At 41.7% G+C, this 72,089-nt stretch overlaps 3 protein-coding genes across 3 annotated transcripts; 2 read left to right on the top strand and 1 right to left on the bottom strand.

Annotated features, from left to right (window-relative positions):
* The first annotated feature begins 33,141 nt into the window (after positions 1 to 33,141).
* Positions 33,142 to 34,160, top strand: LOC133928685 (transcription repressor OFP1-like). Its single transcript, XM_062375128.1, has one exon. It carries the CDS (start codon positions 33,383 to 33,385, stop codon positions 33,965 to 33,967), a length of 585 nt encoding a protein of 194 aa, XP_062231112.1. The 5' UTR covers positions 33,142 to 33,382; the 3' UTR covers positions 33,968 to 34,160.
* A 460-nt stretch (positions 34,161 to 34,620) lies between these two features.
* LOC133928682 (uncharacterized) lies at positions 34,621 to 37,627 on the top strand. Its single transcript, XM_062375126.1, has 6 exons — positions 34,621 to 35,339; positions 35,846 to 36,046; positions 36,141 to 36,240; positions 36,579 to 36,782; positions 36,888 to 36,950; positions 37,192 to 37,627. The coding sequence occupies exons 1-6, from the start codon at positions 34,744 to 34,746 to the stop codon at positions 37,297 to 37,299; spliced, it is 1,272 nt and encodes a 423-aa protein (XP_062231110.1). The 5' UTR covers positions 34,621 to 34,743; the 3' UTR covers positions 37,300 to 37,627.
* A 244-nt stretch (positions 37,628 to 37,871) lies between these two features.
* LOC133928684 (superoxide dismutase [Mn] 3.1, mitochondrial-like) lies at positions 37,872 to 42,640 on the bottom strand. Its single transcript, XM_062375127.1, has 6 exons — positions 42,215 to 42,640; positions 40,728 to 40,774; positions 40,485 to 40,610; positions 40,322 to 40,378; positions 39,083 to 39,160; positions 37,872 to 38,139 (listed from the first exon to the last, which is right to left on the bottom strand). Exons 1-6 carry the CDS (start codon positions 42,516 to 42,518, stop codon positions 38,047 to 38,049), a joined length of 705 nt encoding a protein of 234 aa, XP_062231111.1. The 5' UTR covers positions 42,519 to 42,640; the 3' UTR covers positions 37,872 to 38,046.
* Between the last annotated feature and the right edge of the window lie 29,449 nt (positions 42,641 to 72,089).

Below are 72,089 nucleotides of genomic sequence, written 5' to 3'. Positions count from 1 at the left end.
GAAAAGGAAATTAGACCAAAGACTATTGATTGTGTCTTTCTAGGGTACGCACACCAAAGTACCACCTATAGATTTCTAGTGGTCCGCTCTGAGGTCTCAGACATTGCTGTCGACATAATAATGGAGTCTCGAGATGCAACATACGTTGAGCACATCATTTCTATGCGAGCGAAGGAGGCTGATATCCCTGATCTTTTAGTTAAAGACCCTATTCCTCAGAGTGTCAATGGCACAATTCCTAAATTGGAACTTAGGAGGAGCAAGAGGTAAAGAACTAAAAAATCACTCGGGGATGACATTGTTGCCTTTGTCATGGATGTTGAACCACGAAACCTTTCAGAGGCATACGCTTCTCTAGAAGCGGAGTACGGGAAGGAAGCAGTTTATGGTGAGATGTATTCTATCATCACTAACGGAACCTGGGAGCTAGCAGACCTACCAATTGGTTGCAAGCCGGTTGGCTGCAAATGGATCGTCACATCCTAAAATGCTAATCACATAATTAAGCAGGCATGATCATCATCGTATGTAATTATACAAATTTGTTTATCGAGTTGAGTCAAAATGTGTTTCAAGTACTTTAGAGATGGTTTAGAGCACTTTGGAGAAGCCCTAAATATTTAGAAAAATGTATAGAGTGAAGATAAGGGGACACTTAGAAAAATTCAGTAAAAACTATCCTCGTGGTCTGACCGGGCTTACCCATGGTCTGACCGCTAGTTGTCTATCCACGTGGGCTTGCCACGTGGTCTTACCGCGATCTGACCAAGACCATTAGTTGTCTGACTACCACAGCGCAGAGCCTCGGCTTAAGTGAATCTCTCCAGACCACCTAAATCTCGGGGCGAGATTGATTTTGGGTTGTGAGCATTTTAAAACAATAAAATAACTTTTTTCCTGAAATTTGAAAGCTTTTCCAAAAAAATTTAGAGTTTAAAAAATTTGTTTTGTGTGATGAAAAATGAATTTATGAAAATATTATAATAGGTTAAGGAATTTCCTGGTTGGATTAATCCTTTTTCCTCTCTCCCAAATTTCCCGGGAAGTCTATTCTTTTCTCTTCCTTGAAAGTCCCCCAAAAAATTCCTTTTCCTTTCTTGCCAATATTTTTTCCCAAAAATTTCCTTATCCCTAATTTATTTCTCTTTTCTTTCATTCCAAAAATCCTTACCAGAGTATTTATCTTTTTCATTTCATTAGTTATCCTGATATTCCTTTTAACCCTATTGTCTAATATCCTAAAATCCCCATATACCTAAAACCTTTCCAAGCCAAATACCTTTCAAAATTAAACCCAAACCCTCCCTCTCCCTCTCTCTTTATCTCCTTCAGCCTGGCTTCTCCCGCGCTCACGCACTAGGCCAGGCCCGCCGGCCAGCCAACCATTCCCCGCTGCAGAGCCAGCCTCTCCCTCTCGTGCTGTCTCTACCTTGTGGGTCTGGCTCAAGCTTTGTCGAGCCACCGAGCCACCCCGTTGAGCCGGCTCCCATTCTTCCTCCCTCCGCTAGCTCCGATCCCCTCCGTCGGCCGTCGTTCTTCCCACGCCTCCCCGTGTCCTTTCTCCTCCCCGTAGAGGTCAGATCCGAGCCATTAAGCCCCATAAAGATGCCCCCACTCATTTCCCCCTCCTAAATCTGTCAATTGCTCAATCAAGGTGGAAAACCGCCAGCCTTAATGGCCATTAGTGCCGCCGGCCGTTTCGCCTAGCCTCAACCATTCCGCTCACGTTCGTGCCTATTTAAGTTGCCCTTCATCACCACGGCAAGGTTCCGCACCCCTCACAACCGCTCACGCCTCTTTTATTGCTTAGAATCGACGTCGGCCCCATCGTCTCCTTCAACTCCAGTGAGATTGCACCGCCGCCTTCTTTCTTGGTGGATGTGCCATCTTCGGCCGCTTTGACCCATTCTCTGGCTTTGCAGGTCACAGGAGAGCTTCCTAGCCGCTTCTCGATGTTGCCCGAACCCCGGAGCACCGCCCGCGTTGTGTCCGAGCTCTGCTTACCACATCTCTCTATCGCTGACCGCCCACCGTCCCTCTCCGCTATCGAGATCCCTCAGTAAAGACTCCCCATGTCCCCCTCTCTCTTTTGCACATCTTCCCATCGAGTTCCGTGGCCAGATGTGTGTTTTCGCGCAACTCCGGCGATGCTTCGGCCATGCGCCGCCATTGGTTGGCCATCGCCTCTATGTAGCATAGCCGACCAAGTTCAAAACTCCTGATCGATCTCCAGTCGTCTGATCTTGGATGTGCGGTTAGGATTAGATGGTTGCATACCCCTTCGTCGGCCTAATCTTGTGTTACCACGTGTCTTGTGTAATCCCAGTCAGCGCCCCTTTGCCACATCAGTCGGCCACCTTAGCACCTAAGTCGATGTGTCATGCCGCATCACCTGCCACCTTAGCCAACCAAGCCAATCAGCCCCTGTTAAGCACATAAACCCCTGGAAATCCTTGTGTTTATGTTTAAGCCCTCTAGTTTTTATATCTAAGCCCCTAGCCTTTTTTGTCCTTTTCTTTTAGCAGAAACCCCCTAGACTCTTTGATATTAGGTTTAGTCCTATATTTTTAGAGAAAACCGCCCCTAGACCTTTATAAATAGTTTTTAGCCCTATTTTTCATCATTTTAGCCCCTATAGTTTAGTTTATTTTCAAATAAGCCCTTTTCACCTTTAAAACCTTGTATCTTTTTTCTCGTAGCTCCGATTTAGGCGACCTTTGTGCTCAGATTCTTGTAGCAACATGTAGAATATTTTTATAGGGTTTCTACCAAGTTATCTATTCAAATATTGTTCAGTAAATGCAAATTCATCTTGTGTCCAATTCAGCAAATTTCATCCAAATTCCAATGCCACTTTGTAAATTCTTCTAAAACTGTATCCTTTCCATCCATTGTGTTTTTATGATGTGTTGTCTATATTTGGTGTATTGTTTCTTAGTTGTTCTGTGCTTTCTCTTTTGTTAGTAGATCTTGTGAGCAGAATATAACGTGTCTAGAAGAATCGATGATCTGCAAAATCAAGACTTCAGGATATGCCAGAACCGAGTTTACGACGATTACTGAGTAGCATCCAGGAAAGTGTCCTTGAACATCTTGCTCCTATTTTAGGATTCATGTGTAGCTATTTATCCTTCATTGCATGCTTGTCTAAATTGGAAGCCCACGTTAGGTTTACTGGCTTTGTATGATTATCCTTGTCACTGTTGAAAGAGTCATGGGTGTGATCTCCTGGCGCACACCTCGGAAGTGTGTAAGTGCTTGGCCAGCACAGCAACATGGAGACTGTCATCTGGTAATGCGGGTGATGAAATCACGACCCGTGGGAAAAGATGGGCAAACTCTGCAGAGTATCAATTTGGTCGATCAGCCGTGATCATGGTCAGGAGCAGCTTGGACTTCTTCTTGATTAGTTGGGATCAGGGTTCGGGTATGGATGGTTGGGTAGCTAGGTAATAGGATTACCTAGTGAGTTTTAGTAGCTGGATAAGGAATCACTGGTGAGTTTGGTAGTCGGATGGAATCTGGTGAGTTGTTCCTCTTGTTTAAGTTGTGTCTTCACACTTAGTAAATAGGATGTCTGTTTCTTGCAATTATAGGTTAAGGTTGGTTAGTTTAGTAAATCAGTGTCTAACCCTTTTCTTGACTTAAGCCCCATGTCATGCCTTCCTACACTTGCGAAGTATGAGATGTACTCACACTTGTTATTTCCAATAATAAATGTTGCTCAGTTAGAGAAGACCTCATCAAGATCAAGGAAGCTTAAGGCTATATGAAGATAGAACATCCAAGGTCACGTTGCCCCTAGTCGATTGCCTGTGATGTGCCCTGAAGCTATCATTGGAGTTTCCTCTTGTTCTTCTGCTGCTGTTTAAAAACTCTCGTATCTACTTTCAATAAAGTTGTTTTGTTCGATATAGAACTGTATATCACTTATTATGTCACCGCATGTATGATGAAACTGATCTTAGCATACATGTGGATTGCACCTGGTTAGTCTTGTGAAAAACCAGGCATGACACCGGGAGACTTCCCCGAGCTCCTCCCCTCTTCTGCCTTGCCGGAGGTACGCTCATCCAACCTCAAGCGTGCATGCCTAATCACTTAGTGATCCTTTGCAAATGTTTTCACAGCATGACGCTCTAGTATTATTCAAACATACATCATGTGCACACTTTTCCATCATTTATTATTTATGCAATGCATTCTTATTCCGTTTAGAGAGCGTTGTGCTGATGATCCAACCGAGTGAAGGCAACACTAACCACCCGCAGTTTTGCGAGTGTTGTGCGGGAAGTATACCACAAACCCCGAAGCTGCAAGACAAGCATATAAGCATATTGCACCCCTTTGATTTAATTGTGGAGTCTAAATTGATAAGTTATGCTTTATGTAAGTTTTCATGTTCAGTGAGTCGATGTCGAGCATCTATGGATAGAACCTATGTTGATGCATTACCTCTAACTTGAGTTGTTGATTATCCATATCCATGTAGCCTTCATAACATTGTCGATGTCTAACTTAAGAGTTGCTCGAAATGCTTAGCAATGCATAAGTCCTCGGTAGAAGTCAAGAAATGGTTCATCCGTTATTCACGAGCTTAGAGATTACTTATCGTTCACAAATATTTATTGTGATATTTATGGTTCGATGAGTGATGAGGTTGAGGCGAGATGTGAGCGGTGCTAAGGGTGTCTTCTGCCCTAGAGGAGTTCCTCAGGGTAGTTCGGGAGAGGAGCACGGGCACCATAGGCAGCTTGCATTGTTTAAGAACTGACTATTGGTGCAGTTAGCTCTAGCACTTTCTGTACTAACCACATCCTTATCCAATGGTAAGGTAAGATAAATATCATACGTCATGCCAACACTTGCCTTGCGGCCCTATGATGCGTAAGAGAAAATGAAAAGGAGATGTAAGGTGGCAGAGAACCAGAGCTGTCCGGGACACGCTTGTGGTAACCCCAGTTCCATAGGGGCATTGCAAGTGGGTGATTCCAGGTACAAGAAAGGTTGACATAGGTACCCCCTTGGGTGGGCCTATGTGGTCACTCAAGCCATATGATCCTCGTGTCGTATGGGTAAAGTTGTACTCCCTGCAGGGTATAAAAATAATTCGAATTGCCACGTTCTCAATCATGAGCATGCCCTTGTCCATTTTCATTAGTCGTAGAGTCACAAATGTGGGGTGGTTGGTATGGTTTTGTTGGGCATGGTTGTCAATGCTCGTTGATTACATGAGATGCTTCCATTTACATTTACGTTCATGTTGGTTACAGGTTTGGAAAGGTTCATTTGGTTAAGGATAGGTGCTGTGGAGGCGATGAGGTTTGGAAAGGTTCATTTGGTTAAGGATAGGTGTTGTGAACGTTGATATTGTTAGATTTAACCAACGTGTCTGTGGAGCCCAGCTTGTAAACAAGTTTTGTTTCCATAACTTGGGATATACAACAATATTGATATGTATTGCATGTCTTGGGGGGTTACCAAAATGCCTGGAAAAGCAATTGTGTAAAAAAATTCTTAGTTTATGATGATCAATGATGCAGCAAAAATGGGCAATTTTGTGTAATTAAGGAGGTTCAAGTTATTATGTATGATCCACACTAAAAGGAACGACACACAATTAAATCAGGTTACTTGTTATCTTATTTAGTTGGCTTGATTGCCATCTTACTAATAGCACAATTATGTATCTTTTGTTTGATTGTCTGACCAACATGATTTAATTTTGGTATTGACAGCAACTCTCACATCCAAACATTGTGCAGTATTCTAGAAGTGAGATGGTAAGTTCTATTTGATAATCCATTGCATTTATCTGCAGCCACATAGTTCCAACACCTGTTTGACCTATCATGTTTTTTTATATTGTCTGATGGTAGGGCCCATTTCTGTGACCTGGTAGGGTCATTCTTGTGTTGCACAATTGTTAAGATTTAAGTGAATCCATAAATAACTTATATAGTGCATTACTGTTTGATTGGCTGCCGTAAAAAAAGGTGGTGTGCATAAATGCACAAAAATGCTTACCCATTTGCAAGGGCTTGATCATAATTTTAAACCTAATGCGTCGAAGAAATAGTTGGCATTATTATACACATGTGCCATGGAAACACCCTTTACTCCAATGCATGTAACTGTATATTGTGACTGAAAGCATGTGGAACTCGTTCGATGATTTGGAAGGGTATTGGTATCAGGATTTACAGTCACTCGTCACTAACCGTGCGAGCGGACAAGGAGAGGACAGCGGGACGACGGGCTCCAGGGATGGTGGGGCTCTGAGACGGCAAGTCCAGGCTCTGGGGATGGGGACGACAGGCTCCAGGGATGGTGGGGCTCCAAGACAGGGAGGCCAGGGCTCCGGGACAGGGACAGCGGTGTCGGGGCTCTAGGATGGGGACGGCGGCATCGGTGAGGGCGCGAGGAAGTGAAAAAAAATTATAAATGTCAGAAGGTGTGTGGCATGGAGCAGTATTATAGGGGAGGACTTTCACTGCTGGCTGAAGAAGTCCACCGACAGTGAAAGGTGACCTTCACTGCTGGCTCAATAGGACAACCGACAGTGAAAGGGGTTTCACTGCTGGCCCAAAGTCCACCAACAGTAAAAGTGGTTTCACTGCCAGTCGAATATGCACACTGGTAGTGAAAACCCTTTCACTGCAGGTGTGAGGAGCAAAAAAAAATTATATGGTTGCGCACGCGCCGAGACTTGAACCCACGACCTGCTCCAAGTAAAACCGAACAAACCGCTATGCTACTCGAATGTTTTCGATTGAGTATGTACTATATATGTTATTAACATTTTCATAACCTAAAATCCCTAATACATATTTCACTGTCTGCCCAAGTAGTCCACCAGCAGTGAAAATGTTTTCACTGCCGGTCGAATATGTCCACCGGCAGTGAAACCCCTTTCACTGTAGGGGGATGGGGTGCAAAAAAAAAAATTTGGCTGCACGTCGTTGAGACTAGAACCCACGAGCTGGCCGAAGAAAAATATGCTACACCACTGTGCTACTCTATTGTTTTCGATTGATTTTCACTATCTGTATTTATTAATATTATGTTAACCTAAAATCCTAATACATATTTATTTAAATTACAAATTGAAGCTTACATAACATAAGTGATGTCTAATTGCATCTAAAACAAATTCATACATAGTAATTGATACAATTTAGCTACTTTGCCTTAACGATTCACCGTTCATTATGATCACGGCGTACATAGTGTAGCACCGTAATTTTCAATTTTTGAAAACTTATAAATTTTCCTAGAATTTATTTTGAGCTTAAACAATTCAAAGGTTAAATGCTATTTTATAAAAACAAGATCTAATTTGACATAGGAAATATTTGTATATTGTGCATTCATGCTGTTTTAGGCACATAGGTTTTCTTTTGTTTGATTTGTCTTGTTTAATGGCTATAGTTTTGATTTTGGGTGCTAGTTTGAATTCAAAAGATTTTCAAAAGCTTTTGAAAAAGGAAAATTAAAAAGGAAAATTAAAAAGGAAAATTAAAAAGGAAAAGAATTAAAAAAAAACTAACCGGGCTCCTTTCTTTCTTCCCTCCCTCTGGCCCAGCCCGCCAGCCTGCTTCCTCCGTCTGCTCCCGTTTTCTTCCGAGTGGGCTGCACTATGACCCATTCCCGCACGCACCAGCAGCCCAGCGCCGCACCAGCACCCTCACCGGCAAGCCCGCACTGCCACCCACACCAAAGACGCCCAGCTCCTTCCCATCTTCGCTCGAGACGCCGATGTGTGGGTCCCGCTCGTTTGGAACATCTTCAACCTGGAGTGGAACTTCGACTCAGTGCCGGCCAGTGCAATCCGTGCAATCCCACACCCAAACCAAGCTGCTAAGCTTCTAGAAGCAGTTGGATTGGAGTCCGTGTGATCTCCGAGCCCGGTAGCCGCCTTATCCCCAAGGAATCAAGGCTTGGGATTTTATGGCCACGCATGGAGCGAAGGTGATGCAAAGTGGGGAGACATCTAGTAGCTTCGCAGTTTGTGAAGATGTCCTTTAGGTGGTATGAAGTTGGGATTGTGATTGGGTGCTCTATAAAGTAGTGCTTCAACTTCCTTGATGCCACGACTAATGCATAGGCCATCTTCTTGAGCTTAGAATATCTTGCCTTTATGCCATTCAATGCCTCTAAGACAAATTATAATTGACGAAGATTCCCCCAACTTTCTTCTCCTAAACCAAAACTATGCTGACTGCCAAATGGGATGTTGTGATGTATAGTAACAATCTGCTACCGAGCTCTGGACTACCTAGTGTGATGAGTTTTGCCAAGTGGTTCTTTAAGGCCTCAAAAGCCACCTGCTGCTCATTCGTCCATCTGAATGGGTCTGAGCCCTAGAGGACCCGAAGGAATGGAAAATTCTTCTTTACAAATCGAGCGACGAAGCGATTCTGTGGATCTAGGTACCAAACATCCATGTAGTTGCTTGAACGAACACCAAAAGCACATTTCTCCGGGTTCAATCGTAAGCCTACCCTTCGAAGGTTGGTGAAGGTTTCTTCCAAGTCACCTCCATGATTCCCTTCACACAGGCTTCAAACGACGATGTCATCGACATACGTGGCTACGTTGTGGTCTAGCTGCATGTGAAGGACCTTGCTTATCAACCATGCAAAGGTGGGCCCTACATTGCAAAGATTGAATGGCATCTAGACATAACAATAAGTCCTAAGGGGGGCATGATGAAGCTTGTTTTTGCTTTGTCCTCTTTGGCCATCCAGACTTGGTGGTACCTAGAGTATGCATAGAGCAAACTCATAAAACTCAGACCCAGCAGTTACATATACTAGCTGGTATATCTGAGCTAGAGGAAATCATCCTTCGGGCATGCTTTGTTTAGATTAGTGAAATCCACGCACATGCACCACTTTCCATTGTTCTTTTTCACTATCACCGAGTTTGCCAACCACTCAGGGTGTATGACTTTACATATCACTCCTATTGCTAAGAGCATTTTAACTTTGACCTGAGCAGCCTCCTGATGATCAGTGGACATCTTTCAGAGCTTTTGCTTCATGCACTTCACTTCTGGAGCCACATTCAGATGATGTTGTATATGTTCCTTATGAACTTCTAGCAAGTCCTGAGGTGCCAGGCGAAGATATCTTTGTTAGCCTAAAGGGTAGATAGTATATTCATCTGTTGCTTAGGAAGCAATTTGGTGCCAATGTGCGCACATTCGCCTTCGCTCTCAGAATGCAATGGTATTCATTTGGTGTTGCCCTTCGGCTTGGCTATCAATGATGGGGTCTCTAGTTCTTCGTTATATGCTTCAAAAAGCAAGTGTACCCTTCATTGACCCAGAGCATGACCATGCTCCACCCTCCGAGCCGTGACTTGATCCCCCCATACAGAAATAACCCCCTCCAGGCATGTCATCTTCATACATAAGTAGCCATGATGGATGACTACGCGGAAGCTAGATAGTATCCCTTGTCCGAATATGGCATTGTACTGGTAAGGAACATCCACATCATCAAACAAAATGCTTTCTGTTCATGCTCCCTTCCCCTCGCCGAAGGCTACTAGGATTGAAATTCGCCCAAAAGCTTGAATAGGCCTTCCTCTGGAGCCTTGTAGCGGGGGTCCCTACAGGTTCCAAGTAGCTCTTAGAAAGTCCCATTTGATCGAAGGCTTCTATGAATAAAACATCTAATGAACTCCCCCCATCTACCAAAACTTGGTCCACCTCAGACCCAGGCATGTTCACAGAATTGAAAGGCATCCATGTGTGGGTAATCAAGGACTCGCTTGTCTTCTTAAGAAAAAGTGATTGGCTAGCAAGACCATCGAGACTTGACGATCGGGAAACTGGTTCCCACATGATTGAGTCTTTTCACATACTCCCTTCGTTGCTTTTTGAACTCAAAGTCATAACATGATCCTCCGGAGATATCCAATATCACATTCCAAGCTCCTTCCACGTTCTGGACTGACCTCACCCCGTACAAGGGAGCTTCGATTGCCATTCTAGGTAGCGACAATGGCAATTTGGGTGTCTAGGAATGACGAGAGGGGGGGTGCTTCGATCCAGGCCATGATTGACTTGACGATTGGGGAACTGGTTCCCACATGATTAACTCTTTGCACATACTCCTTTCGTTGCCTTTTGAACTCGAAGTCATATCTTGATCCTCCGGAGATAGCCAATATCACATTCCAAGCTCCTTCCATGTTCTGGACTGACCTCGCCCCCTTCAAGGGAGCTTCGATTTCCATCCTAGGTAACGGAGATGGCAATTTGGGTGTCTAGGAATGACGAAAGGGGGGGGGGGTGCTCCGATCCAGGCCATAGGGTAGTAAGCTGGGTGAGAAGCCACAGAGGGTACCCAAAGGCTGGACTACTTTGTGGCTCCATATGGTGCACCACTCGAGGATCGTAAGAAGGTCTGGAACCATGAGGTCTCGAAGGTTGCCTACTCATCCCTTCCTTCAGGACCATGACATGGGACATGACTTAGTGGTGTCGCTAGGATCCTCACCGTGCACCACACAATAAAGCAGCCTAGGGTGCCAAGTGCTGCACGCATGGCCCCTCGCTAAGCTCTTGCTTCTCTACCTGCCTCTATCTTGACCCTCCTCAATGCTAGCCATGCTTCTCTTATAGCCCTTTGGTTGATGGGAGTGGTAGTGAGATTTGTGTTTGTCTGAGGACCGGTGGGATCCCTTGGAATGTTCATCCCTTTGTTTCTCGTGTAGTTTGTTTTCCTCGGTCATCTTGTGGATTAGAGCTTTCGAGGGTGACTTGTCAGAGTGTCTTTCAAGGTTGTCCTCTTTGGACCTCGAGTATTCTTCCATTTTTGTGAATAGCCTGTCAACGTCCTTGACTGGCTTCTGTGCTAGGCACGACACCAATGCCCCAGCCTAAAGCCCCTATCGTGCTGCGTCAACCACTGTAACACTTCACTCACACAAAATGATGGGTGAATTCCTTTAAGCTTTCACCCTCCTTCTGCTTCACCACAAACAAATCCCCAACGGTGACAGGAGTTGCGTAGTTGTCTTGGAAATGCAAGAACAACGCTTCCCGTAGCTAATACGAAGAGTATGTTTTCCCTTAATGAAGGGAGGCATTCCACGAGAGAGTGATCCCCTTGATAGTGAGGACGAAGGTCTTAGCCATGGTCGAATCATCTCCCCCAGCAAACTCCACTCCGGCTTCAAAACTCATCACAAACTCCCTTGGGTCTGTTTCACTATTGTACAAGTGCAGTCATGGCAACTTGAACCCCGAAGTCCACAGCCGTGTTTGTAAACCTGAAGACAACTGAGAATTCTGATCTATTACCCATAGGCAGATAGGCTCCTTTGACTCTCGCTGATGGGCCACCTCTAGGTCCCTACTTTCGCTGAGTCCCCCCAAAGGTCCTTGTTGGGAGGACATGGACTAACGGAGAGACCTGAGCTCTTCGCATAACTCTTGTATCTACTTGCTTTTTCTTCCACTTGCTGCCTGTATTGAACATTTTTTGGCTTTGTGGGCCCTTGCCCCACAGTCCCCTTGAACATCTAGTGTGGTCATTGTGCCTGCTCTAACCCCACCTTCTCCAAGTGCTTTGACCCAACCCATTTTGCCTCTTCTCACTGTGAAGTGAAGACCGAACCAACCTTTACATCTTCCACCTCATGCGCTTTCTCCTTCCTAGTCTTCAGTGGCATGATCATCACGTGGTCATGGGTTCGATCCCCACTGATGGTGCCAAATATTGGGATCTTAACCACAACATAGAGAATTGTGTTCACACAGTAGGCTAGCAAAAAGTGATGTATTGATTGTTCCTTGATATCACATCAATTGGGTGGGTGTACTTATAATCAGACCTCAACCACCCCAATCATCATTCTATTCATGCCCCTTATCCCCAGGAATATTCTCCTTGATCCTAGGGATAAGCCCCTAATATACCTAGGTATTACGGTCCAGGTACATTTGCAAAACCCTAACTTAGCCATGCCCAAAGCGTGTCCCAAAGGACACCTGTCGACCCTCCCTTAGGGCCTAACATCGACTTCCTTCTGGTTGTCTTCCCATCAGACCCTCTTTGACTATTGTGCTCTTCTCAGGGCCTCCCTTTGTTCTCAAGTCGATGGTCTCTTCGCCGGATCCCTTCACCCTCTAGGCTTTGGCCTTCGCTTTGCGCTGGGCTTCGGCCATCACTTCATGCATGGCCGCCTTTTGGGGCTTCGCTATCACCTCCACCCTTCATGCTCCTCACTCCGCATGTTCCCCTTCACGACTATCGCCTACACCTCTAGTCCTCCTATCCTCTACCTTATGCCCTTTAGTCTTCCCTGTAGAGCACAGTGAAAACATCTCTATTGTGACATTAGTGTTGCTACCTCACATTTGGGTTTGGCTAATGTGGCTGAAGTCAACAATGGAGGCTCATGCGGTACCATTCCCCCAACAAATATAATTCGTATGATGATCCTTCTCCACGGGGATGTGTCATTGTCAACAACACAATCTGTTGGCCCTAGTGCTCTTGAAGGAAGTCAATGCTTGGTGCAAGGGGAGCCAAAGAGGGGCAAGTTGGGCGGTCACCCCCTTATCACCTTGGGTACCCCAGTAGCCTATCGCCCTAATGCCCCATCGACCCATCCCTCCATTGAGCCGATCTGTGGATCGTATGCCAGGATGAGCCCAGTTGAATTAAGCAGCGGCAGCTTGTAGCCCATGATGCATGAGCTGAGTCCACCAGGCCACCATTGACTACACGATCAGAAGGCAAGAGCTGAGTCCACCAAGCCACCATTGACCACTTGATTAGAATGCATGAGTCGAGCACATGAGGGTGTCTAGAAGACGAACAATAAGTCAATTTCGATCAGAATTTAGATGATCAACGCGCTTGTTGCCCGGCCACCACCTTCCAGGAATTGGCAAAACCACAGCCCTGTTTGGTTCTTGTCTTCGTGTTCCCCATCATGGCGCATTGTACAACACAGGGTCTTCCTATTGGAAGCAACGACACACACAGTGCACCAAGGACTAAGCATACTAGAAAAGCACTAAGAGAAGGGCAGTAGGTTAGCTGTGAGTAGCACGCTATCCATCAGCAGGTGAAAGACAGTCAGCAGCCTAAGTCATCGCGACATCATTATATCGGGACCGGTCTAAGGAAAAGACCAATATCCACTACTATAGAAATAAGCTTATATGCCGGCAGTGATAGAATATCATTGCCGATTTGTATCATGGACTGGCACTAAAAGATCATTCGAAAAAAACCAGCAGTGAAAATCCACTATCATTTTCAGCTCTAGCCACAAGTCGGCAGTGATAGTATCACTTCCTATCACTGCCGACTCATGGTTAGAGCCGAAAGTGATAGTGGATGACAACTTATTTTAAAAAATTCATAACTTTGTCATACGAAATCGAATGGGGACAAACTTTATATCAAAATTATAGTCCTTGATGAGATCTACAACTTTGTAATTGAAAACTTTTTATTTGATATCATTTAGATATCCAAATAATCATCTGAAGTTTCAGACAGAAGATGTCAAAAGGATTACATATGCTAATGATATCACTAGTACTTATATTGTGGGATGGTAAGGATGCGAGCTGAGAGGTTCCAAGTTTAAGTGCCATGAACCGCACGCGCGCGTATTTCATGTAAAAAATCACGTGACTTGTGACTTGCGACCGCGGGCGTAGGGGTTCCTCAAGTGCAAAAAATATTTTTTTTAATTTTTCTAGCCCCAAAAAGATCGATTCGACGCCCGACTATCACTGTTGGCTAAGCCTTCAACAGCCAGTGATAACCCCTTCACTGCCGGTCCCCGAACCAGGAGTGATAGTCGGGGACTATCATTGCTCGTTGCCCCAGTGAAACCCCTTCATAGACTAGCAGTGAAGGGGTTTTTTGTACTAGTGATCATCTATGTGTTGAGCTCAACCATCAATTTCAATACATAGTGACTTTATAAATGAATATCACTTCAATATCACTCTTAATCATCATTAATCGTCTTACGAAAGTGACCTTCAAGGGCCAATATCCAAATAAAACTACAGCGAAATTGCGTAGACTCTAATCCTTCATGATGACTCCAACAGACTAAACCGACATAGAAAGCATCTTAGAATGATCCATCCTCAGTGAACTCCTCAATAGCTTCTCCAACTGAGTGTTTAGTGATAGTAAGAGTGAGCACATGTCATACTCAGCAAGTTTTGAAGGAATAATATGCATATGAAGACTTGACAACAATATAGCAGTATGGCTCTTTTGCATAAAACAACATTTAAGTAAATATATTTGAAAAGCAGTAATAAATAAGTGAGCAACGATAAATAAACAACCACCTCAAGATTCCAACCATCTAAACTTAACCAAAATTTCAACACCTCAACCAAAATTCCCACCACGAAGGTTGAATAACACCTCAATCATAGTTCCCACCACCATGATTGACCAAACTAAATAAACCATAAAGTTCTAATCATGTGAGGTTTTTTTGCCACTCGTAATTATGAGTATGGCAAATTAACCAATTTTACACTTTGCAGAGGTTGTACACTTTACCCACAAGTTATAATTATTCATTTTTGTTCGCCTAACACTTACACACTTCCAATGTGTGCGGCTAGGAAATCATTAAAAAGCCTATACAATGCTCCTCTCAGCACGTAAATACCCGCTAACATTTCACCACCGTATGAATACACCTCATCAACAAAATCCCCTTCTTGCGCCAATGGAACCTTAGAAGTACACCCTTCTATTCCACACAACCGGATGATCTACACAATATTAAGAATATGCAAATTAGTTGGCTTGGCGCATCCCATTCCAGGCTTATAGTTGTATTGTTTACTCGGAAAGATCACACCGCGAACTGATCCTTAGATTTGAGCAAGAGTACCACAGCGCAACTGTAAAACTTGTACTGGTCTCATCATCCCACTTGCTCAAATCCCTATTCCAAGTTACTACAAAAATTATGCTATCACCTTTTATTATTATTGCATAGGTCTACTATCATATTTCAGAGAGACATTATCATGATCACCATATCAATGTAGGGCTAAGCATCATCTACCCATTCATAATCAAAACCATAACCATGGCGACAAGGATGATAAGGGAAACTTAGGGTAAAACATAAATCTTGGGATTCTCAATAAATTATTAGTATGTATGTTTGCAAAAACACAATATATTTAAAATTGGGATGAATATTTTCAAGAACACAACTTGCCTTCTCTGTACTCAGTTGGGTGTACAAAATCTTAATCTTGAAGTCCTTCTAGCTCCCCAGAACGTTGGTGTCTACTCTCAAACATAATAAAAAAGACAACATATAAACACCAGGATAAAAAAAAACTAAATATAACACAACAAACATCACCACACACAATCATGCTTTTCAAGGCATTCCGATGAAAGAACGGGTCAAATTAGAGCTACAATTAATAATTTACAGCTTCTAAAAGATTGAAACAGGAAAAAATATTTACCAAAGTTGAAATTATACAATTAGGAAAATTTCTTGAATTTTTTAGAGTCATCTATGATTTTCTGGGATTTTCTAGTTTTTTCTGAAATTTTCAAGCATATATTTTAATTATAAAACTATATAAAACTTTAAATAGAATTAAATAACATTATAAAACTTTATTAAACATCATTAAAATTAATTATAAATTTATTCCTATTTTTCATAATTATTTTTTACTAAAAATGAATTTATTACATAATATATAAGGTTTTTGACCTCGTCACAGTATTAAAATAAATAAATAAAAGATTGTTGACTGTGCATGACACATGACCACCCATGTCCGACATGGTGCTGACACGTGCTACCAGATGCTAGCGTGGCCGATCTACGCGGATGCCTACGTGGCAGACGGAACGATGTCATTCAATCTAACGGCACTGTGAACATAAAATCTTGTGCGTCGGCTGGTGATCGGACGGTTGAGATCTAAAGCTATGAAAGGGTACGTGATCTTCTAATCTTGACAGTAGAAGATAGATCGGGCGGCTTACCGTGCATCGGCTTCTTCTTCGGCTCGGGTGATAGCTGCGAACAGCTACCCATGGCGGCGTAAGGCGGGATCACGCTGCCATAGATAGATTTCTTCGGCGAACAACGGATTACGGTCAGGGAAAGCTTGCGAACGCGTTTGAGCTACATGTCAACGTTGGGAAGTGGCGCAGAGGGCTGGTGGTGTGGCTACTTCTATAGGGTTTCGACGTGGCTCGGGAGAGCACTCTCGTGGCTAAACACACGTCAAGTTTGAGAGAAAAGGTTGTGGTGATGGTCAGGAAGGGTATGCGGCCTCCAACTTATACCCAAGATGTGTATCCTCTCGTGCTCGACTCCAATTGAAGTTCAAATCACCCCCGGCTCTATCTTTTCGGGGATTTCCTGATTCCAGCGCATTCGAGATGAGTCCAACATCTACATGGTTGTGGAAGTCCACATCCAACATATTCGTGTGCCTCTAGATGGCTGATGACTCGTAGCCGAGGCAGATTCATCCGAATTTAATTCCTTTTCGATCGATGAACAATAGAGATAGAGAGGGGAGGGGATTAGCAGGCGGAAGATGACGACTCGGTGGGCTTCGGTGTCACGCGCGGCACTGGGCTGGAAGGAGGAGATGGCACGTGGCCCAAAGTGATAAGGGAAGAGAGGGAGAGGGAGATGGCGGATGGGTCGGCTGCCGATCTAGTCGAAAGAAAAGGGAAAAGAGGGAGAGATGTGAGCGGGCCAGATTGGGCTGTCCGGCCAGAGAAGAGAAAGAGAGGAGGAGGGGGTTAGGTTGGGCTGCCGGTCTGGATGGGTTTAGGCCACAGATGACTTTCTCATTTCTTTTCCCTTTTTCTTTTTCCATCTTTTCTCTCTCTAATCCTATACTTGTATATATACTTGTGTTCATAATTATACAACATATATACTCTTAATATATATACATATAAGCACACCCAAACAGTTAAACAATTCAAGCAACATTTATTTATATGTATACATATATAACTTATAAAATAGCCTTTCATATATATATATACACATATGTACATATATACACTCTCACATGTATATGCATATGTAAGTATGTGTATATATATAGGTTTTTGTTTTAAATTTTGTACAAGTTATAGTTCTTTTATAAAAATAAATTTTGATTTCTTTTGGGTTTAGGATTTGGGCTGTTACAAAACCTACCCCTTTTAAGTGGATCTCGTCCTCGAGATTTGGACTGATCTCCAAATAGGTGAGCAAACTCTACCTGACCTTTTCGAATGTTCTCGACGAAAGTAGGTTCTACTTCCATGTACACTGCCCCCATATCCGTGACAAACCCTAGGTTAAGTCGTTCAGCCCACACATGTGAGAAGGAGGGAGCAACAGAGGGAGGGTGGGCTAGGGTTTGGTCTCCGGCTGACTCGGCCCAAAGAGAGAAGGGAGAGAGAGGGAATGAGCGGGCCGGCTGAGCTAGGTTGGCTAGATGAGGTGGGCTGGGGTAGGGAGCAAAAGGGGAAAATGACTGGGGAGAGGTAGAAATCATTCTTTTTTATTTCCTTTGCTTTTTCTTTTTTCTCTTATTACTTTTCCTATTTATTTCCTCTGTTATTGTTTAATTACTAACACTCAACAATTAACTAAATCAAACAACACACTAACAATAATTAGAAAAATAATTGGAAATTTTAATGTTAGTCAATTTTATTTAATTTATTGTATTCATTTTCTTATATTTTATTTTAATCCTAAGGTTTTGGATTTGGGCTGTTACAACATCATTCATCTCCTTCAATTCATGGAGAAGCAGCATGGAGAACAACTTGGAGAACCATGGCAGGGGCTCCTAGAAGGAGATGCTATTGTTGGCATGCTTAAGGCGCGAACTCAAACCACAGAAGGCATTTAGGACCAACTCACAGTTGTTGATGCGGTGGCCAACGTCACATAGGGCATTGATGATGGTCTTGATATGCTGGAAGTAGTCTTGGAGATTGCCCTGCATCAGGGAGTGAAACTGGTGGCTATGATAGATGACGCGAGCAACATGATTATCATAGAATAGGGCTTGAACGTGCATTCATATGTCGCGCGTCGGCTGATCTGGCTTGCGGTTGATGTCGAGGATGACCACGTGGATGGAGACATACAACCAAGTCAAGACGGTGTAGTCCATATAAGTCCAAGCAGCTCATCAGTATTCAAGGCAAGGCCATCTTTATGGGATAGGAGGCCAAACTTTCCAACCACACTACGTAAGAAACTATCAAAGAAGACAAGTTATTAGTGACGGCTGCTTAGTACACGTCACTAATGCACCATTAGTGATGGGTTAAATGATGATCCGTTACTAATGTGTGGTCCGGATTGAGACTCAGCCAAAACCCTTCACTAATGAGGGGTCATTAGTGACCACCACTGCATTATTCATTTAATATATAGGTCTTCTCTGTATAGATAGATCTATCGATCCGCCTGTATAAAGAGAACCATAGACGGCTCTAAACTAGAATCGTATGAGAAAATAAAAACAAGCATTTACAACAAAGCAAGACGCTACAATACAAACGATTATAAACTAGAACCGTCTGTACTATTAGTATAGACAGTTGTAATTTGTAACCATCTGTATTGTTCCTTTTTATCCACATGATTTTAATTTGGAACCTTCTATACTATTAATAGTAATAGTATAAATGATTCCAAATTAGAACCGTATGTACAAAAAGGAACAGTATAGACGGTTCTAAACTTAGAAACATTTGTACTAATTAGTATAGATGATTCTAAGTTTAGTACAAATTGTTCTAAGTTTAGAACCGTCTATACAAATAGTGTCACACTCGTTCTGAGCGTATATCTTATATAGATTATTTTTATACAATGGTCAGCCATGAACGATAGGTGAGATGGTATGGAATATCTGCACGAGGTTAGAGGTTGCTGGTTCGACTCCTATAAAATGCATTTGTGGTATTTCGCGTGAAAAATCATGTGACTACCGGCCATCTCTACATAATAATATAGGAGGCTGGTGTGGATAGAAAATATATATTTTTAGATTTTTTTTAGCTCCAGAAAACTTAGTACAGACAGTTCCTATAACGAGCCGTCTGTACAAATGATTTGTACAAACGGTTCAAGAACCATCTATATAAATCTGATTTGTATAAACTCTTTTCAATAGACGGTTTAAAAAAGTGTCCCACGCGGAGTTTTCAAACCATCTATACAAATTATTTTTCTACTAGTGGACATCGAGGGAACAACCTGTCGCTAAAAATAGTAGTGACGGGTAGATAGCGCACACTCATTAGTAACAGTTGACCTCAAAGCTCGTCACCAATAATAGAGTCATTAGTGACAGGTAGAGAGATCACATTCATTAGTAACAGATTACCTAAAGGCCTGTCACTAATGAGTCAGCCATTAGTTACAGGTAAAGATGGCATGCTCATTAGTGACAAGTGATAAAGACACATGTCACTAATGGTTGACTCATCAGGGACGGGTCTTTAGGTGACACATCACTAATGACTCGTAGGATCTCGAGTTATAGTTGGTCATGTTAAAAATTCATAACTTTTTTAAACTAAATCAGATGGGAAAAATTTTATATGAAAATTGTAGGCCTCGACGTATTTGAAGTGGATCACTTTTTTATTTGAAGCTATATATATGCACAAATAAATATATAAAGACTGTCGAAAGAACCACACATAGGATCACAAAATAAAGTGTTGGATCTAGTATAAGACTAGTAGGAATTATTGAGAAAGACATACATAGTGTCACAAAGTTGAAAATTATAAATTTAAAGATTGTTATCGTGAGTTTGGTAACTCAGATTGATAAAACGTCTACGCAGCACTAACTTTCAGATGTAGTACTATGTCTCTAAAAAAATTCAGGCAAATTGGAGAAGGTTAATTTTCGATGAAAAAATTCAAATGTCCAGTCAAGGGTCTTTCGAGCCTTTTGGGGGGGGTCAAGAATGGTACAAGTCTAAATATGTATATTTTTTTCGGATGCTTCTCCTCGTTATCTTCAAAAATAGAGGTTAAACATCGAAATCAAACTCTATATGCAAAAGTTATGGCTGTTTTACTCAACACTGCACTGGTTGGACACAAACTTCTTCGTACGAAGTCGGATGTTGGCCAACTTTATATGAATATTGTAGATTTCGACGAGATCAATAACTTTGTAGTTGATAAAATTTTCATTTAAGATCATTTAGATGTTCAAATAGCCATTCAAACGTTCAATCAGATGATGTCAAAAGGATTGATTTTGCTATTATACTCAACAACCAATGAGATGTGAGATGGTTAGAGAGATCATGCGTGCGGAGCTCACTTCTGAGGTTGTGAGTTCGAGTCTGTGAGTGGTGACTTGTCGGGTGCTTGGTCGGGTGTTAAATTATTTTCAGACAAAAATTATTTCCCTTTTTTATTTTAAAATACATATTAGTAACGGGTTAGGACCATACCCATCACTAATGTAGAGTCATTAGTGACGGGTTAGATCTAGACCCGTCACTAATATGTATCATTAGTGACAGGTCTAGATCTATCACTGATAAATTTATATTAGTGACGTGTTAAGAGTGACAGATAAAATACCTGTCACTGATGAGAGTTATCACCTATCACTAATGTGAATTTCTCAGATAGGGTTATAGCCTCATGTAGGTCGATCACTTGATGTAGTTTGAAGCCTTATTGGAGAGAACCTCTGAAATGTGTGATTGATGGAGGAAACATTCACTACGTTCATGGCTGGAGAGGGAGAAAGCACAGCATTACCTCGGAGTTGATGGAAACATTGGTGCAATTATATGTGCTTGGGCTGGTGCCAGTTGGCGCCATGGAGGGGGGCTGAGGAGGGAGAGTTCGGCATGGGCGCAGGGGTTAGCAGAGGCGATGGGGAGAGGTGCAGCAAAATTAGGGTTTAGGAAAGGGACTGGACCTCTTTTATATCATGAGAATGGAAAGATAGAGATATTTGGGAAAGTATAACGTGCAAATCGTGGTGGTCTTCAGTTTGTATATATATATATATTATACACACACACGAGATTACACGAATGGAAATCCTGATATACATTAGAGAAGATAAGTATTAAAATATATATGTATATATGTATGTACACACGATGTTATACGGATGGAAATTCCGATATAATTAGAGGAGATAATTAAGTATGAAAAAAATCTATATTAACAACCGTGACTTATCTCCTACGTAATAAGGATTTGCACGTTAACAAAGTCAAGCCGGCTGCACTGACTTTTCTAGTATGTGAATCAGCCTGCTCGCACACGCTTTTCTCCACCGCCGCCGCTCATCCTGTGGTACCATGTCACTGATTCGACACCAGGTCTAGCAACTTCTCACTACTTGCATGTACCTGACGTGGCAACTGCAGTGATATGATCCTCCACCACTTGGCACGCCGTTGGCCGGCCGGCCTCGCCAGGCTAGTCGCAGGCCGAAACCCTTGGGCAGATTCATTAGTCTTTTTCCGCCGGCTTAGGAATGAGAACGTGGGAGAGTCACCGGCCGGAACACGGCACATACCGCGTCCTCGAATGCACCTCCCCCATAACGGGGGCTGCATGCCACTGCCGGTGCGCGCGGCCTACTTTGACTTGGGTCACCGACTCGGTTCGTGGCTCCGTACGTAGGGCCCCGCCGAGTGCCAGCGCTTGCACTTTGCGCACCTCCGGTTTGTGACTAGGGTGACGCGCTACCGCCCACGATTTGTGTTAGGTCCTGGATAGTCAAGCTCTTCGTAGCGTAATAAGCACATGAAAGTAAAAAAATGTCTTTGTGGGTTTAGCGAGCAAATTAATCTACCCTTCACCATTTAGGCCTTAGGTTGAAAAACGAGGAATATTTCCGGGATTTGCCGTTTCACACGTTAGAACATTAGACGTGATACTCACACTGTCTTATTAAGACGTGTATGTTCACGGGTCATATGCCAGCGATGTAATGAATGATATATAAATCCTGAGATAACTGCAAATTGAGTGATGAGTGGTGAATCCGCTCGATGGTCTTGATATTTTTGGAAGAAGGCCAACACAAAAGGAACAAGGGGCCCTTTATTAAATATATACGACCGCGATCATAACTAATTTGTCCGTACCCGTTTCGAACGTCAATAACTTGTCCTAAAGTCAAAATGGAGATATTTCAACTTGGAAAACGGTGACTTTCTTTTCTTCTTATAATGGAAAATGTACTGTCTTGAGTAGACTAATCAAGCTATTTTATTTCATAAGCTACCAATATTATCAGGAGTCAAAATTAGATTTACAGTCTTACCATTGGTTGGTCCATGCAAAAAGGAATTCTATTATTACATTGGTGAAGCTTTTAGCTTAGACTGCTACCGCAGAACCGTCCGCGACAACGACATGACCTAACCTAGTATTGAAAAGTTATTTTAATACAAAACAAATTATTTTGATTGCTTCATTTCTTGAATGTTAGAGATCGATCTTGACCAATTTTCAAAAAGGAAACTCAATATGTTTAACCAGCTGAATTCCGAAAGGAGAGCCATACGAACCACTCCTTGGTCTCTCATCTCATTTGGAAGAACTCCATCCGCAATTAAAAACGACAAAGAAACATCATCTCCATCCAACCTGGTGATCCCCTCAGGCAGTAACTCATGTACAATTGGCATCCATGTCCAAGTTGCCAAGCAAGTTGGTCTGGGACTCCAGTCTCTAGAGTCCAGAGCCTAGGAAGATACAACCATCACCTGCTACATCTTTTTGTTCTTTTTTAACAAGTCAAAGCAAGAGAACATTCCGAGCCCCTTCCACCTCAGCCGCCTGCCCGCCTCCCCCTTTGACCTCTTCCACTAAACACTTCACCATCTCCGACCTCCCATCGCTCCATATATATCCCAGGCCCCTTGCAACTAATAAGAATCACATACACACTAGCACAAATCAAGCTTTTCCCTGAGCTCAGTGCTCTCAAGATCCTCCATTGGCGCGGCCATTGCTCAGCTCTCATCAGCTCCATCTCCAGTTCCCACCGAGATATATAACCGGCAAAACAATGGCTTCTCGCAGCATCCAGAGGAGCTTATACGTGGCGGTGTGCCTTGCTCTGCTTCTCGTCGTCAGCCTACGACCGTCCAGCGCGCGGCCGCTCCGGCAGACGGGGAACGACGGTGACGTCGACATAGGTGCCGGGGATGTGGCAAGGGAGGTCAAGGAAGCCGTCGTCGACAAGTACGCGCCGCTCCTCCTCTCCATGCTGCCGAGGGGACCGGTGCCGCCGTCCGGCCCGAGCGGCGGCACGAATGATGGCCCCCGGAATTAGTAGACAGACTAAAGCACCGGCAGCCGGTAGAGTGTGTAGCCACCCGGCCACATGAAGGGCTGTAGGGCATCCCGTTAGGCTAGATCCACTTATTGGCATAGTTGGTGGACTGTTACTGATAGTTGATAGTTCCGTGGCTTTTTATGTACAAAATACAACAGATTGCTATATTTGTACGGGCGTATAGTATAGGCATACAATCTTATACCTCTATTGTTTTGTTTGTCCTCTGTGTATTCAAAATCATTAACAGAGAGTTAGAAAATATAATTGCTCATTTATACTAGCAGATGAAGATTTTTTTTTTTTTACTAGGAGACAATTGCTCATTTACAGATTGAAAAGTGAATGACTCTGTCTATACTACTATAAAACCGGCCATATATACGGATTCGTCCATATATGTGGGCCTGTCACTACCGGTACCTAATAGGCCGACAGTGATGGAGCATTACTGCCGGTTCATAAGTCTTACGAGAAGAATCAGCTTATCGAATACCTAACTATGGGGTATATACGTATAAGGAGTATATCACACAAAGACAAGGTATGTCCAACACATATTAGGAAGCTTTAGATATCACGGAACCGAATCAGAGGTACATGATATACCTGCAATCAAGGAAGTACATATTAGGAAGGTTTAGATTGGTTACCCAACCCGATACGATCAGTATTCAAAACAGATTTATCTACTTAGATGTCAAGAAAGACAACTCACTATTGACTACGGCTAGATAGGAGTCGGTACCTCACCCCTATATAAGGCGAAAAGGTTGGGGGACGAAGGGGGAATAACATGAAAGACAACAACACGAAACACACGAGAGAACTCGAGGCAAGCATCAAGACCCTAGCGGGAAAGATATTCGACGACTTTAGCCTTATGTTAGATTAGATCCGATCTACTCTCTGTAATAGGTTTAGCCACAGTACTTGTACTCAAGATCATCAATATACGACAGCAACACCCCCACATGATGTATGGTATTACTCTAATCAGAGACTGGAATCTGTATACATCAATTGTCTCATCTCGTGATTAATCCCTGCATTCGAAGGTATCCAGTCAATTTACAGATATATTGTCAGGAACTAATCTTTGACAGTTGGCGCGCCGGGTAGGGACCTTGTTCTGTTTCGTAGGATTAATCATGTCTCGGGCTCACATTTAAGTCGGATTCTCTCACAACGGCTTCTATGACCACTTCGAGTCAACGAAGGACAGCTTCGAGTCCCTTCTTGTTGACTCAGAAATTATCTTCGGAACTACAGTTTTCCATTGGGACGGTCAAGGTGGACTGATCCACACCGGTACCCTTGAATCCAGACCAATGGATGCATACCGTGAGGTGGGACATCTCGCGTGGGATCCCGCGGAGCCTAATGTTTTCCACTGCATGGATACTGACAGCGATGAGGGTGGCGACGGTAATTCTAATGCTAGCCAGAACAGCTGAACAGATTGATTCGTGTATATGGCTAGAAGCAACGACCCCCCATCGGCTGACCTAATGGTGATAGATCCAAATACCGTGGTCAACAACGGCGTGGAAATACCCAAAGATCCGGCGACAACTGTCGCTACCAATGATACCGGCGCCAAGTTACCACCAAAATCATCCGCAGTTGGAGCCTTAAGTGCACCCGACACGACCCTCCACCGTCGAACCACGGGAGGGCGGATGCCTCCTGGCCTCTCCCGACGACTCTCGGTGGGTGCGCCTCTGCCCGTGATGACCCACAGCTCAAGGAGAAGCTCCCTCCGAATAGTCACCATGAAGCTTCATTGGCTCGACCACCACTGAGCCTCGATAGCGACGTATTTAGTACTCTGAACACTAACGTACAAGGAGCTCATCTGATTCTCAAATCTCTTCCAGAGTTGGATTTAGCAAATCCACTAACTCCTATGGTCAATCAAGTCAAGATGCTACTCGATGCAGTATAGATCCAAGTTGCTCGAGCAAATAATCGCAGCAATTCCAAGCCCCCCAGTCAGTACGGTCCTGGCTCAAGGAGCCACAGGCGGAAACGCTCTCAAGTAGAGGAATCTCAGATGGGAAACTCAGGTGGTCGAGACAGAACATGATACTATAGGCCAAACTGTAGCTACCCTATCCATAGACGCATAAATAAGGAAGATCTGAGGAATCGTATTCCTCACAATTGGCATGATCTACGGACAGTGATCAAAGACCACTGTGAAGAACGCCGTGAAGATAATCGCCGCCACTATGACCGTATATCTATAGGACGAAATGGTCGACTTGACTCCCCTGCTCGAAGAGCTAGGCATGATAGTGTCCCACCACCTCCTCCTGAAGTGTTCAATGGGGCTGCGAGTCTTTCGTGCATGAACTTCGATCAATTCGGTGGCCCGAGAAGTATAAAGCATGCTCGATTCAGAAATATGACAGGAAAATCAATCCCAATGAGTTGTTGCAGATCTACACCACTGTTATTTGAGCAGCCAGTGTTGACAATCGAGTAATGGCCAATTACCTATTAACCGCCATTGAGGGACCTACAAGATCCTGGTTGCTGAACTTGCTACCCAACTCAATTAGTTCGTGGGCAGAACTTAAGGCTTTGTTCATAGCCAATTTTCCAAGGCACATTCGAGTGCCCAGAAACGGAGAACGACCTCCACCAGCTGCACCAAGGTGAAAATGAATCTCTTCGAGATTTCATTCACAGGTTCAGCGATAAGCGTAGCACGATCTCGAAAGCTGTTCTCTGTTCATCTTAACTCCAATTTAGTCAATTCTTGCATCTAAATATTTCTAAAATCATACCTATCCAACCATGGTGTTTTAAAAGTGTTTTGATGATATTTGGTATGTTGTACTTAGTGTTTGCTTTTTATTATTTATCGGTATTTCTCACGATTAGTCGATAACATTCCGGAGCAGTTCGGGGGACTTCAAGACCAAGAGTTCAACAACACTGAGCAACATTGGGTAAAAGGCAAGTATCCTTAAATATTTTTATCCCAGTTTTCAAATATGTTCTTTATTTCAAACATGCATGCTATTAATTTTGAATCACATTTACTTATAGTGCCATGTTCCATATATTCCTTATCGTCTAACTGTCAGTAGTGGTTTATGGGTAGTTATGCTTAGCTTTACACAAGGATATTGATGGGTTATTAGTTAAACATGATTAATGAACTATGCAACTATGAGTTGGGAATTATGGTAACTTATGTGACAACATGGAACTTAGGGATGTTGAGCAGAAGGTTGGTTGATGATGGTGTGTGAGGCACAAGTGTGTGAAACACTTTGGTGGGTGGTAGTGTTTGCTCGGTGTTCTAAGGACCGGTTCATGGGGTGACAACCCAAGAATTATCGTCTATCCACGAAGTTTATATGGGTACAACCTGGCTTAGTTATTAGCGGATCCTCAGCATAGAATGAGCCACTGGTGGTGTAGTGGAAGGGAAGAGTGGTTCTTTCTAGAGCTACAAGGCTCATGAGGGGGCTTCTGGGTGGTGTGACTCCACTTTGACGGCGGTGAAACCTTAGTGGGCTTATTCTTGTTGGGAGGATACTTTGTAACAAACTTGTAGTGATATCCGGACGACATACCACTGGCATGTGTTAAGTGTTTGCACAACACGGCAACAAGAAAATCACGACTCATAGGGAAAGCTGGACAACCTCTGCAGAGTGTACAATCTGATATATCAGCCATGCTCACGGTCATAAGAGGCTTAGATCTTCACATGATTAGTTGGTTTGGCTTAGTTGTTTTGGTTGGTTACCTGTGAAGGGTAAATATCAATGGATGGTTCTTGTTTACCTGTGATGGGTATCAAGTTGGTTGGTTTGTGAACCTGATGTGAAATTCAGGTAGTTGGGAAATATGTGGAGATATTCCTAGGAGTTGGGAGTTTAGTGATGGTTCACATAGATAAATAGGTTGCTTTTATAACTCTTTTTACGATAGCATAGTTGGTATTTATACAAATTTACCTGTTATAGCCTATTCCTTTAATGAAGTTTGCATGTCATATATTTCTCACACTTGCTGAGTGCATCATGTGCTCACACTTTCTATTTTCCCTATACCATGCGATATGTGTGGTGCTGCTTAGTGAGTGAAGATGTTGAAGATTATAAAGATGAGGTTATGACGTTCTAGGCGCGTGTCTCCCAATCGATTACCTGTGGTGTTGTTAGGCACCAGTGCTTCTGTTTCACTACAGATATCTTCATAGAAGACAATATATATCAATTGATGTAAGAGTTTAACATTTATTCTATAAAAGTATTGCACATCTTTTGTTATTTCACATGTGGTGTCCTTATATGTGTTGAACATCCTGAGCACACATAAGCTGCACCTGGTTTTATCCGTTAAAATCGGGTGTGACAGCTTGGCCAGCGGTAGCCTGATCGCTCCTGGACTGGTCAGAGCGAGACTGGTCAGTGCATGCCTAATCGAAGCTAGGCTGGTCAGGCCACGCCTGGTTGGATCGGGTCTAGGCAAGGTGAGTTTGGTTAGAGCAATGATGGTCGGCCCTCTACTGATTGGTGCTGCTTGCAGGATCATCGCTCGCGGTCACTACCTGACTCTAGGCGATCTGGTCACCTCCTCGACCAGCTGGGCCGACATCACGGCTAGGTGGGCAGCTGGCTGTGGTGGCGCTAGGCGGCGAAGAGGGCATGTTGGTAGTAAGATCGATTTCTCGGGCGATCTTTGTGATCTCATCGATTATCGGACGCAAAACATCAACCTCGGGGAGTCCTTGCAGCGACACAAAACATGAAACTCGGACCTAGGAGAAGGCTTAACGATGGAAGTTCTGAGATAAGGACAAACATACCAATCTGATCCGAGCCCTCTCTGATGGGGGGAGGTCGCACAATGCAAGAGTGTCTTTCGGTGGGCTGTCCGTCCTCGCGGTTGCCTCCATGAGGAATTTAGCCCGCGACTAAATGGCCTCGTCTGAGAGGTCTGTATAAGAGGGATACTTAGGACACCGCATGAGTAAACAAATAACACTATGAAAGTAGTTGCAGTATTACCTAAAGAGCTCTCCCTAATGATGTCGTCACTCCTGATGTAGATATATGCCGGATGTGCTCTTTTCCGCAAGGGGCACACCCAATGCTTGATAAAGTTGCGGGCGACATTTGATCCAGCCAGACCAGGGTTTGCAAGGGTCTTGACCCGGGCTGCGAGGCTCAACAACTCTGGAGTGGTCGCGGGCGAGCTCCCCCAGCTATCAAGGACATGTACCGGTCTGTTTGGCACACAGTTGTTGTCAAGTGAATCATCTGTCTTGAGGTAGAATCATTCTTCCCTCTAGCTTGACCACGATGACTTGAGGCCCATCTCAAAGTAGGAGCACACGATAGCGTCGCAGAGGTGAAACCCGCAGCTCCTAATAATCAACTCGGTTAGCAAACGAGCCTTGTAATAATACCTGAAGAGATCGAGGTATGGCTCGACCTCGATGAAGTTCTTGCACATGTGAGCGAAAACGCTCAGCATGATGATGGAATTGAGATTGAGGTGGAGATGGCAGATGTCGTAGAAGGTGATGATGGTGGTAAAGAATTCAGAAAAGGACGGCACAAGGCCGGCCAAAAAGAAAGAGGCGAACATCATGATCTCCCCCTTGCAAGGAGCAGGCACTTCCTCCCCCTAGCGGTATCCCGAAGAGAGGTGGCGAGGGAGTAGACGATTGTAGTACATCTGCTTCAGGTTTGCCGCATTGCACCTGGACTTGGGAAAATCTGGATCTTTGCCGGTGCATGGCGCCATCTGGGGTGGTGGGGGTGACTGCTAGAACATGGGTGGAGATGGGGACAAGGCTCTAAGCACTAAGGCTTGGGAGTTGTGGGAGATGGAAAAAGGATTCGTGGGCAAACTTAGGCTTTTCAATTTATAAGATCGGCACAGTATCCCCAACTAACGCACGGAACCCAACTGTCTCGAAATTCAAAAGGTTGCGTGTGGAGGGGGGGGGGAGGGAATTCCCTCGGGTCAGGTGGAAGTTAATATCTCTCTCCCACGATGTCTCTCTCCCACGTTCTCTCTCTCTCTCTCTCTCTCTGGAAGATTAAAATCTCCCATCGAGATGCGATTTTGCTGGCCCGCCACGAAGTGGACTGTGCTGATGGCAACTCCTAGGGTGAACTTGTGTTGACCTGGGCCCAGGTGACACGACTAGTTCCACCCACGACCACACGACAAACCTCTCAGACCACCACATCCGCGAGGAAGTTTGGGGGCTACTGTCAGTGTATAGAATAGGAAGGTCCTCTATTCTATGGTCCCACAGCTAGCAATTCTAGTTTGCAGAAGATTTTTTCCTGAACTAGGGTCCCATCTCGCGACCAGTTTAGGCTAATGTAACTAGGATACTTACCACATAAGTAAATCCCACGACCAGCCTTCACTGGTCACGAGGTAGGTACTTACCAAACTAGTATATTCTCATTAAGTGTTTTCCACTCAAGTGTCTTTCCTTTCCTAGCCACTCCTTCCCGACGAACATGTCGTGGTCAGTACAGAGGTGTCATGCCTTGTCCTGTAGCGTTAAATGCTACAGGACGGACTCGCAGGCGTGGCATGCTGCTTCATAGGCGTGCGTGCGAGACTAGTGATGGGACATGGTAGGCCGACTGACTGGGGCGAGCTAAGCATGAAGGTGTCTGACGGATGGAACGGGCTTAACAGTATCTTCAGAGCAAAATAGGCTCACTTGTAAGTTCTCCCTCTCTTTGGTATATAAAGAGAGCAGGATCCGGTTTGTAAGGGAAAGAAACCAGTTCTGAAACACTGATAATCAAATACACAGGATGTAAGGCTATTATACTTCTAGAAGCCTGAACATGATAACCCCCGTTTTCTTGAGTTCATAGTATACACGCCCTATAAGCGTTGTTCACACATCCCTCGATCGATACACTCTGGAATCATTATCAGAAATTAACCCTCGATACCACAAATCAATAAACATTTTTTTTAATTTGCACACTTGTCTCGATCCTTTCAACATAAAGAAATACATGCATGGGAGCCTTTACGCCGCCTTCCTTTTAACCCAAGAACTGATGAACAGAAATTGAAGCAACACAACCATCCTATCTATTAATTTGATTGCTTTCCTAGCAATAGTGGCTGAAGCTGCCACCATCTCCACCTCGTTCTCCTGCAAGCAAGCTCTCATCCCTTGCTTGTGCTTTCATGACCATCCCAAATATGAGCTACAAGGTCAATTATCATGACCATTAAAATATCACAGGTGTCGCATCTTTCAGGTACACGAAGGCCATCCGCTCACTCCGCAGCGCCATCCTTCCCTTGCCTCCAAAGCATAATGGACGGTAACTTAATTTAAGGTTATGTTTAATAAAAAGAGTGAGCTAGTGCCACCTAATGGCACTAGACAATGACATACTCACTGATATGCGAGCCAAGCGCATGACCTTCCCGATCAAATATCTAGCTAGGCAGACCGCTCTCCACGCATCAGCTGCATGTGAGGGATTTCCAACCTATCATAGATAAAGCCGCAACTAAACTTTCACCATGGAAAGGAAAGCTCATCGTCCCAAGCAGACGTCTGTGCTCACCTCTTAACAATCAAAGCACCAAAAAGCGTCCTCAAGGCCCTGGACAATTTCCTTTGGGCCAGAACAGAAGCTCTAATTGGGGGGAAATGCAAGGTTAATTGGAGCAGCGTCTACCGGCAGACAAACAATGGAGGTCTAGGAATCCTCGACCTCACCAAATTCTCCAGGAACCTCCAGCTATGCTGGTTGTGGCAAGAATGGAAAGCATGGCATAAACCTTAGGTGGGGTCAGAATTGCCTTGCGATGACTCGAATAGACTACTGTTTGCGGCCTCAACCAACATCGCCATTGGAAACGAGGAAAGGATTTCATTTTGGCGATTGGCTTGGCACCAGGGACAATGGCCACATGAATTTGCTCCCCATTTATACCAAGCATCGGTAGCGAAACACCAATCTCTAAGGGAAGCTATCGCAGAATGTAGATTATATTCACAAAACACATCTGGCATAACCTGGCGCAATGGGTGGGACAACCGGCGATTCAGCGGAAATGCTGGCCAATAACCTCCACGATCCACCAATGGTGGTCATGATGGCCTCCCAACCAAACAACCCAAAAAAAGGTCTAAAATCTCTCACTATCCTGGTGTGCTGAAAAATCAGGGAAGAGGCGGCCATTTGGAACTTCTCACAGGCGCGGGCACCTTAACTGCCTAATTAAGTGAGAATAGCCTTCCGTCCCTTCCAGTTTTGCTTTGTGTTTGTTTTGTTTATTCCTTTTTCTGGCCATCTTTTGGCCTGGTAAATTTCGTCCATGGGGTCTTCTCTAATTAATACAATAGTCAGCTCTACTGACGGTTCACTTTAAAAAAAAAGACACTAGACAATGATTACAAGCTTGAAATAAGATGAATTTTGAATTATATGACGGAGGTACTGCACAAAGCTTTTGAAAAAAAAGAAAATCACACCTTTTTAAAGCACATGGTCGTAGTTCTGAATTTTTACAACTTACTGCATTTTGCTAATTATGCTACTGTCGTGCAACATGGTTATCAGGAGAGCTAGCACTGTCAAGTTACATAAGTTATATTATAAATGTCATAAATGTTTTACCTACGATATTTTCTACTAACGCATACACTCTACTAACACCTCATCTTAGATGGTACCATCAAACCTTACAAGAGCCAGGTTTGAGTGATCTTAGAGCTCAAGTGAATTCAAGTTGCGGTTCAAGCTCAGATCTACTTTCGAACTCGGCTACGGTAAGCTCAATAATAACAAATTCATGTGACTTTCAGATATAGACACCACATGTAACAAATATCTTGAGCTCAACTCGGGTAAGCTCAAGTCTAACTGAACTGCTCGACCTTATAGCTGTTTAAGCTCGGCAAGCTTTGGTAGCAGCTTGATTCAGCTCGTTTACCATTCAAGCCAATCTCGATCGAGGCTAAATCGAGATACGCTGAATTGTAGTTTGTTGAGCTCGACTATTTTTACAACCGTAAATGCGACTTATGAAACTAATCTTTTAACAACCATTAGTCTACATCGATCGAATGAGCCTGACCCTTTGGCAATACTTAACGAACACATTAAACTGTTGGTTTTAATTTTGTTTAAATGGTAGAGAAAAACAAGGATATGTCCTACAGCTAAAGAAAGTTTTCACAATGCGATAAAAGTTCCATTTACAAAAGTGAGGGAATATTCCTGGGCTTTGCTGTAAAGTCTATTTCTAAAACAAAAGCCTCATGACAGTGGTCTAAAAAGGCAGGGTAATGAGAACTAGAGCTGGATTTAAGAACACAAAGCTGGATTATATAGCATTACATAAGCTGTTCACCCCATAAACAAGCATATCTCTTTCCTTTCCTGTGTAACAATCAACGAGTACCAACTGGCCCACATTTGATTTCTCTCATCACTTTCAAGCAACTAAACACTTTCTGATGTATGTCAAAGTGTACTCGTTCTGTTTCATAACTACTGCTGAAGAAAATTGCACATCATTGCACCAGTGAAGTCGTTGATAATGCTTCTAAAGCTGGTGACAGCTTTGGATTAATTTTGATAAGACTTGCTACTCCATTGGTCAATGTGTAACGAACTTCATCATCTCAGATTGCTCAGCTCACATCCACTTGCCATTGCCACCCTTACAAGATAGGTATAGCCCTCCCCTCGGAGTCCTATGTAATGCTTCATGCTGCACACCGTACCAGAGAGCCAGAGAGAGAGAGAGAGAGATGAGCAACCATCATAGGTTCAGACTAAGCCATCTCATGCCAAACTCTTGGTTCTACAAGCTGAGGGACATGAAGAGACCGAAGCCACCAAGCCAAAGAAGACCTGGAACATCAAAAACCTCCAAGAGATCAAGCCACTGCTACCATGGAACCACCACTCTCAAGCCTCTTCCATGATTACCACACCGATCCTACCGCTACTTAAACACAAAGGAAATGGCACTTGAGAAGCTACAACCCTCCACTCTCCATCTTAAACCAAAGGCATCAAACATCAATTTCCCCACAGATCATCATCATCACCACCACCGCCACCATCATTCGCCAACGTCAAGAGCAAGCGCCATCATCATCGAAGACGACTACTTGTTTCAAGACTTGCAACTACGTCCGATTCGCACCAGGCCAACATCAATCGGATCAACAAGTGTGCATAGCACGATTACAAGCGGTACGTGCCCGAACTCACCGAGGCTGAGGAGCAGAAGGTTACATGTTTTCAGTGGCTGTAGGGGCAGGACTACGAGTACTAGTCGCCGAAGAAGCGTCACGAGGAGGAGCTTCGTCGTCATGAAGGTGTCGACAGACCCGCCAAAGGACTTCAGAGAGAACATGGTGGAGATGATCGTCGAGAACGATAAGCACGCGCTGGAGGATATGCAGGAACTCCTGGAATGCTACTTGTCACTGAACTCGAGGGAGTACCATGGAGTTATCATGGAGGTGTTCAGGGGAATTTGGCTTCAGATTGCTGATGCCATTGTTAAGGATAGGATTGGACGAGAAGCTCGAAGCTCGTGAGCTAGTTTATTAGTTCGTGTTTGGCTCAGCTCGACTCATTCCAAAATTTAATGAGTCAAATTAGAATTTTATCTTGTTTAGATAACGATTCAGTTTACGAGCTGACGAGTCAGGATCATCATCTACATCATATCGATCTCTTTTACTATAGTCATCAATTTGCTGATTGATCATCTTTATCTTCGATGGAGTTTCTCACCAGCCCACTTAATTTTCTATTGGACAGTTCCTCATTATGATGCAGCTCTTATCTTTTTTATTCTCACATCGATCATTCCTTCAGGCTTTGCATATATAAAAGATATGTGGAGAACGTTGTTTTATATATATTTTTTGAAGGAGTGTTTTGTTTCAGTAGCAGAACATATACAGGTGGATCTGTCTGTTATTGTACTGTATATGAGTTTGAAAAATATTCAGAAGAGATTTAGCTTACAACAATTATACATAACTGTATTTAAAAGACAAATGAACCGATTGATTTTTTATCAGATGGTTTCTCTATTTTTTTATCACGCATTGAAGTTGATCACAGATAAATGTTACACATCTATATATTAAAAAAGTCTAAAAATAGAAAGAAATACTCATATTCAGATATTTACTAAAAATATATGTGTATGTTATAAATCTAAAGATACAACTAGTTTTTAGATGCGTCCCAAACAAAAACTGGACGGCCGGCGGTAAAATTTCAGTCCGGTAGCGTGAACACTGAGCTGAACCTGAACCCAATCCTAAGCGCTAGCCGCACTCTCCCCGCTCCTCCCGCCACCATGGCCGCCGCCGCCACCATTTCCTTCTCCCAATCTCTCTTCCCACCCCTTCAACCCGCCCGCCGCCGCTCAGCGCCGCCCGCCTGCACGCATTCCGAGCGCGGCGTCTCCTTCGACCCGGGCTCGGCCTTCTACCGCAGCGACAGCGCTGCCGGCCGCGACCTCGCCGTACTCGCGGCCACCCTTCACCGCCGCGGGCGCCCAGACCCCTCCGCTCCTTTCCTCTGCCTCGATGCGATGTGCGGCTGCGGCGTCCGCGCGCTCCGTTACCTCGCGCAGGCCGGCGCCGACTTCGTCTGGGCCAACGACGCCTCCGAGGCTCTCCACCCCGTCATCCTCGCCAACCTCTCCCGCTTCGAGCGGCAGGCGCCGCCGCCGGAGGCGGGGCGCAGGAGATGGGTGGTGTCGCACAACGACGCCACCCGGCTGCTCGCGGAGCGCTACCTCCGGCGCGAGTACTTCGATGTCATCGACGTGGACTCGTTCGGCGGCGACGCCGCGTACGTAAGGGCAGCGCTCTTGGCGCTCAAGATTGGAGGATTGCTCTACCTGACGTCCACGGATTGGCGGTCGGCGAGAGGGTATGGTTCGAGAAGGTGAGTTTTTTTATCCATTTCTGCATCAGGTAGATGCATCTCTAGATTTTCAAGGCCTCAGAATTTCCTTCTTAGAAATGTCGAATCGTCGAGTGGTAACTTGTATGAGTTTTTGTATTAGGTTCATCAATGTTTGCACAATTGGAACTGGGAGATATTTTAGGTTGAAATGCTTATTGTAGCTCAGTTTAAGGTTGTAATCTTGTATGCATGTGCTATGTACTAATGTTAGTGATTCTTGCTTACTTAGGCCTGCCAGACACAAAACACAGATTAAATTGCTCAGTTAGAATTTGGTCGCTTCTCAGGTTGAATATGTACCTATTTAGTAATTAGAGAGCACAGAGGCATCTTTGTTATTGTTATAGTTATACTGGGCTTGCATTACCCTGTATATAACTTGATACCAATACTTCTATTTAGAAACTTGATCGAATTTTCTCTGTATTGTGCGTTATAACTCGTAAATCTTTCATGTCAACTATGTAACATTTTGTTTCTTTTAGCTCTTTGTCTTCATATGGAGCATATGTTCGTCCAATGCCATATCCGAATGAAGTTGGTTTGCGAATGGTTATAGGTGGTGCTGCACGGGAAGCAGCTCTTCTGGGATTTCACATAACACCAGTGTTCTCGTACTTTGCGTATCATGGTCCTATTTATCGAGTGATGGTACAATTATACAATGGAAAAGATGATGGCATCAGGTAACTCATTGCACTTTTTTCTTTCGAACAATCATACAGCTGATTAGTACATATTATGGAATGTTAAGCTCTGATGTCCTTTCTGTTTTGGCAGTAATTATGGTTTCATTTGTCATTGCAAGAATTGTGGCCAGTCTCAGACTTTTGGATTTGATGAACTGGGGCAGATTTCTTGTGGGTGTACAGACAGAACAGTAGGTACAATAGATCATTGTGATAGTATTAAAATAATGCTGAAATATATTATAATCCAACTATGTACCTACTTTATTGTTTCATTACTGGATTGATATCAGGAATTTCTTTTCTTCTTTGACAGACTGAAATTAATTTAGGAGTTAAGTGTGATTAAAGAAATAATATCATTTGAAGCTAATCCTTATCTTGTTGTACTAATGAGCATTTCTTCATTTAACCTAAGTTGAGAATTGTTTGCCTCATACGAGAAACCTCATTGGGTTGTGTTGTGTTTCAAGTGCTTGGCTAAGGAATTATGGAATTATGCTAGTGTATAATAATTATTTTTTTACAGGATGCCGATTTGATCACTGTTATAGGCCCACTTTGGACAGGTCCTCTCCATGATGCTTCTTTCCTTACTGAAATGACAAGCTTGGCCGCAGAATGGGGATGGGCACACACAAGTGAAAATGGGGTTACTTTGGAAAAACTGCTTAGCACTATGATTGAGGAGAGTGACCCAAGGTTACCTCCTGGGTATATAAGACTTGATGAGGTATGTCTTGAATTCCATATCGGCTTATTCAGCAATCTTCTATGTATAGTTATTGATTTCCTAGCAAAAATCTTCCACCAAAGCTAATTTTAAATTTAAATTCAGATTAGTAGGCGAGCAAAAGTTAACTCTCCACCACTCAGCACCCTCATCAATTCACTGCGGAAGGTATTTCACTTCTGCATGCTTATGTAATAATGCTTGATTCGACTTAACAAAGCACAGTGATTAATGATTCGACTTACAATAATTGCATAGCCAAAAGTGATTTTTGTTCGAGTTATGTCACATGTTTAGTTTATAGGTATATTCTTGTTAATAATCGATGGCTAGTTCTAGAATGTTCACTTCAACTTTTGAAACGTGTATGACTTAAATATCTGAATATACTTTGAATATGTGTGAGCAGGAAGGTTTTGCTGCTTGTAGATCTCATATAGGTGCAAATGCAATCAAGACCAACTGTCCAATTGCTTCTTGCATAGATGTTGCACGGGAGATCCGGAACTTGCGATGACTACCAGCTACATCGCAAATGTAAAATTTTGCTGCTTGACAGCGCAAATGTAACCCTGAGATGAGCATTTGTTCCAGCTTCCTGGTACCCATGGACAGGCTACCAGACATCCAGAATCAGAGGAGACCTTTCGCCGCCGCAGGAAACTGAAGGCAGAACACCTGTCATCCTGCACTGCACAAGCAGCAAATTCTGCTCAGTTCCTTTCCGTCTGGGTGCCTCATTTGTTCCAAAATGTTTGCGCCAGGCAGTAGCGCGTCGGTGTAGCAACATTTGTTCTTTTTTTTGAGAGATGATTTAGGACTTGTTAACATGGAACATTTAGCAAGATCTTCATTTTTTATTTACTGTATTCTGTAAAATTAGAAAGATGCAGATAAGGCAGAACAGCTAGATCATGTTGCATGATGGCCGCGGCAAAGCTGACGACGTCATGTGGGCCAAGAAAACCGATAATGGCGGCTGCGAGTGCCAACTAATATGATTATCTGATCTGATCCGTAGCAACATCAGCAGTAAAATGAAACCTGGTATTTCGTTCATATTATAAACTTAAAGCAATCATCGGAAGCTCAGCACAGAATCATTCCTTGGCTTTATCAATGCACACATGGCTGAGGAAGAACAGCTCTCTGGGTCAAGTTATCGCATAGAATGTTCAATAGCGAAACAGATACATTTTTATTGGCACAAGATCCAGGCAGCAGCGGAAAACCAACGCGGATATGAGTTGCACATTCAGGCAATTCATGCAAGCACACTATCGTACAACTCTCCGGCGTATTTCCAGTTCATCACCTTCCAGATGTTGTTCAGGTAATCCGGCCTAACATTCTTGTACTGCACCAAAGAAAGCAATGAAGATTGCTTTAGGGTAAACATCCGCCAAAAGGAGGAAAGACGGGCAGCGTTGGCTACTAGTGAAGAGATTAGACTATAGATTGAGGAGACTAGATTAATTATTCTTTTGCTTGATTTGGTCTAGGCGCAATGCCATGTATGTATGTAGTCAGCAAGCCGGCCTATAAACCTATAAAGACTATTCAAATCAACTCTATCTTGTAATCTTATCTCTAATTCTCTCCTTATTTAAACTAACCAAACTCTATCTTATCTCCTAAACCAATAACGTGCTACAGTCGGCAGTTACAGTAATTCCAGCACCTAACAGAGTGGGAGATCCAGTAAATTCAAATTCACGGATCTCTCCAGAGTCCAGAATAACAGTCAGTTTAACTCCTCTGTTAAAGCGAGAGCCCATGGCACATCAAAATTTGCAAAGGTGTAACTGAAGATTGCCCTGTAGTCTTTTCAGTTGTGATGTGTGGCACCATTTCCAGTTGAAACTGAAGCGAGAACAGGGCAATCTTCAATAACACCTGCACAAAGTTCACCTTTATACACATGCATCTGGCACCAATATTCCCTGGCCTCCTAGAATTGAACTGATATTTCCGAATTACTTTGACACATAATCCATGAAACATAATGGTGTATAATTCATATGCTGCTCATCTTTTAGGGATTGTAGAACCAATAGGATGGCTAGATGCAAGCACTATCCTAACAATACAAACACCAATGTAGTCAAGTCTAATATGCTATCAAGTAATCAGAGTGTAATCTTTTCATATGGATCGAGCAACATAATAATTTATCTTCCCACGGTAAGTATATCAAGCTTATTAAATCATATCGTAAAAGAAAAAGATTAGCACCATCACTACTCAAGAAGAAAACCGAACTAGGCAACTAGCCATTAGTTCCAGCAACAAGAGATTACCTGCAGGTAGTACGCATGCTCCCACACATCAATCCCCAACAAAGGAACCAAGCTTGCCCCTTTAGTCACCAGAGGGTCCTGCAAGATGCAAAAAGTCAGGCATTCACACATGAAACCATCCTCAACTGTCACATATGAAGCAAAACCCAAGGTAGAAAAGGTAGCTCATGAGAGAGAATTGTTTATTGCTTAAGGTAGGATGATGGAAAAAGTTTCTGCAGGTTTCACAATTCTAAAAAAGTTCAGTAGAACCATGAAACTTGACAAAAGAACTTTATTGGAAGTTGTTGCAAACATATCCTCCCTTCTGCCATGAAAATTTTGCAATTATCCATTCATTAATGTGCACCCCCCTGGGAGCCCACATGTCATTCTCTTATGTGTGAGCCCCAAGTTGTGAATAATCTTACTGACTTGTGGGGGACCCTTTTCTCAGTCCATAAGGCCATAAGTATCTTTTGAGGGAAACTCCATGGTCAACCAGCATTGATCAGATGGCCATGACCAAAAGAGAAACGCACTAACGAGAAATGCAAAGGAGAGAACTGCATTTTTAATGGCAAAAGAAAGAATGGGGTTGCAATTAGTTGCAAAAAAGAAAACATTCTCTTCCAGAAATGAAGAAACTCAAAAGAACATTCATAGATAGGACATGAAAAATTACAGGAATGATAGGATATACAAAATTAACCACTTAGCTAACTATCAGTGTTTTTTACTCACAAGAACCATCCGTAGGCCACTGTTGAACTAGGTTGTTTTTACAGCGTATCTTAAATACCCATGTATTAACAAATGAAGCAAGGTAAATCACTCAGTTCCAAATTGCACCCCTTTTGTTTCGGTATCATAAACCCCCAGCATGCATTTTCCTTCAGATATGTACTGATCTTATTGGTTATATTTTCGAATTTTATTTCTTCATTGACCATTTTTTCCATATTGGCAATACCACCCCCCCCCCCCCACACACACACACACACCTTTTAATTCATGCTTACAGATGGATGGTTCAATCACTCTCTCAACAAACATCGGCAGAATAAAGATACGCATCGGTTGAATCACTGTTATAAAGCCTAGACTGCTGGGTGTTAGCCAACACCCAGCCACCCTGTAGCACCTATCGTTTTTTAGAACACAAGGTTGAACTGTAAATAATTTAAGATCGAAAACATGACAAATGTGCAGTAATCTGTATCATATGAACAATAATGTGATATGGGTAATATCTTTCACCTGATTAGCTGTGGTTTCAACTGAAAGCTTTTTTGCCTCTTTATCCAAAGCTAGCCACTGCGCAAGAAATATTAGATACGTCACCAACAAAACACATTTTCACAGACTGTATCAGGACGCTATTTCTTCTCGATAAAAAGAGGGAAGTCAGAAGTGTACATACCACCCATCCAGATCCTTGTAGAGCAGCACCCTCTGTATTCATCTTCTTTACAAGTGCCTCAAATGAACCAAAGTGCTCATCAATGGCCCAGCCAAGTTTCCCATGCGGTGACTCCCCACCACCTTCCTGTAAAAATACCAAACATCTTCACAGTTTGCATAATGGACACAACACAAAAAGGGAAAACAAACAATTTTTTCCTTTTCCTGCACGAAAAGCAGGTTGTATTTAATAGATACTTACATTGATAGGCTTCAGGTTCTTCCAGAAGATTGAATGGTTGACATGACCTGCAACATGGTAAATTAAATATGTTACTGCAAATGCAAGCTCAGAGGAACAATACAACAGCAATCCGATAATTAGAAATTTGTTCCAGAAGGTCATTTGTGAACAAAATCAGGAGGTTAACATGCCATGCTCATTGCTCTCATGAGCTTCAACTTTTCTTTGCTAAAGCATCCTTGTCAAGAGTAAAAAGAAAATCAAGATTTGGACAACTTGAAACAAAATAGCCAAAACTAGGAATCAACCCATTAACAATACCGAGGATCGAGGAAGATACCAATATCTAGATACAAAATTACCTCTCAATAAGTAGCATGGACTACCTATTTCATCCAGCTTACAGTTAGATCAAAAGGTGAACTGGGACATAAAACAACCTTTCACATGAATTCAACTATAAAGCCACAAACGATTGACTTATTATCACACTATTAAAAAAAAGTAAACCTATAAGCCGGTAGTCCATAATAAGGATTTCATAAACAAAGATCTGAGAGGGAGAAAGAGGTATTTAGCTCAAAATTATTTCATCAAAAAAATCAGCAACTGATTATAACAAATCTAATGATACAATTTTCATATAACAAATCTATGTAGTTTCAAATATATAGGTGGTCCAACTTTAGAAAGGTTGATGGCACGGATTATATGATGTCAAGTAAAAAAGAACGGAAGTGGTACCAAACACATTGAACTCTTATTCTATCAGTATCACCAAGAACCACTATGTGTGAACCCTTGAAGCATAGAAGTCCCAAATTATAGTGCAGCTCACAATTCGATGCCATAGGAACATCATACTAAACTAGTCTATAGGTCCAAACATAAAACATCCACAGAAGTATGACCTGCAAAATTGAATTGCACGCCAAATCAGAATGATTCATGCACAACTGCTAGAACCTAACCGAATTACAAGAACTAATATTAACACTTTACAAGTCTAGAAATATAGAGTAGAAGCACAACCAACTGAACCACCCAAATCACATAACAATCCAGACAACTACAGATATATCATTCACCACTCCTGAAAATTTCGCACTCAACTAACCACACATCCTACATAAACCACTTCAGATTACATGAAACAGTACGACATAAAGCCAAATAGAAGAAAAGTCCCAAAAATGTAATCAAATCGGTGATCGTCGGACCATAATGGACATCTAACTTGCATTCCTGTAAGAAAATCCCACCCACCAAAAACCTAGAAATGGCATAATCCTCAAACCTCCAGCCGTATTCTTAGGGTACCCCAATTGTAAGGTCAACATATACCACTCCCGAAGAGATCACTCCTGATCGGCAACAACAGCGCACCAAACCCCCATCCAACCCCTCAAATTCGCCCCACCGGCATCATACCCCCAAAATCAAACAAACCCCCTACCCTAGAGAGAAGCAGGGGGGCTAGATGTGGGTGGGGAGGCGGGCCTCACCGCCGCCGTTGAACTTGATGGCGCCCTGGAGCTGTACGACGGCGGATGCGTCGCCCTTGGAGACGGCGGCGTCGAGCTGCTCGAGCGCCTTGTTGTAGTTGGCGACGTAGGTGGCGTGGTGCTTCTGGTGGTGCAGACGCATGATCTCGCCGGAGATGGCCGGCTCCAGTGCGCCGAAGTCGTAGGAGAGGTCGGGGAGCGTGACCGTCGTCACGCCCCTCGACGCTGACGCCGCCGCCAGCGGCCGGGCGCCGCCGAGCGCCAGGGATAGGGTTTTCTTCGACGCCAGGGTGCGTAGAGCCATGTCTTCCTCTCTCGTGCGCGTGTGCTGTACTGCTCTGTGTGACGCCCCGCGATGGTATGTGGAGCGGACGAGCGGCGGCTCGCTATCTGCTCGTGCTCTTGGAGGATTTCTGGAGGTTTTGGTGAGATGTGTAGCGATTCGAGCAGTTGGACGCGTGCGTGGCCCGCTGATTTGTCTGTTTTCGCGAGATTACGCCTCTACGCAGCGGTTATCTTCGGCAACCCTTCTACGAAGTGACGCTAAATTAAGGAAACTTCCTACTTATGTAACGCTTGTACGTGGCTTCCAGTTCAGTATATTTTTTTCTTATTTGGGTTTATTATAACTCCTCTTATGGATAGGATATATCTAAAAAATAGTATTTCATTTAGTCAGAATTCACGCTTGCTAAATTTAGCATACAAATGATGCTTTCTAAGCTGTTTCAAAAAATTTCTTAAGTGGTCATCATGTTCTTCTTCATTCTTAAAGTAAACTAGTATATCATCGATAAACATTACTATGAATTTATCCAGATACTTTATGAAAACTTTATTAATAAGGTACATGAAATAAATCGGGACATTATTCAGACCGAATAACATGATTGTAAACTAATATGATCCATATCAGATGATAAATATTGTCTTAGGTCTATCCGATGCCTGAATCTTTAGCCAGTGATAATCTGATCTTAAGTCTCTAGTGAGTGAGCACTTTATAGTTTATGCACATTCTTTAATATTCGTCTTTCTTATGCATGAAAAGCACGGGTACTCTCTAAGGTGAGGAACTAGGGCGAACATAACGTTTTTCTTGTAGCTCTTGAATCTACTTCTTTGTTCAGCTAGGTAATTAACAAGCATCCTATATAGCCTTTTAACTATATGTGCAATTTCAGGTACAAGATCAATAACAAATTCGATATCTCGGTCTGGTGTCATACCTGATAATTCATCCAGAAAAATATTTGGAAACTCATAGACTATACGAATCTGATCAACTGTAGATCCTTCTATATGGTTCAACTTTCATTCCTCTGCTATAGTGGTGTCTACCATAAACTCTACCTTAACTTCTTCTTAACCAAAGTGATTGCTTCTGGCACACTCTATCACTCCTTTGAACTTCGCTAGCCAATCAATTCCAAGGATCACTCTATTCTGTCTGATTCTAGGATGAGCAAATTGGCTGGGAAGTCTAGCCCCCTTAATTTAAGGTTTACTTTGGGGCATATGAGATCAGCTCTCATTTCTTCACAATATGAGCTGATTACCATCTTATGTTTCAGAGTTGTTATTGGCATACTATACTTGGTCACATAATTGGATGTAATAAACAAATGTGAAGCTTCAGAATCAAATAAAATAGACACATGGGTTAACTTGACGAGGAACATACTAAGTACAACGTTCGGTGCATCCTGAGCTTCTTCTGCGATGAAGTGGTTCACGAGCCCTGTTGAGGTCAGTTGGGTGGAGCCAGTGTCTGGTACTAGTTATGATTATGGGCTGGAGCAAGAGTATTGATAGGAGTGTTCAAGTTGAATGGCACTGGTGCATGATTCTGTCTCCTCTTAGGACACTGATTGGTATAGTATCTAATCTCCTGACAGTTGAAACATGGATGACCAGTTGTAGCCTGAGGATTATGGTCCTTAGTTGGAGCTAATGTGTTATTATTAGTGGAGCGAGGTTGTTGGTATGCAGGGCATGATGCTAATGCCTGAGATCTGAATTGAGTGGATGACTACTGTTACTATCCTTGCTGTGATATGGTATGTGGATGAGAGTTTCTACCTAAGTGTTGTCCTTGTGAATGCATCCTTCTCTTGCAATCTGCACCAAGCATGTGATGCTTTCTCTTCCAACACTAGTGTCTTGTTCACTAAATGCTAAAAATCTAATTAGTCATGGGTGCTTAACTGAGCTTTCATGCCATAGATTAGTCCATCTAAGAAACGTTCCTTCTTTTTCTCATAAGTGTTTACATCTTCTAGTGCATATCTTTAAAACTAAGTGAACTTGTTGACATACTCATTCACTGACATAAAACCCTGCTTCAAGTTGCGGAATTCCTTCTTCATCATTATAGGATTAAGAGTGGCGATTAGAGGGGGGTGAATAGGCGTCTCAACAAATTTCTTGCAAAATTGATGGTCTTCTCCTATTCGATCCCCCAACGCACCTCTACAAGAGAATCACAAAATAATGCAACACAAATACACAGCGAAAAAATCACACCTACCCAGAAATTTTGGAGACTCCGGAGAAAGATCAAAAACTAAACTTGAAGATTCAACAAAAAGTGGGTCTCATAGTTGGAATCGAACACTAGATTCCACAGCAAACCAATTCATGACTCATCTTCATACAAAGATTGAATCTTGAGAAAAGATCACTCAAAGATCAAGAGATAAACACCGGGTGAAGAAGACCTCTAAGATGATGGTCTAAAGGCACGAAAATTCAAAACCCTATCACATATGTATGTATATATGAATTTTATACCTTTAGCATCAAGAAGAACAACCTCCCAAGGTGTTAAAATTTCAGCTAAAAAAATGAAATAGACACCAAAGAGGAAAAACTTGCATACAAGGCAAGAGAACCAAGAGAGGAAAACTAGAAGGAGGGGAATTCAAGCATATGAAATAAAATAAACTTCATTACTCAAAGATGTCAATTCTATTTTAGGCAGATTACAAAGATTTTTCTCTCAAAACTCTCACCTATTACATAGGCTAAGCACTCATGGCACAATACTCTCATATGGGTGGTACAAGGGACTCAAATTACTAGTTTATCCTCTCCAATAGCCCTACTCCTCTATTTATAGGCATAGGAAACTTGACCCCTAAGTTTTCTAGTTTTTTTTTTAAAATACCCTTCTCTTATAGTACACTCTTACCTACCACTAAGGGTATTTTGGTTTATTTTTTTCTCCATTCATCGGACGACCTCGACGCCTTCACAACTTAGCTTCATCTCAATGCAAGCTTTACGATGGTGCCACGTAATCCTTCAGTCCTCCCATGGTTTTGAGGTCAAACCGCGAAACCTTAGCACCCTTCTTAAAGTGTGACTAGCAGCCACTTGCTTCCTCCTGAAGCAAGCGCTTCGATGATGACGCGCGTCCTCCGTCTTGCGATCTTGACCGCCGACAAATCTCTCCCACTCCTGATCCCTCGGGCCACCTTGTCACTCCGGCATCCCCTTCACTTCAGCACACCATCTTCATCCTCCATTTTATACTTTGCTTGACCTCCATGTGTACAGTTAGGATCATCCTTGACTCCGCTCAGCCCTCCTTGATCGTTCAACACCAAGCACCCGCTTAGCCCTGATCACCCACCGTCGACCGCCAAGTTGCATCCGTCATCTGCACACCTTGAAATAAGCAAACACATTTCTCCACACTCCAAAACATCTCCAGGTTAGCACAAAATCAAAAACTTCAACTCAGATCATATCCTGCAGAAAACATGAACACTTGATGTTCCGATGTGTTCTGCTCCTAAACACCGGACCATTCGATGAGTGTAATACTATCTGTTCCAGGAAAATTTTGCTCTCTGCAAGAAAGGTCCGATGAAAGCTTCCAGTGATCTCATGTTCATCACTGGATAATCTAACGTGTGCCAATTCACCGAATCACCCTTCTGCAATCTCTCTGCAACAAAAGGTCTGATGCATTCTTCGGTGTTCACAATCTCAGCATCGGACTATCTGGCGTACATAATCAAACTTGGCGCCAAAAATCTCCTCTCTACCGAAAATACTCCGGCGCGCTCAAAGTCCATCACCAGACCATCCGGTATTTGCTTCCATTTCTGCTTCAGCATTAAAATTGCTCCGGTGTTCAATTCACCATAACACCAAACTATCCGGTGTGGTAAAAAACCCACACACCGAATGTCTCGGTGAGGCATAATTTCTTGGACTCTAAAACAGTCTGCTCCAATTCAAACTTTAGTTAGCCATAAATATGACAAGCTCATGCCAACCAAAATCATTTCAAATCCAACATTGTCAATGACTCATCATATGCAAACCAAGACACATTTCAACTTGGTTTCTCAATTTCTCCCTTGATGAGTGCATTGACAATCCTCAAAACACAAAGATTTGGGTTTGAAGAATTGAAGAATGTCCAAGTGACCAAAACTCGAGAAAGAGCAAGAACCATGTCAATTGGCATAAGAAAAAATTGCAAAAGGCCGAATAGATGCAAAGACAAGCCACAAACCTCAAAAGAGCAAGAAAAACTTAAGGACTCAAAAACAATTGTTCCCCCTTGATGAATGCATTTTTTCATTTTTCTTTGAGGTTTGTTGCAAATATTCTCATTTCTCTTCCTTTGAAGCATATTTATGCATATTCTCATCTTTGTGCATATGCTCTCCCCCTTTGAAAATGCAAACATCAAGGATAAAATATTATAAATATACAATCCTAAATAAGATTTTACAAGTATACCATAAAGCATTTGCGAGGGTTAGAAATGTCAAAGGGCTTTGGAGGGTAGAACGTAGAGCTCATAATCGTATAGAGGCTAAAAAAGAGACAGTGATACAAGAGCACAAATCTTGACAAGCTAAACCCGAAGAATTGGTTGGCGTATTTAATTTCTCAAAGCCGAATCATTTCTAAAGTGACCACCACATAACCATCCACTCGTGGAGAGGCAATATAAGCATTAAAAACTAGCCAATTTCAATCTCAAACTAGGCAAACAAGTATTCATGACAGTAGGCTTTATAAATGCTAACATATGATACTGTAGGATCGAATATGCGCAAAATACCCAATCAAAGGGGGGTGAATGATTGCGGAAATCAAATTCAAAGATTAACTCACCCAAATCGAAACTCGACTTAAACTTGGTATTTCACTCAAAATAGATTGCATAAGCTCTAGTAAAAACGATGTAGAGAAAGATCTGCTGGTTGGATTGCTCTCAAATTTGGTTAGCAGAAACTAGATTCAAATACGAAACGAACCCAAATTCACTCGAAATTTTCTTAGATTAACTAGTATCGAGTAGATCAAAACTTAGTCGAGTTGATAAAAAGCTACTCGAGAACAAACCAACTCGAAATTTTCTCAGATCAAACACTAGATATTCAAGTAAGGTTTTGGATGGATTAAACCAAGATGAAACTTCATAGAAACATGAAATTAACTAAAAACCAAAACCGAGCATGCAGAATAAAATAAGAGAGAAAATTTTGAATCAGCACCTCATCAACTTAAAAAACTTGATTTTCATTGCATAGATGAGTTTACAAGATGCCTCTCCAAAGCATCCAATAAGAATTTCCATGAAATCCCAAATCAGCTCTCTCTCTCGAGTTTCTCTATTTCTCTACTACATTCTACGCGCTTTACTACCCAATACAACAGACCTCTCTATTTATAGGGTGGTCACACGCACAAACGTGACCGAATCGAACTACAACTCCCTGTCGTATTCAATTTGGTCTCTATCCTCTTCTAATCACAAGGGGACAAACAAATTCCATTAATTAATCTAATTAGCCAACTACACTTACGTAATCATGCATACACATCTCCCATGCACACATGTATCTACGTAACCAACTCATAGTCTGTCTCCGACACTAACTCTTGTCTCAAGTCCAGCCATCACACGACTCCTTCGTGCCTACTTTGACTTGAACACGAATTAGTCTTCACATCCTCTCACGATCAAATCGCCTCCTATGTCTATCGCGAAGCCTTATCTCCATATGCATTGTTTTCTCAGCTCGAACGTCCCGCATGGCATCCTAGATCACCAAAACCTTAGTTCCTCCTGAACCTAGTCACCGAACCTTAATTCCTCCCTGAACTTAATTTGTCGATCCATCATCGACCACGTTCGCCTTCGAGCAATACCTGCACATGAATCAAACAACAATCGAGTATGAGCACAAGTCCTTCCCGACTTGACTCAATATCAATTCACGCAACACCACGCAAACTCCATTCAAAACCAACACGCCAACATAAGCATACCCAGTGCACATTTTGCACGGATCGAGTTTCTTTTCTTAGCTATATTGTTACTCCACAGGGAATAGAGGTGGATGAAGCAAAAATCAAAGCCATAAAGAGCTGGCCAACCCCTGAGACTGTTACTCAAGTGAGAAGCTTTCATGATCTTGCAGGTTTCTATTGACGATTTGTGCAGGATTTCAGCACCATTGCTGCTACATCAAACGAGTTGACAAAGAAAGGAGTAATTTTCAAATTGGGACCTACACAAGAAAAAGTATTCAAGTTGTTGAAAGAGAAACTTACCCATGCTCCATTGCTCCAACTCCCTGATTTTGGTAAGACCTTTGAATTAGAATGTGATGCTAGTGGGATTGGAATTAGAGGTGTGCTAATTTAAGAAGATAAATCTGTTGCTTATTTCAGCGAGAAATTAAATGGGCCAAGTCTGAATTATTCCACTTATGATAAAGCATTGTATGCTTTAGTTCGTATTCTTAAAACTTGGCAACATTATCTATGGCCTAAAGAATTTGTTATACATTCTAATCATGGATCACTGAAACATATTAGAAGTCAAGCTAAACTGAATAAATGACATGTTAAATGGATAGAATTTATTGAGTCGTTTCCATATGTCATAAAACATAAGAAAGGAAAAGACAATGTGATTGTTGAAGCGCTTTCTAGGCGATATACCATGTTATCTCAACTTGATCATAAGATTTTTGGTTTAGAGACAATTAAGGCCTTATATGCTGCTGATTTAGACTTTAAAGAAGTGCTTGAATATTGTATAGAAGGGAAAGCATGGAATAAATATGTGCTGAATGATGGATTGCTCTATCGTGCTAACAAGCTATGCATTCCAGCTAGCTCCGTTCGTCTTTTGTTGTTGCAGGAGGCGCATTGAGGAGGATTGATGTTACATTTTGGAGCAAAGAAGAGTTGGCTGCTCATTTCTTTTGGCCAACGATGAGACGTGACGTCAAGCGCTACGTGTCACGTTGCACCACTTGCAATAAAGTTAAGTCTCGCTTAAATCCACATGGCCTTTACATGCCTCTTCCTGTTCCTAGTTTACCTTGGGAGGATATTTCCATGGATTTTGTTTTAAGATCACCTAAGACAATGAGGGGGAGGGATAGCATATTTGTAGTTGTGGATCGATTCTCTAAAATGGCACATTTTATACATTGTCACCAGTGCAATGATGCTACAAACATAGCTGATTTGTTTTTCAGGGAAATCGTTCGATTACATGGAGTGCCTAATGCTATCGTTTCGGATCATGACACAAAGTTTTTGAGTAACTTTTGGAGATCATTTTGGAATAAATTGGAGAAAAAGCTGTTGTTTTCTACTATGTGTCATCCCCAAACTGATGGTCAAACAGAGATCGTCAACCGCACATTATCAAGAAGAATTTGAGGATGTGGGAAGAGTGTTTACCACATATTGAATTTGCTTACAATAGGTCGGTAAACTCCACCACCAAGGTAAGTCCTTTCTAGGTAGTGTATGGATTTAATTCTCGTGCTCCTATTGATTTACTACCTTTGCCTACTTGTGAAAGACATAATTTAGATGCTAAGAAACGTGCTAAGTTTATTCTTAAGTTGCATGACACAACTAAAAAGAATATAGAGAGCATGATTGAAAAATATAAGATTGTTGAAAGTAAAGGTAGGAAGGAAATAAAATTTGAACCGGGTGATTTAGTTTGGTTGCATTTGAGGAAGGATAGATTTCCAGAACTAAGAAAACCAAAGTTGATGTCTAGAGTTGATGGACCATTTAACATAATTAAGAAAATCAATGACAATGCATACAAATTGGACCTACCTGCAGATTTAGGATTAGTCTCACGTTTAACATTTCAGATTTGAAGCCATATTTATGAGAAGAAGATGAGCTTGAGTCGAGGATGACTCCAATTCAAGAGGGGAGGATGATGAGCCCATGGCTCCTTCGAATACTATCAATACCACCAATAATCCTCAAATCATACTGAAAGGACAAAGATGTCACCTAGAGGGGGGGGGGATAGGCGTTTTTACAAAAATTCAACCCTTTCTACCGTTGGCCTAAACTTGCAGCGGAATATAAACTAACGAGTTTTTCACAAGAGAAAAACCTAAATATGCTAGGCTCAACTAGTGCACAATCACCCTAAATAAGTGTGGAAATTACAATCCTAAGGTGACAAGAATTACTCAATTCTAGCAAGAGATATGCAATAAAACTTAAATTGAAAAAGGCTGAAAACACTGTTCATATGCCTGAAATTACTGTCCACCGGAGACTCCGGTGTAGTCCGGATACTCCGGTGTGTACAGGTCCGGAAACTCCGGTAAAGGTCGGATTCTCCGGGTTCTATACAGAACTGAGCCCGAAACTGAATAAAATTAATGAGTAGAGAGTTCTAGCTCAAACCAAGTGATGTCGTGTGTTCCCGAAGATGATTCCAAGTAGATTCACGAAGAACCTACACTCAAATACACACAAACAAGTAGATCGAGCAATATGCACAAAGATTTGAGCAAGAACATAAAAGTAAGGAAACGAGAGAGGAGACTCAAAGATTTGTTTCCCGAAGTTCGGATTCAACACCGTGAATCCTACGTCTCCGTTGAGGAAGCTCCAACGAGCCGTGTCTCTTTCAACCGCTTTCCTCGATCCACTAGCTTTATCTCTTCCCTTTCGGAGGCGAGATCGACCTTCACAAACTTTCCCGCGGCTCACCACAAGCATGGGAGCTCACCGGCGACACCTAGCCGGCTAGGAGGCTTCACCTCCAAGAGTAACAAACGCTTCAAGAACTTCTTGTCAAGAACTCAAGTGCTCAAGATTGGATTTTAGCTCACTTGCACTCAATGTTCCAATCTCTCAACCCAACTCACTTTTCTTCTCAAATCACACACTAGAATGGAGTGGGATGGAGTTCTTTTGGCTCTAGAAATGTGTTCTTTTCGTGCCCTTCCAGCCGCCCCAAAGGATGGGGTGAGTGGGGTATAAATAGCCCACTCTAAACAACTAGCCGTTACTGTTTTTGTCAGAACTGACTGGAGTATCCGGTGAACACCGGAGTATCCGGCCCTAAATCCGAATACGGCGTCAGAACGGTCACAGAATGTGTCAGAACTAGCCGTTATGCTCTTTTCTGGACTTTTACCGGAGTATCCGGCCTACACCGGAGTCTCCGGTCGGCTCTTAACCCAGAAAACAGCCCCGGAGACTTCCCGGAGTCTCCGGCCACTCCAGGTACCGGAGTATCCGGACTTCACCGGAGTCTCCGGCCTTTCCAGGTACCGGAGTATCCGGCCACAGCACAGCTGACCTCCGAAAAACGGCGATAACTTTTGATCCCGGAGTCCGATTTCGACGATTTTGGACTCTATGGAAAGCTTATTCAGAGGGCTACATATCCCAACTGAATTCATGACCTAAAACACATAGGATCAAATTAGGAACACTCCAAAATCTATTTTGGACACTTCCACACTTTCCGCTTCGGACTCTTAACAAGAAACTCTCACTTTGGGTTTGGTTGGGAACTCTTGAGCACTGAGACGCGACAATTAGCTCACGTTGCATCCCTCTTAATAGTGCGGCATACCTAGACTCAATTTCAAAGATAAAACACATTTGAACCAATTTGAGCCATTTGAAAACTTTCAAGTATCGCTTCTTTCTTTCAAACCTTAAGGGTTGCCAACTTCCATATATTCTTCACTCCATCTCTTCTTGATTCTTCGTATGATTGATGTGAATCATCCATAGCTTCCCATGGCCTCGCATGGTCTATCGGCGCAAAGCCTTCACTCGCTCTTCACCACCGCCTTGGTCCTTCGGCGCCAAGCCATTTGCTTGCCCTTCACCACGGATGGTCCATCGCAACCGAGTCTTGCTTGCCCTTCACCGTCTTGCCATAGAAAACCACTTTGTATTCGATATCTTCAAAAAATTCACTTTATCAAATATGGAGTCCATTCTTGTTCTTCACTCTTGGCATATATGATTTCAATTTAATTTATGACTTCTTATGGATCCTAACCCCAACTCACTCTCAAGCACAAAGCACATGGGTTAGTCCATAAAACCTAAATGACAACATTTATACCTTAAGTTACTTGATCTCGACAAGTAACTTATTAGCCTTCATGCATATTGTCAATCTTCATATAGAACCTAACCCCACTCATTCTTAAACACATAGCACACGGGTTAGTCCATAAAACTCTATTGACAAGCATACCTTTAGTTACTTGATCTCCACAAGTAACTTAGCCTTCAAGCTTATTGCTAATCTTATTGAGCTTCTTCTTCTTCTTATGAGCATCACTAAAATCTCAATGACTTTTGATGCAATTATTTGAACTCATGGCATTTCTCAAAGAATCCATGCTTAATCATTTATGCATCTCCTATGGAATAACCTAATAGCAATTCCTAATATGATTGTTAGTCCATAGGCATTGTCATCACTTATCCGAGCATCACCTAGAGCTCATTCATCTCGATGCATTTTCAATCTCCCCATTTACCTAGAGCTCATGCATCACCTATGGAACAACCTATTAACAAACTCAACACCATTTTTAGTCCATAGGTATTGTCATTAATTACCAAAACCACACATAAGGGCTAGATGCACTTTCAATCTCCCCCATTTTGGTAATTGATGACAATCTCACTAGATGATTATATTTGATAAAAATTAAAGTTTTAAGTATACATATAATCCGAAGATGAATGTATACAAAGAACAAGTTTTAGAAATATCAAATATCACAAAGATATTTGAGATTGCCAAAACAAGTTTTACTAGCATCAAACACCACAAGGGTTTTCATATTAGTAAAAACCAACATATGTATATAGTAAACTCCCCCACAATCTATGCATGCGTGAATGAATCTCGAATGTCATTGCATATATTGTCTATCTCAAATTTTGGATGGAGTTTTCTTTATACATATCAAGCAAACATGATGAAGTATGTATCAAGATGAATATGCTCATGCAAAGAAAAACTTTAACCTCATTTCTCAAAGGCAATCATACTTCTCAAAGGCAATCATACAAATTCTCCCCTAATTGACATCTTCCCCATATAAGCAAATTATCCTCCATATGCAAAGTCCTCTTACAAAATATAACATCTAGTCCAAATTCTCCCCCAATTGACATCAATGCCAAAATGGAATCATCGAAACGAATTCTCCCCCAATTTACATCAAATTGGTAAGAATTAAATAGGACTTGCTAAAAGAAAATTTTTTCTCCAAAACACCATTAGCCCTATCCCACAAGAGGGAATCATTAAAAGCTAGTGCAAGACCATGTATAGTGTAAACTCCTCATGATATGTGTATTTTTCATAATTTGAGTTAAACCAAATACACTTATTCAAATACGAGCTATGTGAGGAGAACAAGCTATACAATAGGTCACCAAAGCGGAGAAACAATTTGATGCTTTAGCAAAAAGTATCCTTTTATCATCTTTATGTGGTGATGCATTCTATAGAGTATATTCTGTCACTAATGCACATGATATTTGGAATAGTCTCATTGAAATACACGAGAGCACAAAAGATGTGCGCAAGGTCGTCATCACACAAGTCGTCATAACGCAGGTCTTCTCACAAGTGCCTTATGGCCAAAGGTATGGAAAGCGATGTAAGTGATGTTGAATCCGATGAGGATTCACCATCTCAAGAAGAACTTCTTGATTTGATAAATGAGCAACAAAGGACCCCTAAGAAACAATTAAAAGAGCTTAAAAAAATTTAATGTGCTTAATGACATTCATGCTACCTTTATTTCTAATTATGAACAATTATTGTGCAAATTAAATTTGCTAAACAAGGAGTATGAAGAGCTTAAAGCCAAATTTGAGTGCATTTAATCTCATACTAAGGTCCCTTTGAAGCATTCTACTTCACTTTTCAATTACAGTCCTAAGGTAGTTGCTTCCACTTCTTGTGATGATTTAATTGCTTTACTAGCTCACCCTTTTGCAATGAGATTTGTATTGAGAATGTTGTTGTAGAATCATCTAACAACCTCATTGCACAAAAAAATGATGAGCTCAAGTAAGAAGTGGAGAAGCTCAAGGAAGACTTGACAAGATTGAAGGGCAAGAACTATGTCCAACCTCCTCAAGATAACCATGCAATCATGGTGAAGAAGCTTGCGGAGGGGTCCACCGTAACATGCTTCAAGTGCCATTAAGAAGGCCACAAGTCCTTCCAATACAAGCAAGTCAAGAAGGAGACCAATGAGACGAAGATGATAAATCTCTCTAAAAAGACCTCCAACATCTACACCAAGCCCAACTATAACAACAATATCAAGAGCAACCACTACAAGCTCAAGAAGAAGAACAATGGCAAAGTGGTTGCGCATATGGTTGGGAGAAAGGATCGGGGGTGAAACCAACCTATTTGGGTACCCAAGGAAGTCATAACCAACATGAAAGGGCCCCAAACGGTTTGGGTTCCAAAGAAGACTCAAATTCCACAGGTCTTCGGGATTCGGAGACTTGGCACACAAGATTAAGTGAAAATTCAAGCAAAAAACCAAGTGTATAAGATTGGGCGCATTGATGAATATCATGATCTTCATATACCCAAATCCCCATCCAAAGGTGAAAGGTACTAGATATAAAATGTTTTTTCAATTGGTATCTTTGCCTTGCCTAGAATTGCATATGCTTAATTCAATTCATTGCAATGTCTAGTGTAGTTTTTTCATATGGTAGGTTGCTTGTGTTCCTCTCTTTCTTATGAGCAACCTACATGGTTTATTAGTTGTAGGTTTCTTTCATGGCACTAATCCTTCAATTGATAATCACTAGTTCTTCAATTAGTATTCCTTATGTGCCATGAACCAATCCATAGGATAAATTCTTCATTGTTATAAAAAATAAGTGCATATCTATTACAAGTATTCAACACTTAGGAAAGTGTATCTTATGGGTTGTGATTTTGAAACTAACATGTGTTTCAAGTGATATCTTTTGCAGTCTCATGAAGTGATCAACAAGTCCCCGAAGATATGCGATGCTTAAAAGATTCAATTCATTTTCTACATTTAAGCTACCTCCATGCATGATATGTCTTAAACTTCCTATTTTATCATATTGTCTAGTTGTGCATATGTTTTACTCTCATCATATGCAGACATATAGGGGGAGTTTAGATTATATCATGTGAGTTTTATGATTTGTGATCCTTGTTTGTCTTTTGTAATTGGTATCAATGCCTCCTATTCTTTCAATTGGTATATCTTTTCAATTGGTATCAATACCTCATGGATCATAGCTTATGAAGCTCTCTCCCAAAATGCTCTAATGTTTTTCCCTTGAGCTCAACATGGCTTTATAGCCTTTTTGAGATTATTGACAAAGGGGGAGAATTTTTGAGACCAAAGCAAGAAGCAAGAACTATCTCGAGTAGATTGTTGACAAAGGGGGACGCATCTTGAGTTGACAAAGGAGATGAAGAAGCTCTTGTATGGGTCGATTGAGGTAGATATAAAAAGAGGGGAAATTGTAGCAAAAATAGGAGATATATATTGGTAAGAACATGGTTGCCTTACAATTAGTATCATAATTTGTTCTCGCCATGCATCCAAGCAAAGAGGTATGGCCTTATGAACTTTTGAAATCATGTATTCTCTTAATTGGTCTAAATTGGTATCATTTGCCTCTTGCTTTGGTTGTATTGTCATCAATCACCAAAAAGGGAGAGATTGTAGCGAAAATGGCCCTATTAGGCCATGATTATGATTTTGGTGATTATGACAACATAGTCAATGGGACTAACATGCTTGTCAAGAATATATGTTAGTAGATCTTATGGATGCAATACATCAAGAAGCCACCGCAGTCGGGACAAAGTTTTATTGAATTTGAAAAAGTCCCAGAGAAATTGTTCTCATCGGAAGGTCTGGTGCTGGAAGAATTGCACTCACCGAAGCATTATATCCAAAGGTAGTTTGCCTCACTGGATCATCTGGTGATAAGGAATATACATACCAGAGCAATTCTGTCAAAAGGGGTCAGAGTGGATTACACTCACCGATGATCAAGACAGTGCACATCGGAGGCTTCACCGAAGCATTTAACAGAGTATGTGGAAAACCCATAAAAGAAGAAGTTCTACACCGGAAGGTCCGGTGATGAAGACAGTGCACACCAGAGTATTTTGTGCAGAGAAGAAGTTTGGCGCGGTTAGGCTCAGGATAACTCACTAGATAGTCTGATGATGAAGAGGATGTATACACCAGGGTATCCGGTGTTCAAAAGAACTCTGAGTGGAGTTCCAACAGCTAGTTTCTGAGAATGTACACACCATATGGTCCGGTGCTTGTACCTCTGCTAACGTCGGATCATCCGGTGTTCACAGAATATGTGAGCCGTTGGGATAACGGCTAGTCCGCGGGGTTGAGGCTATAAATACCCCTCCACTCATTTATTCTAGAGAAACCCTTGTACACCTAAGAAGACATCCGAGCTATCCAAGAGCATAAAGTGTTTATCCAAGGCAATTAAGCACACTATTAGCGAGTGATTAGTGCTTATAAGTCTAGAGAGAAGAGTTGCTAAGTGCTACAACTTAGAGTGTGGATCAAGAAGTGATCCAAGATTGTAACTCTTGGTACGCAGGCACCTTGGAGTCTTTGTGACTCGCCGGTAACTTATTGACCCTATGACTTGGTGTGGAGCGGTGACAAGAGGATTGTGCTGGGACGTGGAGGCCCTTGTCTTTGTGACTAAAGCTCCGAAGTGAAGACGATGTACAAGTAACCGGAAGAGAGGTTAGTGGTGAGACCTCGCCTTGGTGGCTCATTGTGCTTGAGGCCTTATCTTTGTGACTTGGTATCCCAAGAGCCGTGACTGGAAGAGACTTGACGATCGGGATCATATCCTTTGTGGAGCTCCAACGTGGACTAGGGGTGGCCTATGTGTCACCGATACCACGGGATAAAAATCCCTCGTGCCGAGTTTGTCTCTCTACCTCATTTATGTTTCTGCATTTACTTACTTGCAATTTACCTTGCAATTCTCTTAAGAGGCAGAGTAGATACACTAGATAAGCCTAGAGCACATTTAGATAGAAATTGAGATAGGCTTATCATGTGAAAGTTTTGGAGCCAATAGTTTTAAGTGTCATAATTCACCTCCCCCTCTTAGGACGTCCTCAATCCCCTTCAAAAACTAAGTTAAAACCTAACTCTTGGGATTCTAAAAAATTATTAGCATGCATGTTTGAAAAGCAAAACATTTTTAAAAATTGGGACAAATATGATCAAGAACACAACTTGCCTTTACTATACTTAGTTGGATCTTCGAAGTCTTGGTCCTGAAGTACTTCTACCTCCTCTGGAATGTTGGTGTCTACTCTCAAACATAAGTGAAAAGGAAACACATAAACACCAAAATAAAAAAACCAAATATCACACAACAAACACACTCACACACAAGATCATATTTTTTCGAACATTGCAAAAAAGGGGGTTAAATTGGAGCTATGGTTAGCAAGTTACAACTTTTGAAAGATTAATACATGACAAAAAAGATTAAATAAATATGAAATTTCGTGATTAGGAATTTTTCTAGAATTTTTCAGAGTCATCTATGAATTTTTATGATTTTCTAGTATTTATTTGAATTATGAAACTATATAAAAACTTTTAATAGAAATAAATAAAACTATTAAATATTACTAAACATTATTAAAAATATTTCATAATTTATTCCTATTTTTAGAATTATTTTTATACTAAAAAACTATTTATTGGTCAATATATACTATATGTGACATCATCAGAACATAAAAAAAATAAAAAGAAAACTACTGCTAACTGGGCATGAGACGTAGGACAAAACGACTGAAGTGGCATTGGCTCGTGCGCACATAAGCTGGCATGACTTGCTGAAATGGAAGGCTGATGTTGTGTAAATGGCGTCACGTTAGGGTAACAACCGGCGTTAAGTTCATAAAATATGTTTCATCGATTTAAGATTGGATGATTTGGATCTAATACGACTGAATTGGTATGTCTATCTAATCTTAACCACACACTCACGATCCAACAATGATCGACTCACCTTGCTCGGTTTCGACGCGATGAATGGTGGCACAACTCTGTTCCGTGGCGGTAATTAACCGAAAGTTGGCCGGAACCTCATCGTCGTGCATTAATCTCTCTGGCGAGTGGCGGGATAGCACCATCAGGTCACTACAAACACGTCTAGGGGACACGTTGTTGGCAGCGAAGGCTCAGTGAAGCTAGCAGCTATTAATGGCAGCGGTGGCTCTTAATTTGTGTTGAAGATGAGCCTTTAGACACACTTGAGCTCCTACGGCTTGGATAAAAGGTTTGCGATGCTCTGGAGATGCTCGAGGGCTCACTATATATACACAGGAGGGCTCGAGGACTTGTAATCGAGTTGGAGTCGATTTGGAGGTGGTAGATCGGGTTCGATCTTTTATCATGTTATACAAATGAGCTTGGCCGGTGTTTATCTGGGCAAAATGTCATGTGAACCTAATGGATTCTTCCTGTTTTTATATCGTGGGCGATTACTTTCCAATTCACGCAAATTTGTTTGAATCCCGTGCGGCCGGTGGATACATCCTTGAGTCCATCTCGAGTTTGACTCGGGCTCGGCTAGAATTGGTGTAGGCTACAACTTCCAGAGGTCTCCATGTTTCCATTTTGGCGATCGTGAGGTCATCTTCGGCTCGAACACGGCGTACTCGTTGTGGTCTCCTCTTGTTGCCATGCTATAGCCAGACAGAGGGCACAAAGGAGAGAGAAGAGGAGAAAGGGAGGAGAGACGGAGGAGCTCGGTTGGGTTGGCTCGGGCTGGCGCGCGCAAATTGGGCCGAACGGCATCAGCCTGTGAGGAAAGAGGGAAGAGAGAGAAGAGGTGGTGGACCGGGCTGGTAAGAGGACGAAAAAGAGGAGGTTGAACCAGATTGGGTTAAGTCGGCCCAACTGAGATTTTAGCCTTTTTCTTTTTCCTTTTCTATTTTGTTGCTAGGTATTTTCTCATGTATACGTATACATACATGTATGCAGTACATATACTCAATATATATACATATAAGCACACAAGAAGCAATCAAACAATTCAAGCAACATTTATTTATAAATATATACTTATATAAAGAAAGTCTCCCTTCTCATATATATATATATATATGTATGTATGTATGTTTATATTCATACATACATAACTATATATATGTACATATGCTTCTATACACATATATACTTAGGATTTATTTAGTTTTGCAAAAGTTTTTATTTCCTTTATGAAATAATTTTTATTTCTTTTGGGTTAAGAATTTAGACTGTTACAGGCCGGATCCGTTGGAAAAATCATCTCGTATCCTTTTCAGGCTGTATTTAAACACTTGCGTAGGACTTCATTATGAAAGAGATATGATCCAATTGTCACACGATTGTTCGTTTGATTTCGAATCGAAATCTGAGGCTGAGTTGACTTTTTGCAATCTTTTTTGCATTTCCCAAATGAGTTTTGTGGTGGGATCAAATCCATTGGAACACAAATGAAGTCCCCTTTCGAGATTGTGCTCACACATCTCCATTGAATTTCAGATAAAAAAATTAACACTTTTATTCAGGTCTATCAACAGATTCCGAATTTGATTTGGATTCTAAATTCAAGTCAGACATGGATTACAAATCGAATTGACTTGGTTTGGAGGTGATATAATGGCATTTAAAAGGTTGGAGAAGTTCCCTTATCCTAGAACCAAGTTTGGCAAGAGAGCCTCAGCTCACAAGAGCATTCCGAAGATAAGAATCTGACAACATATAATTTTCCAATATTAAACGGTATAAATAAAAACTTTATAAACGAATCCATCTCTCATTTCTCTCGAGTGTGGGAGGTAGCATGATCACATCATTGCCCTCTTTCCGTTTTACACATCCACAAATCCTGCTATGCCGCCGCTTGCCGACGCTTGCCGGCGAGCTCTCTGCCCAGGGACGGTTGCCATAGGATACAACACTTGCGATCCACCATGAACCAACACCGCACCATGAAACCAACCCACCATACTGTAGAATCAGTCCACAATACCAAAAACCCAGTCTGTAGGCTTACGAACCTGTTTAATTCCTTGCTAGCATCACGCTGGTGCAGTAAATAGGATTTTCCCTTTAGAAGAAAGATTACGAACCGGTTTAATTATCTTTTTCCATAGAATTAAAATTTCTGAAAGCCCGTCTGAACTCCGATCCAAGCCACTATTTCACCATAATTCATCTAAATCCCCATGTTTTCATATCGTATCCAATTTATGAATTTTAGATTTTAATTTGTTTTCTTTTGGTTTTATTTGAATTTGCTTATTCAAACTAAAAGAAAGGTCATACGCACATGTAAAATGCAGTGAAGTTATCATACTGAGAATGAAACAACTTGGGTATAAGAAGAAGAGTTAAAGTCAAAGTTTCCTCATCTGTTTTGAGATCCTGAATCTCGAGGACGAGATTCATTTAAGGAGATAGGTTTTATAACAATCCAAATTCAGAACCCAAAGGAAACAAAAATTATATTATAAAGAAAATATTTTTTTTGCAAAACTAATAAACCCTAAGTATATGTATGTGTATACAAGCATATATATATATATATATATAAGAAGCTATTTTTCTTTTATAAGTATATGTATATGTGTTTATAAATAAATAACTGCTTGATAAATGTTTGTTTCCTTATGTGTTTATACATATATATATTGGGAGTACATATGTGTATATAAGTGTACAAGTATAGGTATACCAGTATAGGAATATAGAAAAAGAAGAAGAAAAGAAGCTCGGGTCGAAACCCAGTCCATATCTCTTTCTCCTCTCTTCCCTCTTCTCCCCTTTCAGCCTGCTGGCCATCTGGCCTGGCCTCTTCCCTTCTTCCTTCTCTCTTTTCCGCCTGGGCCGAGACAGCGAAGGATCTCAGCCAAATCCGGTTTGGCTATGCGATGAAGACCATATAGAAGGGTGCATACGTGAACAAGGAGGACTCCGCGACAGCTTGAGACACTATCTATAACAGGAAGCCGCTCAATGAGACCAAATCGAGCTCGGGTGGAAACGGACCCAAACCGGACTCAATCCTAACGCTAATTGAGTCAAATTGAGGTCACCAGTCCCCCTTCATATATATATGTGACCTAGCGGCCCTCCTTGAAGCATACTGAGCAAAAGCCCCAACAAATCGAGGCGAAACCAGCACCGGAGACCTAGAACCGGAGCTCTTCGCCGCCGCTTTATATCCCCACCGCTGCCGGCCCTCTGCGCCGCTCCTCGTTGATGACGTGCTAGAAAAAAAGAATCTATGTGCTCTCAATGTAGTTTTACGCCGCTCGTCAGAGCAAACCGAGCTCCGTAGCTCAATTCCGGCAGGTCTCCAGTGAAGCTCCGCAGCAAATCAACGCTGTGTCGCCCTCCTCGCACCGAAGCCGAGAGGGGTAAGATCTCTGCTGTCCAATCTGTCTTTGGTAGCTGTGATTAGATTGGGGGATACCTCTTCGTGTTTTAAATCCAATCCGTTTGATCTGTAATCGACGTCCTGGATTCAAATTGACTTAACTTCGTTTCCGCCGTCCGTTAACGCCGTTAATGACATGAGGGACAGCTGCGCTAGCATGCCATCTCAGCCAAAGTGCCGACGTGTTGGATTGCATCAGCACACCATGCCCAAGTCGTCACTAGTTTTATTTTATTTGTTTTTACGTACTGTTGATGTCATAAATACTATATATTGCGCTATAAATAGTTTTCAGTACAAAAGTAATTATAAAAATAGGATAATTTAGAAAATAATTTTAATAATGTTTAATAAAGTTTTAATATTTTTATTTATTTCTATTTAATGTTTTTGTAGTTTCATAATTCAAATAAATGCTAAAAAATTCTAGAAAAATATTAGAAAATCCTAGAAAATTATTGATGACATCGGAAAAAATTATAGAAAATTCATACAAATATAATTTCATCTTTATATAATCTTTTTGTATCCTGTTTTAATATTTTGAAAGTCATAAATTGTTGATCATAGCTCTGATTTGATCCGTTCTTTCGTCGGATTGTCCAAAAAAGTGTGATCTTATGTGTGACGATGTTTGTTGTGTGTGATTTGGTTCTTCTTGGATCTTGGTGTTTTTGTGTTGCCCTTTTGCTTATGTTTGTGAGTAGACACCAATGTTTCAGAGGAGCTAGAAATAGAAAGACTTCAGAATCAAGACTTTGAAGATCCAATTGAGTACAGTGAAGGCAAGTTGTGTTCTTGAACATATTTATCCTATTTTTAAAATATTTTATTTTACAAACATGTATGCTAATAATTTATAATTAATCCTAAGAGTTAGGCTCACCCTAGTTTTCACTTGTCATCCTTGTCACTAGGGTTATGGTTTTGGGTTATGGAAAGGTAGGTGATGCTTAGCCTTGCTTTGAGATGGTGATCATGATAATTGCTCTACGAAATGTAATAATGTTCCTATGTAACAATGATAAAATATGATGACATAATTTTTATAGCAACATGATATAGGGATTTGAACAATGGTTTGACGAGGTTGGTACATGTTGTACAATTAGGATGTGGTAGTCTTGCTCAAATCTAAGGACTGGTTCATGAAGTGATCTTTCTGTGCAAACAGTAAAACCACAAGCCTAGAATAGGATAGGTTTAGCCAATTAATTTACATATTCTTAGCATTGTGTAGACCATCAAATTGTGTGGAATGGAAGGGTGTACTTCTAAGGTATTCCATTGGCGCAAGTGGGGCTTCCATTGGTGAGGTGTATTCATGTGGTGGTAAAACCTTAGCGGGTATGCACGTGCTGAGAGAGGCATTGTAAAGGCTTTTTAATGATTTCCTGTTCGCACACCTCAGAAATGTGTAAGTATTTGATCGACATGGGCACAATGAATAATCATGACTTTGTGGGTAAAGTGTACGACCTCTATAGTGTGTAAAACTGATTAATCAGTCGTACTCAAAGTTATGAGTGATAAGGAAAACCTCACATGATTAGAACTTGATGGTTTGGTCGGTTTGATCAATCATACTGGTGGGTACTATGATTGAGATGGTTTGTCAATTGTTCAACCTTGGTAGTGGAATCCTTGGTTGATGTGTTAGAAGGTTGGTTAAGTCAAGATGGTTGGAATCTTGAGCTGGTTGGTTATTTACAGTCATTCACTTAATTATTACTTTTGAAAAAGAGCCATATTGTCATATTGTTGTCAAGTCTTCATATGCATATTATTTTCTCACAACTTACTAAGTACGATATGTGCTCACTCTTGCTATCATCTAACACTCAGTTGGAGAAGGAATTGAAGAATTCACTGAGGGCAGATCGTTCTAAGATGCATTCTATGTCTATCATGCCTGTGGAGATGTTGTGAAAGATTAGAGTCTACATAGCTACATTGCATATTTATTTGGATCTTAGCCCTCGAAGGTCACATTTGAATACATTTAATAACAATTAAGTGTGATATTGTAACGATATATTCATTTTTATAGTCACTATGTGTTAGGATTGATTCCTGGGCTTAGCACATAGATGAGTTTGGTCTTTTTCTTAGACCATTCTTGACATAGTTCGAGGAGCAAGGCAAGTTACACTTTAATCATATTGCTCCTAGTTCCCAAATGAATTTGATTCAAATTCATGCATGTATTTATTTATGCAAGTTATTTAAAAATATGTTTTACCATAGTTATGTCCAACTTGAACATTGACCTAACTTAATTTTGTGACACGTGTCTCTCGAAACTCTAGGCAAAACCTCTAGTAGATACATTATATAATATTGGATGGTGCTTTTGTACATAGGATATTTCTTAGCTTGTCTAGGCCGGTACAACAATAAAGTTTGGGTTTTTTTTTCCCATAAAGCGAATGATTCATGTCAAAGAGTTGCTAAAGGTTATTCTATTCTTCTCTTCAAATGCTGAGCATGGTTTTGGGCGGGACTTGGGCAAGTGGTGGGTTTTTTAGGAAGTCTTGGTCAAATCAATTATGAACCAATTTGTGAGCTACTGTCGCACCACCGTACAAACCATAAGCCAAGTGTGGGCGCAGTCTGGCCTACTAATTTGCAACACCTCGATCAAGATTACACCAAATGGTGGTGTGGGTGGTTAGTTTAGACCAGAAAATTGACATGACACAAGAGGGGCATTTTGTTTGGGTGGTTTAACCCTATAGCGGCAAAACCTTAGTGGGTGTGATGTTTTCCGGGTGGAGCAATGTAACGGCCTTGTTATGATCAAGTTTTTCACACTCCTCGTTAGGATTGTGGAAATGCTAATATCGTATCTTGTGGGTTAAGTTATACACCTCTGCAGAGTTAAGTTCTATTTGGATAGTCGAGCCCACAGTCAAGGACAAGTTGCACAATGTTTTTTGCAGATTAGTTTCTTTCCTGGTTTTGGTAAAAGCTTTTGGGTTAGTTGGGAGCCATTGGATTTGGTATTCCAATTGGCTAAGTTGACACAATTTTTGAGACATTTTTTATTTAATTGTTTTACTCTTAAAAACTGCCTTAAAATTAAAATATTACAAAGTTGGCTTTACACAAGAGTAACCATATTGAGCCTTCCTTGACATTACCCTTGCATGATGCATTGTGTCCATGTAGCTTGCTTAGTACTTTTGTACTCACCCCACTCATTATTGTTTTCCAGAGGTAGAATACGAGTAGAATGACGACTAGGATACCTAAACGTTTCCCCCGTCGGTTGCCTGTGGCATATTGATGGGTGGAGATGCATCTAGCCCCTAAGTGTGTTTTTGATAATTAATGACAATACCTATGGACTAACAATTGTATTGAAAATTATTAGTAGGTTATTTTCATAGGTGATTCATAAAGGATTGAGCATGGATTCATCGAGGAATGCCATGGGATCAAAAGATATGCATCGAAGTTATTGAGCTCTAAGTGATGCTCATGTGAAGAAGAAATTAGAAAGAAAGATTGATGAGCCCATGGCTCCTTCAGATACGATCAATACTATTAATATTTCTCAAATCATACAAGATCCAACTACAAGAGCACGTGCGCAACAATTAAACCACCCAGTGAACTCATTCCTTGTTCATGCTTCCTTGGATGGATTACTACTAAATTCTTTTGATGTTTTATTGCTTAGGAACGTGGGAGAAGCACCATAACATTACTCGAACGTCACCTCTTGAAGATCAAGTATACTCGTACTCGAGACTGAGCTCTAGTCGTGGTCGTGGTCGAATCTCAGGACAACACATCAGTAAAATGGGCATAACTCTCATATAAAGTTCATTTTAGGCAATCTTGCACACTCTGAAAAGCTTATGATGATCCCTTTCCAATGGATCTATGCTCGACAAAATATTCCTTATAGCGTAGTCATAGTCAAAGGAACAAGGTGCTACATCACCGTTTTAGACCCAGTTTGGTCTTGTAATTGTGTCGGGGACGGAGTTCAGGTTGTGCACGCCTCTTTCCACGGCTGCACAACCCTAGATCAACCTCCTCACGTCCCCCCTATATATACATAGTAGTCGTCATAGTTTAGGCTTGGGTTTAGTTTAGATTATTCTGTTTTAGACAGTTTAACCATTTATCAGTTTGTTGAACCACAACTCCAGTGCTTCATTGGTAATTAGCAATATTCAGATTGCATCTACATGTTCTTGCTTGTGTTCTTGATTCGCTTGTAGGAAAAGCCTTCTTGGCGAGGTCAACCGCGTCTTGACACGGTTGATAACCACAAAGTAGTGGTGTAGTGATTGCGCAGGTTCTCGATTAGTTTTGTTGGGAGCCTTTGGATCATCAACATTGAAACTCCACCAATCGACTTATCATATTACCTTGGGAAGATCAGGCAAACGTGCATCAAGCGGTATCAGAGCCTCGGTTGCCCGTTAGTTAATCTCAGTTATCCATTTTGCTTCATCGAGTTCCATTACCTAGAGTCTAGAAAATTGCCCCACAAAAGAAAAGATTTAGGTCTTAGTTTTCCGCTGTCCAAACCATTTTGTGCCCTTCGCAATTTTGTCTTTAGTTTTCGTCGGTGTCTTTGTTGCTGGTCGAGTCATCATGTTCTAGTTTCTAGCCTCGAGTCTTTGCTATTTTAGACATCGAGTTACTCGGCTTGCCCTATTCTGCTATAGCCGAGTTTGTGTCCCCACTCGGGTTCCAACTAGTCACTCCAACCACCCACTCGGGGTCTAACCAGTCACTCTGACCACCCACTTGGGATCCCTACCAGTCACTCCGACCACCCACTCGGGTCTGACCACTTAGTTGCCACGACCACCTAGTCGGATTTGCCCACCTTCTTGGATCCGACCACCTAGTTGGAATCGCCCACCTTCTTGGATCCGACCACCACAGCCGAAACAAAGGTAGCCAAAGTTCAGAGAGAGAGAGAGAGAGAGAGAGAAAGAGAGTTTTGAGAGAGAGAGAGAGAGAGAGAGAGAGTTCAGATTCAACCATCTTTTTATTACCTTTATACCCTTGCTCTCCGGAAAAAGATTGTGACCCACGTACCTCACTGGTCTTAGAAAATGCAGTAGAAGAGTTTTGAGTTTGTGTCACATTCGCAAAAAAAAAAAAAAGCAAGAAGCAAAGAGTGCAAAAAAAGAAGAAGCAAAGAGTGCAAAAAAGAGAGAGAATTCAAAAGAGAGAGAGAGAGAATCAGTTTGCATTGAGAATTTTGTTCCATTGTGCTTGTGTCTGTTATAGTTTTCGACTTGCTTAAGCTAGTTCTAGGAACGTGTTCGGGTCAGTAACTGTGACGAGTACTGTGGACTTTTATTCAGCTTTGCTAATCTAATTTCAATTATTGTTATTCCTTGCTGCTAAATATTGCATGTCCAAGCTACACCTTCTCTCGATCAGAACGGTTTCTCCCCTTGCAACTACCTCACTCGCACCTGATAAGGTATCACGAACCAGCCATCGGTTGTGCTAACTGCTGTCTTTTGTAAGAACACTTGCAAGATCATGGTAAGAGGCTTGAGAGTGTGTGACTCCACTTCACTCTCCACCACCTAGTAGTCGATAGGGATAATAAGTTTGTGTCTCTTGTTTGCTACTAATCATGGTAGGAGAAGCATCGGATGCGAAAGAGTGTGTTTTGAGAGAAGAACTCACAATGGTGTTAGAAGAGCATCGCCAAGGTATTAAGGATGACATCGACAAGAAGCTTGCAGGGACCAATACTGCATTGCAGCGACTCAACGAAAGTATTGCAATGCTTAATACCGCCGAACGACAGCCGTATGGACCCTCATGGTGCAGCCCATGAACATGACGAGTCTGTCGTGGATGATGAAATTTTGAGGAAAAGAACAAGATGTCTTTGATGCACGACAACAGAATAGATTAAACTTCAATTGTCAAGGTATGAGAGGTAATAATTTTGAGCAACATAACCCATGTGTTAGTGACGATCCATTTACTAAGGTTAAGTTTATTGTACCATTTTTTACTGGTGCTTATGATGCTAAAAAGTATTTAGATTAGGAGATAACGGCCGAACAGAAGTTTAATGCTCATTTGGTTCTTGAAGTGCATAGAGTTAGGCAAGCCACTAGTGAATTTAAAGATTTTGCAATCATCTGGTGGAATAGAGTTTGCATTGATGGGTTAGCGCCTACTACATGGAATGCTTTAAAGGTTGCTATGCGTAACAGATTTGTTCCACCCTCTTTTAAATGTGATTTGCATAAGAAATTGCAGCGCTTAAACCAAGGTGATAGATCCGTAAAAGAATATTATTAGAAGCTACAAATTAGTATGTTGCGTTGTGATATTATTGAGGATGAAGATGCTGCAATGACACGCTTTTATGGAGGATTAAAGTATGAAATTCAAGACATAGTTGATTACAAAGAATATGATAGTGTTCCTAGATTGTTCCAACTTACGTGTTTGGTAGAAAAAGAATTGCAGGCACGACAACAGAGGCCAAAGAGCATTTTTGGAAGCATGACTACTTCAAAATCAACACCGGGACAAGTCAAAATAGCCCCATATTCAACTATACAGTCTGCTCCTCACTTCTCGAGTAGGGCGTGTTTAGCAGTACCTTCGACACCGTCACATGCTCCAGAGGTAAGCAAATTCGTAAGTGTGCAGGGTCCAGCCAAGAGCTCTTCTTCGGTTGCTTCTACAGGCCTATTGACCTGGATTGTATGCCACCGATGCAAGAGTATGGGCCACATCATGAGGGTTTGCCTAAGTCAGCAAGCGTACATTGTAACATAAGACGATGAATATGCAAGTGCTAGTGATGTTGAGGATGAATCTGCTCTTGCAGCTAACCATGCAGGTGATGAGGATGGTCTGCCACGGAGAATTATCGGATCCTCATTGTGCAGTAAGTGTTAAGCACTCAAATAGAGCAAGCGAAATAGCTACAACGCCACAATTTGTTTAAGATGTTCCTCATAGTCAAAGATTATCATGTTCGAGTTATTATTGATGGAGGAAGCTGCAACAACTTGGTAAGTTCAGATATGATCAAGAAGCTTACCTTGCAAACAAGAAACCATCCTCATCCTTATCATATTAAATGGTTGAACAATAGTGGTAAGGTGAAGGTAATGAAAACAACTATGATGCATTTTTCTATTGGTTCATACAATGATTATGCTGATTTTGATGTAGTTCCCATGCAAACATGTTCTCATTTGCTAGGATGATCATGGGAGTTTGATACTGATGCAACATATCATGGTAGAAGTAATAGGTACACCCTTATGCATAAAGGAAAGAAAATAACTTTTCTACCTTTAACACCTGCTGAAATTGTGAAATGTGAACAAGAGATAGCTGAAAAATAAGATAAAAGAGTTTGAGAATGAATCTAAAAATCAGCAAGTAGCAGAAAAAAGTTTTTCCACCCAAAAAGGAGAAAGCAACAACAACTTATAAGTCCAATGAAATTAAATTGAAAGTGTGTGTTATGCTTGCCACTAAATTTGATCTTGCTAAAATTTGCGATAATGAGCTACCATGCTATGCTTTGATATGCAAAGAGGCCTTAGTTTCACTTGAGAATATATCTAGCTCTTTGCCTCCTGCTGTTGCTAATCTTTTGCAGGAGTTTATGGATGTATTTCTAGCCGAGCTACCCCCGGGATTACCACCTATTCGAGGGATTGAACATCAAATTGATTTGATTCCGGGAGAAACTTTGCCAAACCATGCTGCATATAGGACAAACCCGGAAGAGACTAAGGAAATTCAGCGACAAGTCTAAGACCTTTTGGACCGCGAGTATATACAAGGAAGTATTAGCCCTTGTGTTGTTCCCGTTCTTTTGGTTCCTAAGAAAGACGGTAGTTGGCGTATGTATGTTGATTGTAGAGCCATCAATAATATTACTATAAGATATCGTCACCCTATCTCTAGGTTAGATGATATGCTTGATGAGTTGAGTGGTCCTATAATTTTCACTAAAATTGACTTGCGAAGTGGATACCATCAAATTAGGATGAAACTTGGAGATGAATGGAAAACTGCTTTTAAAACTAAGTTTGGCTTGTATGAGTGGTTAGTAATACTTTTTAGGTTAACTAATGCACCTAGTACTTTCATGCGATTGATGAACGAAGTTTTACGTGCTTTCATTAGAAGATTTGTGGTGGTATACTTTGGTAATATTTTGATTTATAGCAATTCACATGTGTCACACTTTGATTATCTATGTGCTGTATTTAATGCTTTGATAGATGCACGTTTATTTGGTAACCTCAAAAAGTGCACCTTTTGCTCAGATCGAGTCTCTTTTCTTGGCTATGTTGTTACTCCACAGAGAATAGAAGTGGATGAAGCAAAAATTGAAGCCATAAAGAGCTGGGCAACCCCTAAGACTGTTACATAAGTGAGAAGCTTTCATGGTCTTATGGATTTCTATCGGTAATCTGTGCGGATTTCAGCACCATTGCTACTCCATTAAATGAGTTGACAAAGAAAGAAGTAGTTTTCAAATTGTCATATGATCAAGTTGAGATACCATGTTATCTCAACTTGATCATAAGATTTTTGGTTTAGAGACCATTAAGGACTTGTATGCTGCTGATTTAAACTTTAAAGAAGTGCTTGAACGTTGTAAAGAAGGGAAAATATGGAATAAATATATGCTGAATGATGGATTGCTCTATCGTGCTAACAAGCTATGCATTCCAGCTAGCTTCGTTCGTCTTTTGTTGTTGCAGGAGGCGCAGAGGAGGATTGATGGCACATTTTGGAGCAAAGAAGACTGAAGATGTGCTATCCGCTCATTTTTTTTGGCCAAAGATAAGACGTGACGTCGAGCGCTACGTGTCACGTTACACCACTTGCAATAAAGCTAGGTCTTGCTTAAATTAACATGGTCTTTACATGCCTCTTCTTGTTCCTAGTGCACCTTGGGAGGATATTTTCATGGATTTTATTTTAGTATTACCTAGGACAAAGAGGGGGAGGGATATCATATTGCAGTTGTGGATATATTTTCTAAAATGACACATTTTATACCTTGCCTTAAGAGCGATGATGCTACAAACATAGTTGATTTGTTTTTCAGAAAAATCGTTCGACTACATGGAGTGCCTAATACTATCGTCTTGGATCATGACACAAAGTTTTTGAGTCACTTTTGGAGATCACTTTAGAATAAACTGGGGATGAAACTACTGTTTTCTACTATGTGTCATCCCCAAACCGATGGTCAAATAGAGGTTGTGAACCGTACCTTATCGACTATGTTATGGGCTATTCTAAAGAAAAATTTGAGAATGTAGGAAGAGTGTTTACCGCATATTGAGTTTGCTTACAACAGGTCGGTACACCGCACCACCAAGATAAGTCCGTTTCAGGTAGTATAGTTTTAATCCCTGTGCTCCTATTGATTTACTACCTTTGTCTACGTACTGAATTCATGAAACAACTAAAAAGAATACAGAGAGTATGACTGAAAAGTATAGGATTGCTGGAAGTAAAGGTAGGAAGGAAATAAAATTTGAATCGGGAGATTTAGTTTGGTTGCATTTGAGGAAGGATAGATTTCCAGAACTAAGAAAATCAAAGTTGATGTCTAGAGCTGATGGACCATTTAAGATAATTGATAAAATCAATGACAATGTATAGAAATTAGACCTACCTATAGATTTTGGGGTTAGCCCCACATTTAACATTTCAGATTTGAAGCCCTACTTAGGAGAAGAAGAACAACTTGAGTCGAGGAAGACTCCAATTCAAGAGGGGGAGGATGATGAGCCCATGTCTCCTTCAGATACGATCAATACTATTAATATTCCTCAAATCATATAAGATCCAATTACAAGAGCACGTGCACGATAATTAAACCACCAGGTGAATCCGTTCCTTGCTATTCATGCTTCCTTGGATGGATTACTACTAAATTCTTGTGATATTTTTATTACTTAGGAACGTGGGGGAAGCACCACAACCTTACTCAGACGTCACCTCTCGAAAGCCAAGTCTACTTTCACTTGAGGCTGAGCTCTAGTCGTGATCGAAG

Source organism: Phragmites australis, chromosome 9 (genome assembly GCF_958298935.1).
Source record: "Phragmites australis chromosome 9, lpPhrAust1.1, whole genome shotgun sequence".
Lineage (NCBI taxonomy): Eukaryota > Viridiplantae > Streptophyta > Magnoliopsida > Poales > Poaceae > Phragmites > Phragmites australis.
Note: the sequence above shows the minus strand (reverse complement) of the source record. Positions and strands in the feature narration are given on the sequence as shown.

Excerpts from the sequence above, each read along its gene's own strand:
- LOC133928682 (XM_062375126.1), top strand. The coding sequence starts at position 34,744 with ATGGCCGCCGCCGCCACCATTTCCTTCTCCCAATCTCTCTTCCCACCC. Across the intron at positions 36,241-36,578 it reads GTGGGTGTACAGACAGAACA|GATGCCGATTTGATCACTGT; the intron begins GTAGGTACAATA and ends ATTTTTTTACAG. Across the intron at positions 36,951-37,191 it reads TCATCAATTCACTGCGGAAG|GAAGGTTTTGCTGCTTGTAG; the intron begins GTATTTCACTTC and ends ATGTGTGAGCAG.
- LOC133928684 (XM_062375127.1), bottom strand. The coding sequence starts at position 42,518 with ATGGCTCTACGCACCCTGGCGTCGAAGAAAACCCTATCCCTGGCGCTC. Across the intron at positions 40,775-42,214 it reads CATCAAGTTCAACGGCGGCG|GTCATGTCAACCATTCAATC; the intron begins GTGAGGCCCGCC and ends ACCATGTTGCAG. Across the intron at positions 40,379-40,484 it reads TACAAGGATCTGGATGGGTG|TGGCTAGCTTTGGATAAAGA; the intron begins GTATGTACACTT and ends TTTCTTGCGCAG.
- LOC133928685 (XM_062375128.1), top strand. The coding sequence starts at position 33,383 with ATGGCACTTGAGAAGCTACAACCCTCCACTCTCCATCTTAAACCAAAG.